The sequence below is a fragment of the Vitis riparia genome, chromosome 6 (assembly GCF_004353265.1).
Source record: "Vitis riparia cultivar Riparia Gloire de Montpellier isolate 1030 chromosome 6, EGFV_Vit.rip_1.0, whole genome shotgun sequence".
NCBI classification, from domain to species: Eukaryota; Viridiplantae; Streptophyta; class Magnoliopsida; order Vitales; family Vitaceae; genus Vitis; species Vitis riparia.
In genome coordinates, this window is record NC_048436.1 from 9969128 (window position 1) to 10041216 (window position 72089).

At 39.8% G+C, this 72089-nt stretch overlaps 2 protein-coding genes across 2 annotated transcripts; both read right to left on the minus strand.

Annotated features, from left to right (window-relative positions):
- Positions 1-3228: 3228 nt before the first annotated feature.
- LOC117916209 (abscisic-aldehyde oxidase-like) lies at positions 3229-24312 on the minus strand. Its single transcript, XM_034832126.1, has 10 exons — positions 24088-24312; positions 21264-22961; positions 20039-20292; positions 19661-19870; positions 19334-19552; positions 17552-18517; positions 15843-15938; positions 15565-15663; positions 14991-15180; positions 3229-3789 (listed from the first exon to the last, which is right to left on the minus strand). The coding sequence occupies exons 1-10, from the start codon at positions 24239-24241 to the stop codon at positions 3578-3580; spliced, it is 4098 nt and encodes a 1365-aa protein (XP_034688017.1). The 5' UTR covers positions 24242-24312; the 3' UTR covers positions 3229-3577.
- Positions 24313-69695: 45383 nt separating this feature from the next.
- Positions 69696-70064, minus strand: LOC117916970. Its single transcript, XM_034833210.1, has one exon. The coding sequence runs from the start codon at positions 70062-70064 to the stop codon at positions 69696-69698; it is 369 nt and encodes a 122-aa protein (XP_034689101.1).
- Positions 70065-72089: the final 2025 nt, after the last annotated feature.

The window sequence follows — 72089 nt, forward strand, 5'->3', positions numbered from 1 at the left end:
TTGATGTTAATATTCTTTAATTGAAATGGTAAACATTTTTTTAGAGTCATTGATTGCAAGAGAATGTTCTAGATGATCTCTAGGATGATATCAAGTGTCCACTTAAACTTGGCTTATAAATAGTAGTTTGAAACTCTCATTTTAGACTTTTTGTGAGCTTTGGATCTTTTAGTTTTCTTCTTTTTGTTTTTGTTTTTGTTTTTGTTTTTTTTTTGTCATTTTTAGATCTTATGTAAGAGAATTATTGTAATAAAATTTCTTTCACTTTATTGCATTTTCTTCATTTTTCCACTAACCAAACATGTTGTGTGGAGTCTCACAAACATGAGTAGCTAGCTTTCATTTTTCTCAAAGGAAGAAAGATCCAGAGTCAAGATCAATGGTGAACTATAAGATTGAAAGGTGCTTTTGATTAATTGATGATGAGAAAATATTTTCTTTTAACCTTAAATAAGAAATATAATGAAATCTTACTTAATTCACTAAATGCTTAACATTAGATACAGTTAGATCATATAGTTTCATTACAGGATCTATTAAAAAGTAACTAAAGATGAGTTGAGCTAAATTGTGAATAATTGATCAATAAAATTAGGATTCATAGTTTGAGAATTAATTGGATCTGGATTTAAAGCCTAATCAAATATCAGTTTAGGTATGATTTTAAGGTTTTTAATCTAACTTGAAGTTTTTAATCAAACTTGATGAATACTAGATCTTGAGGACCTTTTTATCATAGAATTTGATTTCTAGCTAATTCAAGAGCTTTTTCATAAGTTTATTTTGTTCTAATTTTGATTAGTTTAATTTTTCATTTAAAATCAATTTTTATCAATTTTCATATATGATTTTTTACTATTTCACTTTTTTCATCATCACCAATTAACATTGTTTTCCCTCTTGATTACTGAACACGCTCACCATCTCTGAAAATGATACCTAGAGTCACTATACTATCTTAGTTTTTTGTTAAAATTCTTTTGATTAGACAAAAGCTACTTTTAAATGGTAAGATTAGGTTGTAAATTTTGTTCTAATATGACAAATCCAACAATCCACTTCTCAACCTCATAGTTTGCCATCATTCCAAGTCTAATAACCTAAACTTAAAATCAATGTTATGAAAAACCATAACAAAGATCAATAGGGAGAAGAAAATAAGAGGAAAAAAATGCATAAAACACACAATGTTTTAGGCAAGGATAAAAATATCGGTAATCACGGATATACTGATAATTCGATTTTATGGATATATCGATTTTAATACAAAAAATCCAATAATCCACTTCTCAACCTCATAGTTTGCCATCATTCCAAGTCTAATAACCTAAACTTAATATCAATGTTATGAAAAACCACAACAAAGATCAATAGGGAGAAGAAAATAAGAGGAAAATAAAAAATAAAAAACACATCAAACACACAATGTTTTAGACAAAGATAAAAATATCGGTAATTATAGATATATTGGTAGTTCGATTTTACAGATATATCGGATATATTGGCGGATATTTTGATACAAAATATCGATTGACCAAAAATTGATCAAAACTTTAAAAAATGTAAAATAAAGCTCTTAGAAATAAAATTAAAAGTATAATAGACATTTTAAAATTGTTTTGTTGAAGAAATTAATATATATATATATATATATATCAGTGTACATTGATTATTAAATTACATCAAATATTATTCAATAATAATATTGTGATATTTGATTATAATATATTTAATTTAAAAATATATTTAATATTAGAATTATGATATATTTAATTTAATTGTACTAAATGATATAAAATAAATGATGATAAATGTATCATTTTTTGTTACTCAATTAAATTAATTTTTTTTAATTATAAAATAATTATAATTAATTTGTAGTTTAAAGTATTGTTTTAATATTTTGTATATATGAAAACTTTTAATATATATATATATATATGTATGAATGTATGTGTGCGTGTGTGTGTGTTTTTAACAAGGGGCAAACTTGACCCAATGGTAAAATGGATGTTCAACCATGTGTGGGTGTGGGTGTGGGTGTGGGTGTGGGTGGGGGGTTAAAATGGATGTGTTTGTGTGTGTGTTTAACAAGGGGCAAACTTGACCCAATGGTAAAATGGATGCTCAATCATGTGTGCGTGGTAAAATGGATGCTCGACCAACCTTTTGGTTGGGGGTTCAACTCCCTCGGGAACAGCTCATTTTTGAGCTTTGCCTTGGTCAACGCATAGCATTGACCGTCAATATTTCAGTGGGAAATGTCATTTCCAAATGCACCGACACCAAAATATTCTGATATCAGCAAGAAAAGTCGTTTCCAAATGTACCGACACACAAAAATATTTTGGTGATATATCGCTAAAATATCCAAATACTTTAATCAGATGTTTTAGGTGATTCGGCTTAATGCTTACATCTTCTAGGGAAGATGAAGAACTTCCACCATTATTCAAGAATATTACACCCAAAGCTCTCAAATCTCAAAAGTCCTAATTACATCCAAAAGAGATTCTCTCTTTCAACCAAAATCTCTAACATTATACATTCCTAATTGCATAGGAATATTCCATATAATAAGCTTATTGTATAATGATCAAAGATACTTATTCCTAAAAGAAAATCTCACTTTGAGATATTTACTTTATAATAATATGAAAATCTCTTACACTGTTAGGAAAATATCAATAACTTACAAATTAATTCATAATGGAATTTGAGACACTTAAAGTGCTGCATATGTTGTAAGTGGAAAACCTTAATGGCTGAGATTGAATCTTGAAAAAGGTTCAAGAAAGCCTTTGAGAAATGTGAATTAAAAACAATTCCAGATTGCTCTCTTCCTCTCTGTTTTGTGGAGATTTTAGTGGGTCTTCTCAGCTGAAACAACAGCCAACAAAAAGACTGGTAGTGAGTACAAGGATGAATTCAAAGCTGACTCCAACGTCGAGGTCGGTGACCATATTCAAGCCATTGATGGCACAAGGATTGGAGATGAAGCTGTGGTGGAAGGAGGCCAAAGTAGCTCACCATTAACACTAGTTTTTCCTTTCTCATCGAATATCTTTTCCATATATAGTCAACTTTCAAGAACCTGGAGGCATGCTACTATAAAATCTCAAAGAAAGTGACCGATCAGTTGTGGGTGAATTATTGAAGTGCATAACAAGCACTCCATGGATACCGTGTAGTTGAGTGTTGAGAGCAAGAGAAATGTACACAATACAGTTTTTAAAACCTCAAAGAAAGTGACTGAGGGCTGGTGAGTAAATTATTGAATGGCATTTGAGTCTCCTACTTTGTTCATCCTGCCAAAATGGAATAAAAAAAAACAGTCCCCATAAAGTTAGGTTCAATATCTTATCGTAAAGACAATAATGGAGAAAGAAAAAGAAAAGACGCCTTATTTTTTGGTGAAGTTCCATCACCAGCCACCCCCCACCTTTCCATTCCTCTTATGATCATCACTACATGTAAGCAGCATTACACCCGTGTACATATTCACAATCTCTACCATCCACTAAAATAAACTAGATCCACATGAATTACCACACAAAAGCCGGAAATGGTTTTAGCATTAAGAGAGCAAGCTTTGTAAGTAGCTCTCCACATTCTCCAGTCCGCACAAATTCTTCACAACAGGCATTGTTGCCGGGACCTCCAACTGGAATGTCGAATCAGACTTGCATAGCCCAGTCCAGGAAAGAAGCTGTTGTCGGGCTTCTCTAATAGCTGCCCTTGTAGCACAGTGAACTGAAACTGCTAGAAGTAATGGTGGCTCACCAGAAGCTGCACAAAACATATTCACCTTGCTGATTATGATTCATCAATCTACAGAAAGCACTGTATCAATTTAATTCACAATGAATTGCATAGTCACTTGTACTAGCCTTTAGCAAATAAAGCAAGTTTTTGCAGGTAGTTACTGTAGCAGTACTATCCACTTACTACTGCAGCTATTTCTCATTCTATTGTAAGGAGTTGCTAACAATTCATGTTAATGCTACTCTAGCAGAAAGAAATAAAAGCTTACTCTTCTATGTTCTCAATATTCAAAGAGAATTAAGCCTTTTCCCACATTTGAGCTTAACTAGCACATCATTTCATTGAGAACAACAAGAGTTACCTCTGATGAATACTGCAAATTACTCCATTTGTTTCAGAAATGCAAGAAAAAGAAAAGGCCAACTCTTCTAGATTCTCAAGATTCAAAGAGAATTGAGCATTTTCCAACAGGTAAGCTTCTTATATTGGATCTCTATTATTCTCTCCAACAGCCTCTCACTTATAACTCCTCACTCACAATCTTACTCCATTCCCATCTCTCCCTACTCATACCCTTTTTCATTCGAGATCTTCCTTTAATATTTCCTTATTTTACAAAGAAATCTATTTTTCATAAAGAAATATGGAAACAAGAATTTTCTTTCATGATATTATCTTCTATAAGGAATAATTATTGGAACCAATATTAGAAATTTAAGACATTTTCCAATTGAACTCCTCAAGCATAAGTTCTCTCCTTTTATTCTAAAATAATAAAAGTTTTTGACCTCTTCATGATTCATATGTTGGATCCACCCATAGGAGATGTACTACCTTTAAGAAAGCCTCTCAACAGTTCTCATCAAATCAATAGACCTCTACAATCCCAAAAGTATCAACTAAATCCTGTTTGATGTTCCCAGAGGAGCTCCCCTCCATGATGATCCGTCCTCCTCCAAACTCCAAACTTTTCTATTTTCTCTTACTTCAGACTATAATCTCTATCACATAGACACCAATTTGGTATCAGAGCTATGGATGGGCACTAGAGGTTCTGAGTGCAGAGGTGATTCCAGATAGTTGCTTATGTCAACACCTGATCTTCGTGCAAATTATAAATGTGGTGCATCACCTTGATCAATCATCTGTAAAGACTCAAGGACGGTTTGTTTGCCAAAATTTGAAGTCTTTACTTCAGCCGAGCAAAGAATCCAACCTCTAAAATTCAACAGTTTCAAATTGCACTAGAGACCTTGTAATCAACTCCAGTTAAATAGAGGAAAAGTGAGCAGATGTTTGTAGTGTGATGACCTATTTACTATTTACAGCTGGACAAGGGAAAGGAAACTCCCAACAATATTAGATGAAGAACAAAACAAATGCACTCATCTAAATCCACAAGGAAACAAATGAATTACCAATTTACACCTATATTAACAAGGTATTGTTCAATAAAACTAAGAACTTAATACTTAATGCCTTAACATGATTTAATCCAAACTTTACTGAATTTGATAACTTAAAAACTTATTAGTGCTGAATTTTGCTGATTTTTGTCAAATATGAAAAAACCAATCAAAAAGCTTTTTGAAACTAATAAATTCAATATATTTATCCTTATGAAGTGATGAGCTTATGAGAGAGAAACAAGGGAAGAAAGATTTGATGGTTCCTTATTCTTAGTGGCTGCACCTTGAACCTAAACCCTGCTCCATCGATGTCTCCTACTCTTCCTCACATCTCCATTTATCCTGTATGGTTTTGTAAAACTCATTTCAGTTTCACAATATTTTTTGCCTTCATCTCCATTTATATTTATAAAGATATTTCGACATCTTTCCTTAGTTCTATAAGGGAACTTATTTTTATAAGAAAATACCAATATAGAAAATATTTTATTGTTTACAAAAGGAATATGTACCAAGAAATAATTTTCAACATCTCTCCATTTCTTAAATCATTTCTGTGAGTTGGGTAATCCATCTTACATTTCTTAATCCTTTCGATGACCAAGTCAATATAGCAACCACCCTCCAACTTCTTCAGTAACAAATGGTTGCAAAGATGGTTCTTTTGAATGTTAAACCCCCAAGGATGGGTAATCCTAAGTTTTGATTATCACAAAACAAGGATTATGGTACTAATAGTTGAAGTTTGTCTAAGAGTATCAGGTAATGAAGATCATATTAATGGTAGTATTATTATTTGAAGAAATTCAAGACAAGGCCTTAAAGTTGAAGACTATGGAAAGCTTGAAGACCTAGCACAGGTTATGTTTTATCTTTTCTTGTAAATTAGTACTTGTATATTTATTGAGGGTGACAAATCTTAACCTAGCAAAGTAGGCCACATGACCCTTAATTCCATGAAAAACCCTTAAAGGATACTTAAAATTCTTTTTGCCTAAACCAAGCCTTAAACTAACAAAAATCTCCTTGCAATTCATGCATTACAGCTCAAAGACATGGTTAAAAGGTTGGAATCAATTTTGGACTTTTGCAGAAACTTTTTGGACTACCAAAGCACAAAATGGATTACAAGCCTAAAAGGTCAACCATAATCAGAAAAAGTAATGATGGATTTGAAAGATTTAGCAGCAAAAGAAAAGATAGATGTGCAAGTTTAGTTACCACCTGCAGAAGGCCAACCATTTAGTCAACCTAATGACCAAAAGCTGGACCATATGGTTGACTTAATGGGTAGGTATAGCTTCTAAAGGTCAGCTACATCTCATTAAATGCCTATTGGCTAGTCAAAGTTGACTAGTCTCCTATAAGATGTGCCTAATGGTCAGGTTGACTAAAACCTATATATAATCAACCTTAGGTGTCTTTATTGACATAATAATAACCTACAAACCCCATTTATTATCATTCTTGGCTTCTTCAATTCTCCAAAATTCATTGAATCCAAATTTGCTCCTCATTAAGTGCACTATTGTACTTGACCATTTTCATTTGTAAATCCACTTTCACAAAGAGTTGCTTGATTCATTTCATCTTGTACTTAAGAAAGCATTTATTTGAAGAGTTGAGAGATATCTTGTACTTATAAAGGTCTATTGGAATCTTGGAATCTAAGTGAATAGAAACACTAAGAGCTTTGGTTGAGGAAGCTTTTAACATAGTGGATATACCACTATGCTTGATGATGAATAATAAGATTTCCGATTACCTTCTGAAATGCCCAAGATCCAGATTGGTTGTTTCACTAGCCCAATTTGTCGCCTCAAGTCATGAATGAAACTACGAATATGAGAACCATTCATTTCTTACAACACAAGAGTCTTGACCTTCGTTTTCACGGAGAAAATAGAATAACTTTAAGAGAAAGGACTTTTTGTTTCTTCAGAAGAAAAATTATTCTTTCTTATGTTTTCCGGGGAAAGAAGAAAACGTATTTCTTCACCTTTGTTTTCAGGAAGAGAGAGGGAAAATGTATTCTTTCTCTCTCTAGTTTTCCACGGAGAGAGTTCTCACAAAGAGAGAGTTTTCTCTTAAGAGAGAGAAAAAAACTTTTTTTTTTTTTAAATAGTGGCAGTTTTTGGATAGTTTTAAAACTCCCAAAAACAACTCCCCTTATTTCTCCCATTAATTGGGTCAGGTCGGGTCGGGTCAACCCACTTGGGCACCCAAACCCAACTCCAACATCTCCCACTTGCACAAGATGGGCTGAACTAGCCCAATCATTCATCCAAGTCCGTTCTATTCCACTTTTGAAGGTCATTCATACAGGCAAATGGGCCGTGTGACTATGCGAGCACACTTGCAATTTGGGAGCTATAAACTTATGCACCTGTTAGGGATACATAGCAGCTCAACCCCAAAAAATTATGAGTGAACAATACTAATCATGTCTCGTTGTACCCCAAACTTATTTAGTTACATTTTAATGCATACACTTAATCCCTCAAAGTTGTATATCATCCAACATTATAAATGCATTCATAATTATACCTGCTACAAAAGCAATATAATCAGTTGACCATGAACACATCTTTATCAATCTTAAAAAAAAGTCTTCCTTATGAGCTCATGCCTTTTAGATCCAAATTAATTGTTTGCCCAATATGTGCCATAAGGATAGATTATTTCATTTCCATCGAAAACATATCAAAGTAGCAACATTAGTTTGTCACCTCAAAACATAGTCAAAAGTACAAAGAGTACAACATGGGCATTATAATTGTAAGAAGCCCTAAGGATCTCACACAGTGCGGATGCAAGGCTTAATCACTCACTTTCCTTATTAGTCACATTCACACACATGTAGTATGAAATACATGCTACGGTGGTTTCTCTTCACTTAGAGAGTGTATGTTAAACTACCACCATATGGACCTCAACTAAGAGCTTCACACTAGCAGCTTGTTTGAGTTTTGCAGCTATGGTTCTCCTTAAACCTTTTATGCTAAAACTCAAGTCCGGTTCAAACAGGCAAATGTAATTGTGAGCGATTACATTCGGTCAAGATGTCATTTACTATAGACCTCATCTTGACACTTAATCAAGGCGACACTCATCATCTCTTGTATACTTTTAACTCATTTATCAACATTAGTATATTGTGTCTCATCCCAACTCATAAACATATTGATTGGGGCAGTTGCTCGTATGAGAGAGTCAACCTCTGCCTGTTGACATACTTATATATGTAAGTACCAATTACATATTCAATTATATAAATAACAAATATTCATATCATTTTATCATGTATAAAGTATCTTATATCCAATCAATAATGATTCATGACATATGATTCATATAGATCATAACCTACGCAATCCCAATGACTTTACATGTACAAAAAAACATGTTTCTTAAAATGGATTTTGTGAATGGATCAACAACCATTTCACATATAGGTAAATATTCAGGATTATTTTCTCTTCGTGCAATAATATCTCTTTTAAAATTATTCTTGGTATCTAGATGTTTAATTCTTCCATGATATTTCGGATCATTTACATAAATGGTCTCAAATTGACTATCACTTTAGACTGTCATTAGCTCAAAAACATTATTGACTATTCCCAAGCTTTACAAAAATCTTTTCAACCATACAACTTCTTATATTACAGCTGAACGAACAATAAATTTAGCTTCCATGGTTGACAAAGCTATACAAGTTTGTTTCTTGCTTTTCCATAATTTGGCACCATTATTAAACAAGAATGTGTATCTAGATGTTGATTTGTGCTCATCTAGATCACCTGCCCAAACGATGTGTAACCCACAAGCACAATTCTTTGCCTTGATAACAAAAGGAATAGTCCACAATGCCTATTAGATAATGAAGAATTCTCTTTACTATTTTCCAATGCATCATTTTAGGATTTTCTTGGTAACGACTCACCATCCCAACAACATAGTAGATAAATATAGTCTTGTACACATCGTAGCATACATTAGACACCCAACAACACTGAAATAGGGAACATTAGTTATTTTTCTCTTTTCTTTTGGAGTCTTTAAACTCATTTCTTTACTTAGGTTTTCACCTCTTGCAAATGGAGTGTCAATGGGATTGCAATCTTGCATATTGAATCATTCAAGGATATTCTTAATATAGTGCTCTTGTAAAAGAGTCACTTGTTTGTGAGAACGATCACTATGGATCTTTACTCCAAGAATGTAAAATGCTTCTCCCATATCTTTCATATCAAAAGTAGATGACAAGCATCTTTAAATGGTTTATAAAAACTCCAAATCATTTCTAGCTATAAGTATATCATCCATGTATAAAGATAATAACATATATTTATCTTTATTTTGCTTAATATAAACATAATGGTCCTCATCAATCATTGTGAAAACATACAAAGTTATTGCACAATGAAATCTTAAGTTCCATGGTCTGGATGATTGTTTAAAGCCATAAATCAATCAATTTAACTTGCACACTTTGTGTTATTGGCCTTGGATAATGAAATCCACTGGTTGTTCCATATAGATTTCTTCATTCAACTCTCCATTAAGGAAAGTTGTTTTTACATCCATTTAGTGTAGCTCTAAATCTATATGAGCTACTATAGCTAGAATGAGGCGAATTGAGACAAACCTAACTACTTGATAGATGGTTTCCTCATTGTCTATACCCTCTTGTTGGGTATACCCTTTAGCCATTAATCGAGCTTTAAAATTTTCAATGGACCCATCTGTCTTTCGTTTTATTTTAAGAACCCATTTGTCCCCAAGAGATTTTCAATTTGAAGGCAGATCAACCAAGTCCTAGACTTGATTCTTTCGTATCGACTCCAATTTCTCTTCCATTGCTTTTCTCCATTCATCCTTAGTTAGACAAGTAAGAGTCTCTTGAACCCACTTAGGCTTAGCATCATCATATTGAGTGATAATATGAACTTCCCCTTCAATTTCAAATCGTCGTCGAGGAATAATTTATCGAGAACTTTTTCTTAACATCGACTCTTTTACTGTACTTACTACAAGTACTAGTTCACTCTCACTTGATTCAAGCATCAATTGCTATTCGGGTATGGATCTTATGTCAGGATTCATAATTTCATAAAGATGCAAATCCCTATCAATTTCACCCATACGTGGGAAATTGCCCTCTAAGAACGTGACATCTCGTGATTCTAATTCAGTTACTATTCCATCTTCATGCTCACCTATGAACACATACCCTTTGGAGTGTTCATTGTATCTTATAAAGATACATTTCCTTCCTCTATGACCTAATTTTTCATATTTATGAGAAGGATTGTGAACATAAGCCACTGACCTCCAAAGTCGCAAATTGCTAGGATTAGGCTTTCGGTTATTCCATAACTCATATGAAGTAGATGAAACAAACTTTGAGGGTACTTGATTAAGTACATGAGAAGTAGTCAACAATGCGTCTCCCCAATATGAAATAGGAGGATTGGATTGAACCACCATTTATCTAACCATGTGTAACAATATTCTATTCCTCCTTTTAGCAAAAACATTTTGTCATGGAGTCCTTGGAATAGTCTATTGTGCACCAATACCCTTTTCATCACATAAATCTTTAAATTGTTCTGATAGATATTCTCTACCCCAGTCTGTTCTTTATGTTTTAATCCTTTTGTCTAACTGATTCTCAATTAAATTAATGTAGCGTCTGAAAGAATCTAATGTTTTTTACTTATGAGAAATCAGTTAAACATGACCGTAACGAGTAAAGTCATCAATAAAAGTGATGAAGTACAAGGCCTCATACCTTGCTTTAACACACATAGGATCACAAATGCAAAAAACGGATCAATTGCAGTGATGTTTTAGTTCTAGTTCCTTTTCTGAATGGTTTTCTTATAGTTTTATTAGCTAGACAATATTCACAAGTTGGCATATCTCTTTTAGTGAATTGACCAAGAAGATTTTCTCTAGCTAGTCTATTCATTCTTCCTTGTCCAACATGTCCAAGTCTAGCATGTCATATGATCACATGATAACATGCATTTCTAGAAGTAGTCATCAACGGATAACAACTATCATTAGTATTAGACAACACAGTTATCAATGTCAAGAACTATAAAACCATTCAAAATAAATCCAGAAACAAAGTATGTTGTTCCCAAATACAACTCCATTACTGAATCATGAAAATTTAAATTGAAACTTAAACCAAAAAAGACTAAGACAGAGACCAAATTTCGCCGAATATTCGGAATATAAATAACATCATGTAGGAATAGGGTACATTCTCTACACAACTCCAATTTATACGTTCCAATACCCTTGACCTCAACTTTAAAGTTGTTTCCTACATAGATTCATTTTGTACCGAAACTAATTCGTCGAAACTTTACATTTGCTCCTTGGTCTCTAGCTATATGGTTAGTGGGGACTAAGTCTAGTTTGACTCGGTGCACTCATGAGTAAAGTGACCTTAGTTGCCACAATTATATCATTTGAACTTGCTCTTATCCTTCTTAGCATGCTTAAACTTCTTGCGTGTCTCAATTTTTTCTTTCTTTGAAGCATCATCAAATCTCTTATTCTTCCTAAAGAATTTTCTATTACACTTAAAGCCAGAAGTTTTTGCGAGAACTGGATTTAGCTACATGAGCTTGTTCATTGGGCTTAGCAACCATAAGTCACTTGACTTCCAATTCAAGATGGCAAACTATATCATCAAAGGTCTTGACACTCTTATCATGTGTCATATTCACCACCATGTGTTCACAGCTCTTTGGTAGAGATTTGATGACTGCCTCAACTTGTTGCTTATCAGTGAAGACATGTCCGGATGTCTTAAGCTCTCTTATAATTCTTATCATCTCCCTAAGATTTTGTTTCATTGTATGGCTCAGTCACATCTTGTAATTTTCAAATTTCAATACAAGTTCTCTCAACTTAGTAGCTGAAAGTTCACCATACTTTTCCTTTAGAGCTTGCCACATTTTATGAGTAGTTTAGTAAACCTCATACTCAATCATGAGATCATCTTACATACAATTTAACAATATAATGCAAGTTAAAGAACTCTTTTTCTTCTAGCCCATATAAGCCTTCTAATCTCTTCTATGTTAAGCAAAGTTTCCTTGTTTAGTTTCTTACATGACATGATTCAATGTATCAAGAGTCTCTCTCTCTTCAAGGAAATACTGAACTTTGCAATACCAAATCTTGTAATTATCGCCATTCAATTTCTCACCTTTGTTTAATTATACTATGATGTTCCTTGTTGTAGTCGATATATTCAACTACTTAGAGATATTGCACAATCTTATTAATCGGTACTTTTATGGATATTGATACTTTTACCTGCTCTAATCATCTTCTAACGTGTAATAACCTTAAATTGCAATAGAAACGAAAGTTCACTATGTTCCCAATCAGCTCCTATATACAATTTTAATTATTACAAATTAGAAATAATCTATGCAAATATTACTAATTTTAGGTAAGAAATTACTTAAATTTCTTTTTAGCCTAAAACCTCCCACTCTATAAAAAAAAATATATTATACAACTAGCATGTATTAATAACATATACAAAAGAATTGAAGACATGCACGTACATAAAAAACATACTCATTTATCAAACGATAAATATTCATGTCATATCTTGCATATAAGATACATTACATGTATAAAGCATAAAAAAGTAACATGTAGAAAAATAACTAATCTTCTCTCTTAAAGCTAAAAGGAACAACAATATTAGGATTATACACAATGTCTTCCATAACTCTAGATGTTGTTTTCAATAACCATAGTCTTTTATGAAAACAAAAAAAACATCTAGCCTAGTTGGTAGAGTACAGGACTCTTATACCTATGGTCAAGGGATCAAGCCTTTTTAAGGGCAATCCCTTCTCCCTTTTTATTTTTTCACTGATTAAGAATACTCATATTTAAAACCCTCCTTTTTTTTTTTTAGTCTAATTATATTGTTTTTATCTCTCAAAAAATTTGAAATAGGAATGAGGGCATCAAAGCTCGAACTTGGGTCTCAAGTGAGCATGAGAAAGGTTCTAACCAACAACACCAATTCAACTTTGATGTTAAGAAGTAGATTAAAACATATTTAACTTTTTGTATTATTATTACTTTTTCAAATAAAAAAAAAATCCCAGAAAAAATATTCCACTTTATTTGTCTTAGAGAATAATTAGGTCCCAATTTTTCTTGATAAGAACCCATACTTTCATTTTACTTGCATGATTTTTGTCATTTTAAGTCAACAATCTTGTCTCATTATAAATCAAAGTCTTTTCATTGAATGTGATCTTATCAACATTGGTAAAAGGCGATTGATAAGGAATCAGAAGTCTTAAGATCTTATCAACCTGCACCTGTGAAAACTGCAATTGGTTGTAAATCGGTGTATAAGGTGAAAACCTAATAAGATGAATCCATTGTAAGGTACAAGACAACATAAGTTGCCAAATATTTTATACAAGAATAGAGAATTGCTTATGATGAAACTTTTACTCCAAGTGCAAGCATGACATCAATTCATACTCTTATTATTATTGCTTTCATAAAATAATGTCATTTGTCTCAGATGGATGTTAAAAATGTTGTGCTTTGAGATGAAAGATCTGGCACTATTGCATTACTTTTTAGCACTGAAGTAGACAAATCATCAAGAGGGTATATTCTGTTGCAAATTAAATATGCATCAGGTCTTATTTCTAGTGCTGCATTGACAGACAACATGACTGTTTATACTCCTCATGAGTTAAACTCTAAGCTAAACACCATTGATGGGGATCTTGCAAATGTTACTCAATATCAACAACTTGTCAGGAATCTTATATATCTCATTATCACTAACCTAGACATCAACCATGTTGTTCATGTTTCCAATCAAATTACGGCTGCACCTCAGTCCATCCACTACAGTGCAGCTCTTTGAATCCTTAGATGTATAGATGGCACCTTGTAACAAGGATTATTTTTTCATCTACTGATTCTTGGTGTGATTTCATTTTGATCCTCAGACAAAGATATTGATTATTTTTCTCCCTAGCTTGTATATCTTGTTTCTATAATTGTTTATTATCCGCTTGTACGGTTTGGCTATTTCCTTATTTTCACTTCTCTAGAAGGTTCCATGTATCATTATAAAGATAGGATTTACATATGACTTTAATTAGGTGAGAGATTACCGTGTTTTTTTTCTTCAGAAAGTTTCAAAGCTGATAAGTTGGGTAATAAGGATACAAAACTATGTTGGATTTTAAAATAAAAAAGATTTGTTTTATGATACCACTTTAAGACAATTTTGATGTCAAATTATTTGCCAAACATAATTAATATGTTTTATAACTTATATTAAATTATTAAGTGATATTAAGTCATTAAGTCAGTTTACCTAACATCCCCTAATTCAAAATTCAAAAAGTAAATAAATAAATAAATGACTAAAATTACTCATCTTGCCACAAAGTTCTCTATTTAGACAAAATTTTCCTCATTACGATGCTAGGAATTCAACCATGAAAATTACTAGTTTGCTCAAGATCTTGACTTTTAGTAATATGGTGAAATTTGGAGAGCCAAGCTAGATTATGCAATGTCTTTCATAATGTTTTATAATTTACACAAGGAATGGTATATTTGTTTCAGTTAAACGAAATCAGAAAATTATTTATCCAATTTTTATCTCCAAGTAGTACGCTGATTAATAGATTTAGAAGAAAGTCATTTGATACAAGAGAAATATACTGTGTTTGAGGAAAATTGAAAACCCGCATGCATTTCCAAGGAAGCTTTGGAGGAAAATACCTTTAGAAGAAAGAACACGTTTTCTATGATGTCCGCTGTTCAGTATCTCAACATTGAACTGCTTGGGTATGGTGTCAATTGTTGGGATCTTGTATGTCCATGTTCCTTCAGTGACTACCAGTCCCTCTGAATTAGTTGTGTATTCCTCGAGCATAAAAAACCCAATCCCTTGGACAAAAGCTCCTTCTATCTGTAAAGCAACTCAGAAAGAATATTAGAGCCATATGAATCACATAAGACAATAACCAATTAAATGAACACGAGTTTTAAGAATAGGAAAACATTGAACAGTTATTAACATCCTACAATCTTCTCAAACAAAAATGTTTCCAGGTAAGAACCATAGAGAGTACTGGGCCTTGAACACCTACTGAGATAAATTCTATTTTCATTGCATTTAGATGTGGATATGGAGACCAAAATCAGAGAAGATATAAGTGCCAAAGCTAAGGGATAAAAAAGCAGAGAAGATAATGAAATATTAAAAATTGAATTTGAGTTGTAATTAACCAAAACTTAGGAATATAAAAGCAGAGAAGGAAATATAATACTTTAACATTGTAATTGGGCTAACCTGTCCTAAATCCACAGCAGGGTTGAGGCTCTGCCCACAGTCATATATAATATCAGATTGCAAAATTGTGGTTTCTCCAGTGAGAAGATTTACCTCCACCTGTGACACTCAAAGTTTCATTATTAGCACACACATAACCATATATCGGCCTTGATAGTAAAATTTGATGCATGGTTAAGCCTGCAAGCTTAGTCTTCTCCAAGTTAACATGAAGAGCACTAATTTAACTCCAACAAAAGCAATAATTAAAGTGGTTTAGGCAATCTCGAAAAACTTGCCTCACTTACAGCAGCACCATAGTTTAGGTATTTCATGGAAGAAAAGTCAGGGACATAGTAAGAACTTGCTGATAAGTTCACAGCTTGACTTTGTGCCTGCATTTTGATGAAGTGAAACAGTCAAATGGAAAAGATCTTCAACATCTAATTTTTAGAAAGTTTGAAGAAATTACAATGAAAAGAAAATATATATATCTCATAGATGGAAAAGACGGTGAAGATGCCAAAGATCTTTAACAATTAATTTAGATTTCAACATATGAAGTTCTGTTACACATTGTTTTCCCATAAATCTGTTTAAGAACTATTTTAGTGAGAAAAATATCAAAAAGAATACTGTGCCATCAGCCCTATGCCTCAGATTACCTCTCAGAAATTATATAATCATGTTGTCAACAACCCTAATTTAGTTTAATCAAACAGTGAATGCAAAATGATCAATGTTCTAGGTACAATCATTGTAACTAAATGCTTTTTTTCCTCGTTTGACTTTGATTGTTTCTGAATCCCAATATATTGCTCCTTCAATACCCAAGAAAGGCAAACCAACATGAAGCATATACAATAAGAATTAATTCTTGCAAAATAAATATGACATAAATCAGAGGTATACATCCACAAAAAAGCTTATCTACACTGCAAGATTCCCCTGATATTATGCTTTCAGTCAAAGCAAAGACACTTTTAATTCCAGTTGTAGGATTGCAAACAATCTAATATCCAACACATAATCAAAGGCGTTAAGAAAAAAATATAGCATTCTTATCAAAAGTTCAATCCAAGTAATAATGTAAGTAGTAGAGACAAACTTACGTTTTCTTTTCTCTGTCTTTAGACCAAGCACTAATGTCTATCGCCACAGTAAGTGTTTTTTTATTTCTTCTTTTTAAGTTGAGTTATAAAGCAAGCGGCTTTAAGATTTGAGATAAAAGTAAAATAATTGTAGTTTTTTCCATTAAGACAAAATAGTCTTAGAAAAAGAGATAAGTTAAAAAAACAAACAATTTAGAAAATGACTTAAGTCTTAAAGCAAGTTGCTTCAAGACTTCACTACAAAAAAAGAAAAAAAGGAAAACAACAACTTAATACCTAACACTACTTAGTACTAATTAAACTTACGTTAAATTATAGTTTATTTAGATAAACAAAAGCCACAGAACATCTAATTTCAATTCTCTGGGATCATTGCTTATCTCTTACCCATTTCAGATAGTCTAAGATGTGAAATAGTTTATGATGAACTAAATCCAAGGCCATTCATTACGTTGCAATACTTTTCACCCAACTTTCTATCTTTCCCCACAGGCATACAGCAGCTATCTACATATGCACTTACAACATGTACATATACATTTATATAATCCATAAATCACATGCATACTCATCCATGACTAGATTTTGTGAGCTGTTATGCCATCTCTTGGCTATCTTGCCAAAAATCTAAGTACTTATATATGCCCATAGATGGACCACATTCTAAAGAAGACGATTTTTTCAATCATTTTCAAAGTTTACACTCTCCACAATTGAAAAGCATGATGAAAAGAACCTTTTTTCACTCTATTTAAAAGAATCCACCAACTCAACAAAGACCAGAAGATAATCTCTCCATTGATACGAAGCACCATGCTTCTGCACCATAACATAATAAAGGGAGGATGACCTTATCAAGTTATCCAGCCCTGAAAAGCAGAAGTGTACATAACTACCTGAAGAATCAGTGCGCCCCATTCAACAGAACCCATTTGCTCCTGCAATCTTTCCTTGATAGGAGTTAGTCTTTCAACCAAAATATTGCAGCAGAGTCTAATAGCTTCACAGCTGGACTCTGATGTAGTGCTTCCAGCAGTAAAACCCCCCTGTATTAAGCTTAATGTATCTGATTGTATGACCCTTACTTTCTCCAAGAAGTCTCCCATTCCATCACACTGAATTGAGCTGAGAGCAAATGCAGCCATCTGTTTCACTTTGGTCCACAGCCCCTGGCCTAGCTCAATCCCTCCAACTTCAACAGCAACAGATCCATCACTAAGAATGCTTACTTTCCCTGGAGTTGGCCTCAATGAAACTTCATGCACAATCGGTACTTGAGAAATACCTCTTTTCTGCCATTTATTACACATATTAAACTGCTTTATCATTTCAGTTCTTTGTTTAAGTCTTGAAGAACTAGCCAACTTATCCCAGATTGAAGGTAAAGTGTAATCAACAGGTTCACCTGCACTGCCCTCATAGAAAAATTTGAGGCTGTTGAAAGTATGGAGGTTTTTGCTTCTCACAGAGTCCACATCCATGGAAAGAGTAGATGCTACATGTTCAATTACAGCTTCACAAATAAATGTAGCTTGTACCTCCCCAGGAGCACGCATTGCTGATTTAGTCGAATGGTTTGTTTTGCAAACTTTTATATCAAAAGATAAAGCACCCCAATCATACTTTTTAAGGGCACCCAGAAGGTTGTGAGGCATAATTGGGCTTATATCTGCAGCTATTCCCGCATTGATTAATATATCAAGGTGTAAGGCAGTTATCTTGCCATCAGATTTGAATCCTACACTGTAGGTTATTTTCATTGGATGTCTTCCTCCTGCTATTATCATATCAGTTTTGCGATTCATATATATCCGGACAGGGCGGCGTAATTTGTATGCTGCAAGTGCACATGCTGTAGCAACCTAAGACATCATAGAGTGAGTGTTTTCACTTAGAAGCCATTGTTGAGGGAAAGAAACAGGACAAAAAGCACACCATTAAAGGAAACAGAATCAGATCAAGGAAGAACAATGTGTGTGTGTATGAGAGAGAAAGAGAGTACAAATTTTGAGAACAATATGTTTTTGGGGATGATATAAACAACACGGGATCAAGATACTATAACAAATTAGTACTTCATGACAAATAAGGTGTTGTTTGGATAAACTTCTTGTTTTATGTTCTTAAAAACAGAAAATAATGGTAAATCCTATAAAAGATGCAAGAACTCTTTGAGACTTACCTTAAAATGATAATAGCTTTTAAAACCTGATTAAAAAAAAAAGGGTTTTAAAAAAATTATGCTATATCAAATTTTAAAGATTTGTTGAAAGTAAATTTTAAGAACATAAGGTAAGTTCATACTTTTTTTATTTCTAATTTTAAAAACAAAAAAGAGGAAGTGTATCCAAAGCACTGAGTGAGTGAATAGTTTTTTTCATTTCATTGACAGCTAACATTCTAGGGTTTGCTTGATTATGAAGGATTCTATAAAGAGTATTCCCCATGTTTAAAAACTAAATGTTTTCTAAGACACTGAAAAATGTAAACTAATAAAAGACAGAATTTCACAAGACATGTGCAGAGGATAAGGCTTTCTTTGTGTCAGGTACAAGGGACAATCTGTAATAACTTCAAGTACAGCTCAACCTTCATCGCGCTTCTTTCTCTCTTTTTCTAATAACTATTTCATTCATATGGATGGAAACACACAAGGTAACGGATATTTATATACTCACAGGCATTGCTCTTATGGACTTTCCACCAAAACCGCCTCCAACCCTTCTTGTGATCACACGAACATTATGTTCAGGAATACCAAGACATCTCGAAATAGTACTATGTGCATATTCAGGGCATTGTATTGAACTGTAAACCACAATGCAGTTGTCTTCATCTGGAATTGCAAGGGCAGTTTGTGTCTCCATATAGAAATAGTACTGCGACCCAAGTTTGATCTGGACATGAGGACAATTCAGCAATTATTCATCACAAAACCAAAAAATAAAAGAAAAACACTAATAGAAATAGGAACAAAATTTGTATAACAAGTAAATGACAAATACCTCAGCAGAGAGAATCTTGTGATCAGCTTCAGCCATTCCTCTCGAGAAATCACCAACCTTTTTTGGGTTAAAGATAGAAGGAACCTCAAAAAAGCTAGATCTCCTAACAGCCTCTTCTACAGATAAAATGGGCGGTTCCAAATTTCCCACATCATAATCAACCACTGCAAGGTTTGCAGCCATATCTGCATGTTTCTGTGTGTCTGCAACCTATACACATATGCGGCATATATCAGTGGCTGAACTGGACATCTCAGTTTATTAAGTAATCAAATGTGTTTGTATGCTATGCCCATTAAAATTACATTTATAATCAACCAAACAGAAAGAAGATATATATATGTTTAGTGGACAAGACAGATAGAATCATGTAATTACCACAAAAGCAATATACTGTCCGGCACATCGAGTAAAATCATCAGCAAATAAAGGTTCAGTACCAAATATAGTTTTAGAGCCTATGTTCCCCCCTGGGATATCTTTGAAAGAAATAAGTGAACTGACTCCATCTGGCAGTGGTTTAGGCTTAAATTTGATACCCTTTATTCGAGCGTAAGGCTTCGTACTATAAATGAAAGCCCCATGAAGGCAATTCATTGGAGAAGGAATGTCATCCACATAAACAGCCTCACCTGCATGATTGGTTAACTCATGTAAGTTGTCTAGAAAAAATAAAATAAAATAAAGTAAAACCTAGTAGTTTTATCATCAGGAGACTGCAGCAATGGATAAATATACCTATCCAAAAGGAAATGTGGGGAAGAAAAATAAATGCTTTGTTCGGATCTTGAAAAATTCGGGAAAAAGAATGAAGGAAAGAAAATAGAAGGTGAAATGAAAGGGAAAGAAAAAATTAAGGAAAATAAAGAATGGATTTAATTAAATAAAGTTTTTGCATATGTTTATCCGACCTTTTTTGTTTCCTCCAATATATGGGATGAAGAATTTGAAAATATATAAATTCTTGATATTTTTCATTATAGTTGATTTTTGTTCATGCTTTCCATGGTAAACCAAACAAGAAAATCTAGATACTTCCTATTGCTTTCCCTAGAACAATAATCCAAATGGTGCCAAAAGCTATTTGTGACCAATAGTAATCATTTTTATGGATTATACAATAAAACAAGGCCTTATCCAGCCACCAATGTCCTGCCAGAATGGTAATTGGGGAACAATACAGGGTATAAGTGACATGAGTTGAATCCAGCATGGCTGTATCAGGACAAAAGACACAAACAGAAAGCCAAAGAAAGGTCATTCACGAGGCAGGGAAGAAGTATCAATTTCATGAATATGAAGTTCTGATTACAATAAATTCCCTTGAAAGAAGAAACATCAGACACCATACTGTAACCAATACAAACTTGATCATAAAAAGAAAAACAAATTCAAGATGTAGCCAAACATTTACAACTTGAAAATTAAATTGCTATTTACTTCTTCTAGGCCTTCAATAAAATCAATTATCTTTAACTGGCTTCATGTCTCCTACCATATCCATGGAATCAACGGCACAAAGCTAGTTGTAAAAATAAAATAAAAATTAAATAGAAAATTAACTCAGGAAATGTCATAATATAAAACCAAGTATATGACAAACCAGAAGCTTGGAGTGCAGCTCCAGATTTTGCAATTGGCTCACCAACTGGATGATACTGTCTATTCAATTCCACTACCTGCTTTGCAGGAGATAGCAAGGTTGGGATTTTACCATGATCTAACTGGTTGCTAATTCTTTTTGGTTCAGAAGCTTTGACCAGTAAAGTACTATATCCATCCACAGAACCATCATGAGATTCAGGATTAGCCTCAACCAAATGGCTAAAGAACTCAAAAAGAAAACTGACAGCCAAGCTTGCCCTGTAAGCTGGACTTGAAGTGCCATCATCAGGTACCACAATGCCTCTAACTAATTTAATAGCTTCATATAGAACACCAACACTTAGCATTTTTCCAGTTAAAAATTCTTCAACTTTTGCAGCTCTTATTGGATGTTTAGTCCCATAAGCACCAAAAGCAAACTGGCAGCTACTTATAATAATCCCATTAGAAGTTTTACAATGAAAAACTTCAGCCATTAAAGCAGCATTTAAATAGGGCAACGCATTTCCTAGGGGTCGTGGTGCAGCTCGATACGTTTCAAACAGTAACTTCATCTTGGCCCCGGAAGAAATGCCTGTAATCTGATCCCAAGACGGGATTTTGACACTTAAGAGTATACTTTTGGAATCTAACTCTGGCCTTCTGAAGAACTCCTCCAATGTAAGCTCTTCACTTTTGAGACCATTCATTATATTTACTGTTGAACCTACTGCAAGAAGTACTGTAGCAATGTCAGATGGAAAATGGTTCCTTTGTGCCATCACCAGATTTCCACCTAAACTAGCTGAGTTCCGGATGAACCCTGAAGCAATTTTTTCCATATGGTCAGCAATTTTTTTATAGACCATGTCTCCTTCTGAGTAAAGTCCACCTTTGCTGTATTCCCTTAGAGCTTCAATAGCTTTAGAAATTGTTACAGTCGCTCCAATTTTTATCCCATTATTATCCCTTCTAATCATTGAGAGTTCAGGGATATATCTTAGATCAATATATTTGTCATAGCTTTCTACTTCCTTATAATAACCCATACCGGTGTTACCAACAACTACTTTAACCCGAGTCCCATTTCCATCCTCAACAGAACCCAATAAGCTTTGAAGTTCCTCAAGGCTAACAGGATTATTCCAGGAGTATCTTCTAGAGTCTAAAAGCAAAGAAGACCTAGTTTCATTTTTCAAGAACTCGGGAAATGTACAAATCTTATCATTATGGTTATACAAGGGTAAGCTGCTTATTTTCACTTCATTACTATCTCCCTTTCTCCAAAAAGAATTAAACCCCAAATCCTCCATATCAACATCTGCTGCAAAACTTTTGCAGGCATCAGCAATGGGTCGATACCCAGTACAGCGACAGAGATTTCCTGCAATAGCCCTTTCAGCTTCAGAAACTTTAAGCTTGGAGAATCCCAGAGGGGGCTCTGGCCGCTGGGTTTTCTGAGCATTGACAAGAGCCGAGAAGAATGACATGCACATTCCAGGAGTACAAAAGCCACACTGAGAAGCATGGAATCCAGAGAACCTTTCATGAATTGGGTGGAACCCATTTTTTATGTTCCCAAGGCCTTCAGTTGTAGTAATTGAACATCCATTTATACTGCAAAGCAGTGTAAGACATGAACTCACTGCAAAATCATCCACCTGGTCAAGCAAGGGGTCATACTTGGACAGAAGAACAACACAAGCACCACAGCCACCTGAAATTAGCAAAAATATCAAGGAATCAGCTACCTGATTCTTTGAGGGTTTGATAGGCTATACAAAATTTTCAATGGGTAAAAAATTTTTTGGAAACAATTGAATAATGAGACAATTCAAATATGTAATACTTGAACCGCATAATCATCAGAATAACCAGTAGTGAGCAAAAGAAAATGGAAGTTTGAATCTTATGTTTTATGTTGTATATCCTCCCAAAAAACAAAGTGAAAGCTCACACAACTTAATCAAAGGGTTAAATTATGCTCAATTTAGTGGACATTATTTTTTTCTGGTGTCCTAAATAGGGAAAAGACAGCTTAATAAATTTTTATGTTTTTCACCATTCCAACATTTTCTCAGCAACCAAGAAATATATATATATATTAAATCAAAAAAACGCACAGCACTACTAGAGCAAATGAACCCCATTATCCCCAGCATCCTAAATATATCAGGGAATCAAAAAAATCAAATACAAGAAGAGAATACGCAAAATAAATCATATCCATTACTAATCAAAAATAAATAAATAAATAAACCACATCCATTACAATTAAAATCAAGCCACAAAGAGAAGAGGATCAAGAAAATTAGACATGCAGAAGAAGAAGATCCATCTATCATAGTAACCTAGATTGGGAATCCAAGAACTAAAGGGAAAGAGAGAGTGATGTAACTGTAGCACATATTAAAAACGAGTAATAAAGAAAAAAGAAACCCATATTGGGCATCCAAGTAGTATAGAGAAACACAGAGATACATATTATTGTGACGCATATATGTACAGCAGGGACGGCGTAATTGAAATCAAGCAATGAACAGAGATGGGGAAATTTAACATGCAGAAGAAGAGACCTATCTGACACAAAATGAAACCCAGATTGGGAACCCAACAGGTAGAAAAAAAGAAACATAAGTCATAGGATTGCAGGCGTATGTGTACAAATATATACAAAACCAGGACAACAAAATTAAAAGCAAGCAATAAATACAAGAAGATAAAGGAAATTCAACACACGGAGAAGAAAACCCGTACATCCGTCAAAGAAAAAGAAAACCCAGAATGGGAATCCAACAAGCAGAGAGAACAGATAAGCATATGACCATAGCAAGAATTCAAACCTTCACCACAGCTGAGCTTGGCACCTTTGAAAGGAGTGTGAGAACGCAAGAATTCAAGCAAAGTAGTGGAAGGGTGGATGGTGGAGACCTCAAACCTCTCCCCATTAACAGAAAAAACCAGACTGCCGTTGACAGTTGGTTCAGACTGCTCCATTTCTCCACTGCAACTCAACCCAGTGCTTCGTTCATATCACCATTCAATTGACACCCAGATAGGATATAAATATTATTCTATTGGTGTATTTGGTGAAAGCTCCATTATTTCTCACTTCTACTCCACTCAGGATATAAATATTATTCTATTTGTTTATTCCGTGAAAGCTCCATCATTTCCCACTTTACAGTGCCTTTTGTTGTATTTGGTTTTTATGTTTGCATTTTTAATAGAAAAAGCCAAAAGTCAAATATTCACTTCAAAAAAAAATATTGATTACCAATTATTTCAATTTAGTCATATTGGTTGATTGATAAATTACTTTTAACTGAATAAAAAAGTCAAATATTTTTATTTTTTCTATTCAACTAAAACCAAACATTATCATGAAAGTTTTTTTATGAATTGTTTCTCAAAAAATAAAAAAGTTTTTATTATAGAAAGTATTAGTGATTTTTCAACATTGTAAATAATTTTTAAAAATTTTAAGTGATTTTTAAATTTTTTTAAAAAGTATTTTCTAAATTTTATCTAATAATTAACTTTTTTTTTTTCAAAAACACTTATTTTTTGCTAAAAGTGTTTCTTTATCAACATGACCAGACAAACTCTTACTCAAAATAAAAATTTTGATTTTTAAGGAATATATTATAATTTTATGGATATAATTGGATATATCGGTCTACAATATCCATGTTCATCTTTCACCTACTAGAAATAATCTAGGAACATTTAGATCTCAGTTAAAATGCTCTAAACCTCTAAGTCTAAATTTTTATGTGCATATTGTCATAAGATGCTTCAGATGACCCTCCCCATAGGAGTTATATAGAGGGCAAGAAGCTTATGGAGACTCCTAGAGCCATCTACACTAAGCCATTAGTGGAAAGAGTGTGGAAGGTTCTAGAGACGCCTAGAGATGTCCACACATCTCTACACTATGGTGGAAGGCATGAGAAGAGTTCAAGGCTTTCTAGAGAATTCTAGGGATCTCTTGTATATTCTTGTACCTAGGTTTGTACATAGAATTGTGTAGGATGTTCTAGATTATTCTTGAGTTGTAAGGAACCCTCCAAGGTTCTAGAAACTTCCTAAGGTGCCTAGAAATAGGTGAGGCCCTCATTTGGCGAAGACACCACCCAAAAACCACCTAAGAACCTAACCAACCAAGCAAGTGAGTTCCCAAAGTACTTGTAAAGCTTCCTTTGAGCAATAAAAGTTTCCATTCTTTAAGAGTTGCCTACTACACCTTCTAAAGCTTCCAAGTCATGAGCATCTTAGCCTAATAAGCTAAGCATTGGGAGTAAGGTTGACTTAGCAAGATCAAGTGTCTTGACTTGTCTAAGTGCCGCACAAGCTTAGGAAAAGATTAAATCCGTGACAATATGCTTTGTATGATAGATCTAGAAAGTCAAAGGAAAAGTCTTGCATACACACTATTTGTCAAAGATTGAGAATAGAGATATTCAAGTATCCTATCAGAGTGAACATCAACATTTTCAACTTCATTAATTTCTTCATAATTAGGCTCATGGGTTTTTATTTCTATAAAATTATCAAGTATCATCATGTATATAATTCGTTCCATTTCAACAAAGCTTTCCCCACTCAACATGTTTAGAACTTGGCAAGATTTTTCAATCAACTTATTGTAAAAATAAGATATAATTTGCCAAGACTCAAATCCATGTTGTGAGAAAAAGTGTAATAACTCTAAATGTCTTTCCCAACATTGTACTATCTATTTATTCTCAAATTGTTTAAAAAATACAAGTGTTTTCAATAAAAAGGGAGGCTTATGCGGATAATTATACATAGAGTTAGGAGAAAAATTTTGTCCTCTAGATTGAGCAACAAAGTCAAAATAAGATGCACATAAATTAGGACATGGACGTGCAAGTTGACATAGAGGGTAAAGATGAAGACTAAAAGTTACAATAATAACCATCATATTGAATAGATCACAATATCTAATGCACATATATTCATCATTGGGGCCATGGGATGCATAATGTATCTTGTAAAAAAGAGTAAGCACGCCTTAGAAAAGTTCTAACACGCAAAAAACTTAACCTAAGACTCTAATACCAATTGATGGGAACTCCAAATTACTTTGTTCCTAAGCCCTGGATCTTGTTAAGTACATGAAACTATTATTAGGTCTACCAGATCCTAAGCACAACATAAACAAAACATTTAAAAACTTTTTCAGGATCACAATTACGAGTTTGGAATGCTCAACATAGACAATATAATATAGATATTAGTGAATTTCATTCATTGTTACATCATTTCATGCTTTTAAAAGCTTTATTCCGACAATTATTATTTTCAATGTTTTTTGAATACTTAAAAACAATATTTCGATATGTTTAACCTTGGTCTAAGTTAAATGCCTAATTAAGGCGAATATTTAACCAATGTGAAATGCTTAATCAAGACTAAATGCCCAACAAAGGTGAAATGTCCAACTAAGGGGAAATGCCCAACAAAGGCAAAATGCCACCTAAGGCCCCAAAAATTCAAGGAAGCTCACGTACCTTGGTTGAAAAGCTCATCCAAAGCCATAGAGTTCACTTAAATTTGAAAAGTGCAAAGAAAAATCAAATGATTGATTTTTGAAAAAACCATTCTTAAATGGAGATTGTTCATCCTTAAAGTTGTATAAACCATCCTCAAAAAGAACTATTCGTCATAGATTTTGAAAAACCTAATAAATAAACTAAAAATAAAATATAAGAATTGATTTGTCCCAAAGATGAGGATTCAAGTTCTTAACAAATGAAGAAAGGTAAAAGACTCGTATTACCAACAACATGAGCTAAAAGGTCATTTACCTAAGAACATGAAAACACGATGTGGGGATTTTATAATGATTCAAGTTAATCATTTCTGTTGGTTTAGAGCCAACTGGAGTCAAACTCGTCTAAGTTAATAGAGGTTAAACAACCTTCCTTCCTATGTTGTACCTCTCAGAGCTTCTGCCCAGCAGTGTTAAGACTGAGTGAGCTTCCTACCTGCACAAAAGGATGTTCAGATAGGTGGTCCGGGCACGCCCCTCTGAAGCTTAATTCAGGCAGAGATAGTTTGAACTCCTCAAGGGAAAGAGTGAATATGCCAGTCTATGCGCGTGTACCTTATTTGTGCTTTTGGAGGGTTTTTATAGTGCTGAAGAGAATGCAATTGTACTATTGACTAATCACTTTGACTTTCTCTGTAATAATGATTGTCTTACAGGTGGCAGGGCAATCATCACAGTTTTGGGTGGCTGGCAGGTGCTGTCAGCTGATGTGCCATGATGTTTGACTATTCAGCTACCTATCCCTACAACCTGTTGATGGTTTGGGGTTATGTGTAGTAATTAATTGACTTGGACTTGAGGGCTAGAAGAGATCCCATCAGCAATTCTCACGTCAGACATGAATGATTATGCATGCCAGTGGGTTTGGGAGTCTTGATCGAACGGTCCTAACCGTTTGGGGAGTCTGGTCTCCTTATGTTGCCTAGCCCTATAGGAAAAGGGCTTCATTATGCCGGATGTCAAATGGAACTAGTAGTAGTTCGGATGGAATGATATGGATAGATTATGTGCCGATGACAATTAGTCGAGGTGTTTAAATTGAAAAAGGGACATGTGGAGGGTGTCCTCCACAATAGGACACATGGAGGGAGGGTCCCCACAATGCCCCCTTAACCCGTCTACTTATGTTTGGGCAGAAGTGGACAGGTTGTGTGTCTTTTCAAGTCACCATGGGGATTTTGGAACACGTATCACTTAGGGAATTAAAGATGGGTCACACTCACCGAGGCTACCTGTTAGGCGGCACGTCGCTTTGGGGTGCGCTTCTAGGCGACCTATCTTTTGGGATCGTTAGGGTTTTGGTCTCTTATAAATAGGGGACTTCCACACTTTCTGGGTTACTTTTTGAATATTCCAGTTTTGGAGCACTCTTTTCCCAGCCTTTGCATCATTGCTGTTGTAACGTCGATCGTCGTTCTTCCGTCGTTTTACTATTACTCCTAAGTTTGCTTCAAGTGGGTTCTTCTCTGCTAGTGGACGTTTTTCTTTGTCGTTGGTAAGCTTGTTTTTCTTCGCATTTATGATTTTCTATTTGCTTGTTTGTTGTTGGAGTCATAATGGGGCTTGTTGAGCTTTGGGTATGAAATGGACACCAAAGAGTCCATTCTCTGGGTTTTTTTTTTTTTTTTTTTTTTTTTGTATTTTGGGAGAAGGTGATTGTTTTTAAGGGAGGTGACTGGTAGTGTCTTGTCGGTCTTAGGGCTTTTCATACTTCCATTTATGTTTCTTTTCTGTTGGTGCCCTAAATGGTCCATTCAGGCATTTTGGCCTGTAGCCGTTGTGATGGCACGATGAGGAGGACCTTTCATACGGCTAGTGCCTGTTCTGTAAGTTTGGTTTAGGCAACCTACCTAAGCTTAGGTTTTAGATCCATTTAGGTTGCTTGTTGTACAGTTGAGGCACTATCTAACAGTAGAGGGACCCGAGTGACTATTTCTAACAATCGGTGTTATGTCGCACAGGTCCCACACGACCTAAAGCTTCTTAGTATGTCAACAAGAGGGGACATCGCTTCCATCAGTGCAGGCAGTAGAGGCCAAAAAGGTGGCTGAAATGGTGCAGGAGCCAAACGCCCTTGGTTGGAACGCCCCGTCGATCTTCTGTTGGAACAGGAGTTTCAGGATCGTTTTTGCATCCCGAACGTTGTGTCCATCATCTTTGTAGACGACGAGCCTATGCCCACTGCGAAGCTGTCTCACAATGCTACTTATTTTAGCAAGGAGCAATTCAATGTAGGATTCCGCTTCCCTCTGCCTTTTCTCCTCAAACAATTCCTTCACTTCACCAAAATCCCCTTGATCTTCCTTCACCCAAATGTTGTTCGAGTGCTGATGGGGTGCAACATCTTGGACATGCTCTATCACCTGAACCTCTCTTTGTTGGAGGTCATCTTTGTCTATACAATCAAAATGAGTTGGAAAGAGAGGTTCAGCCTGTCCGCTCATATCTCTTCCCTCCAATTGGTAACGGGTCTTCCAGATTCAAATAAAGGCGGGGCAAAGAGACATGTCCTTGTTTTCTAGCCCTTAGGGTGATCTATATGAGGGTCTAGATAGAGAATTTCATCTGTGCCGCTCGCTGCAAATTTCGAGTAGGATATGCTCTTGTGCTCTTTGCTTGTCTTTTGTAGCTTGTTGGTTGTGAACTTATTATTTTTGTTTCTACTTGTGTGGTGCAGGCAAGAACCAGAGGGGTTGACTCATAGAGTGGGTGGAGAAGACTTATTTTGACTAGCTCAATAAGCTCTTTGAGATACCTGCAAACGAGCAGAACCGCTAGGTTCTTTTGAGGGATAAGAACCTATTGGCGATGGTTAGGGAGTCTAAGTCGTTCATCCTCCCCATTCTCCCTTGTTTAGCTCCTAAGGTCTTGGTTCCCAACGAGCACCACGTGTTGAATGACCTCCCTTTATATGAGGTTGTATGTGCGGCAGACGCAAAAGCACGCCAGGATTGGCTAGAACAAAGGAAGAAGAAGCATCATGATAGGACGCTAAGGCAAGCTCCAAGCGCAAGCCGCCCGACCTCCAATTCTACGCCTAAGAAGAAAAAACCCTCAACTCAACCCGCTCAAAAGGCATTGACTCCGCTATCCGCATCTCCTTCTCCTTTATCCACATCTCCTTCTCATTCTCTTTCATTTTCTTCTGCATCTTTATCTTCCTTCGCCGCTAGTACTGAGTCAGACTCAGCAATTGATTTATCGTTCACCCGTACCGAGCCGGAGATGGAGGTTGAGCCGGTGGTGCCCCCTATCATCTACGAGGAGGAAGGAAATGAGAACATGGCCGCAAACTTGAGAGCCGGGTTCAAAGAGAGGCAGCGCAAGCGCCTTTCCGAATCTATCACAATCATTTCTCCTCCTGCTAAGAAGCCCTACATGAAGATTCTCTACCCGAACCATTGTTTTAGCCATTGCATCGGTGCCAAATCCTTCGACCACTACTGTAGGTGTCAACCTTCCGTTGGACGGGAGGCTTTCCTCTGTTGGAAGAGCCATTCACCCAGAGCTAGGGAGGCCTTCCACTGGTCCGACGTAACTCAACGATAACTCCATTGAGTGCGTTGCTTCCGTCCCCCCTCGCTTCCAGGTGTCTCATGCTCCTAGTCGAGAGGAGATAACCAAATTGATGAAGAAGATTCCTTGCTTTACAGGGAGGAAGACTCTTGTGAACAACACGGGAAAACTCTTTTCGGTCACCCGACAGGTCTCGGTGGACCTGGACGACGATCCTAACATTTCCTTTGTGGCCTAACTTCCATTCAGTACCCCAGAATTCGTCGCCTCCCGTATCTTGTCTATGTAAGATTATACAGCCATCAAGACGGTGAAACCTCTTTTGTTCATGGTGCCTTAACTTTTGATTTCTTACTATCTTTCTTATTACCGTCTCAGGTGGTGGCCGACGTCCACAACATGATGTGTTGGCGTGCTCTGCTCTTCAAACAGTTGGAGGCTGCGAGACTATGAGAGTGTATATTGCCCACAACATGGACGACAGTGAAGAACTCCACTCCAAGCTGAAATCGGTAGAGGGTGAGCTTGTTGTTGCTTGAAAAGTTGCTAATGAAGGAGTCGGTTGCTAATGAAGACAAAATAAGGGAAAGAGGCAACTGAAGTTGAGGCTCACCGGCTGAAGGAGGAAAGAAAGGCGATGGAGGCTAAGCATAAGAAGGCCGAGGAGGAAAACGAGCGACTGAAGCAGGAGATGGAAGAGCTTTGAGTGGGGTTTTCTGCTCAAAAGGTGGAGTTAGAGGGCGAGTACCAAAAACAAGTAGATGACATGTTGTTTTTCGACTACCGGTGTTTCATGAAGAAACATGACATCACCCAGGACTTCCCCAACTATCATTCTAATGATGAAAACGAAGCAACAGGTGGTCTTGCCCAAGAAGGTGGAGATGTTGCTAAAGTCAGCCCCTCTGGTGGGCAGACGTGACCTTTATCCTTCCTTTATATTTTTCTTTTCTTTTTTCTGGTCGAAGACGACCCAACCAGAATTTGTAATGAACATTCATATTTTCAATACAAATATACTCGTTTTTTTTATCTTCCTTTCATGTATATTTTACTTTTCATAAGCCAACCTCATTGATAATACTATTTTAGGTTGGATACATTCCAAAGGTGGAGCAGGGGTACACCGCCCAATGTTTAGAGATGGTATGCCCCTGAGTCTCCAGCCTTAGTCACAACATAGGGACCTTCCTAACTAACCTGAAGCTTTCTGACTCCTACTTCAGCCATGTTCTTAAAGACTTTTCTAAGAACTAAGGATCTTGTGTGAAAAGTACGTGGTCAGGCCTTTTTATTGTAATAGGCAACAACTCTTTGTTGATAGGAGGCCATCTAGATGGCCGTGTTCCCCCTCACCTCATCTGTCCAATCCAATTGCCTCTCAAGTTCTTGATTGTCATCTCTTTGACCTTGTACGACTGTTTTGGCGGTGGACATGCCTATCTCAGTTGGAATAACAACTTCCATTTCATAGGCAAAGGCAAAAGGAGTGGTCCCTGTAGACCATTTGGATGTTGTTCAATACGCCCACAAAACTTTGGGCAATTCATCTACCCATTTTCCTTTGGCTCCTTCCAGTTTTTTCTTTAATGCAGTCAACATGGTTTTGTTCGTTGCTTTCGTTTATCATTGCTCTGAGGATACTGGGTTGTGGAATATAGATTATTAATTTTTAGCTTCAAGTAGAAGGTTTTGAAGGCGATGCTATCAAATTACAGCCCGTTGTCCGCTATAATTGCTTGTGGGATCCTAAACCGGCAAATGATGTTTTTCTAGATGAACTTGGAGACATCCTTGTCTTTGATGCTAACAAAGGCTTATGCTTCTACCCACTTATTGAAGTAGTCAGTGGCTACGAGTTGGAACTTCTTTTGTGTTGCTGCCATGGGTAAGGGGCCAACTATGTCCATTCTTCTAGTGTGAATGACCAAGGGCTCGTGACTGGATTAAGAACTTCAAAAGGCATGTGGAGGATGGGAGCATACCTCTAACATCGGTCACACTTTCTAACATAATTTTCAGCATCTTGCTTCATGGCAGGTCAATAGTATTCTTGCGTGCGAGCGCAATGTGGCAAGGTACGCCCGCCTAGATGATTGCCACACACACCTTCATGGAGTTCAACTAGGACATACTGTGCTTCCAGATTGCTCAAACATTTTAGGTATGGCCCTCCAAAAGATCATTTATAAAGATCGTCTTTGATTAGGGTGAAATTGGCGGCCTATACGAGGATCTTGTGGGCATGTCTCTCGTCTCTTGGTAGTTCCCCAGTCTGGAGATATTTCACAATTTTGTGCATCCATCCCGGGTCCACCTCAGCAGTACTACATACTGGTATTGCCGCAACTGTGGATATGGCCTAGAGGTAGATGGAGAACATTACGACCACTCTTATAGGGAGAATAACAGTTATTCAGGCCAATGCGTCATCCTTTGAATTTTCTGTCCGGGGTACACGTCTAATTGTCCACTCAACTAACTTTCCCAAGCATTTTTCTACCAGGGTAAGATAATGAGTTGTGCGTTTATCTTTTGCTTCATACTTTTTCTGAATTTGCCCAACGATTAGCTGAGAATCGCTGCATATTTCCAACCTAATTACTGCTAAAGTTAGGGCAAGGTCCAGCCCGGCCAAGACCGTCTCATATTCAGCTTCATTATTAGAAGCAGGGAAGCCGAGTAGGATAACTTGCTCTAGCAGCTTCCCAGTTGGTGATTGTAAGATCAAGCCCGTCCCAGAACCAAATGCCTTGGATGCTTCGTCTACGTGAAGTATCCACCATTCTTCCCCAAGGGACTCATCCGGGTGAGATGGTTTTTAGGGGAGTTCAGCTATAAAGTTGGCCATGACTTGTCCTTTCAATGCTAATCTCGGCCTCAATTTGTCTGTAAAACGGGTTATAAAACACCTTAGTGCAACTAGATGGCCTGTGAGGTGCTGCAACTCTTTTTTTTCTACTCGGGGCAAGTGTTTCAAGGACTATTTTTATTTGATCTGGATCAACTTCGATTCCCCTTTGGATTACCATAAATCCTAGGAATTTACCCACACTGACACTAAAAGCGCATTTAGTTGGGTTAAGCCTCATGTTGTAACTCCACATTAGGCGAAATGTTTCTTCCAAGTGTAGGGTATGTTCGCTCCGAGTTCTACTTTTCACCACAATGTCGTTGATGTAAACCTCCATAGTCTGGCCAATTAAGGGTTTGAAGATATTTTTCATCAACCTCTGATAAGTAGCACTAGCATTCTTAAGTCCAAACGGCATAACTCTGTAGTAGTACAGCACGTGTGGTGTCATAAAGGTTGTTTTTTCCTCATCTGGTTGGAACATGGGGATCTGGTGGTACCCGGAGAAAAAGTCTATGAAGGAGAGCATTTCGTGCCCAGTAGTGGCGTCTACTATTTAGTCTATTTGGGGCAAAGGAAAACTATCCTTTGTGCAAACATCATTCAAGTTGGTGTAATCGACATAGACTCGCAATTTCCCACTCTTCTTTGGAATGACCACCACATTCGCCAACCAGTCCGGATATTCAACTTCCCTGATGAATATGGTCGTCAGCAATTTGTCAATCTCAACCTGGATGATCTTCTGCCTGTTTGGGTGGAAGCACCGAAGCTTTTGACGGATGGGTTGTGAAAAAGATATGATGTTGAGTCGGTGTGAGGCTACAGATGGATGGATTCCTGGCATGTCAGAGTGAATCCAGGCAAAGACGTCTTTGTTCTATTGAAGCACACTTTCAAGTAGATTCAATTCATCTGGCGCAAGGAGAGAGCTGGCATAGGTAACTTGGTCAATGTTGCATGAGAGACACAGTGGTTGGAGTGGGTCGACTGTAGGTGGATCCCTCTTCACCGGGTTCAATAATTGCTATTGCTCATATGCATTTGATGGTTCTAGGCATGACTCATTATTGGTCGGATGTCCAGATCCAAGTGCTACTTGATAGTCCAGATCCAAGTGCTACTTGATAGTACTAACACACAACCAACTTACTGCCAAAAAGGTCGATTTGTCCATCCTCGATGAGATAGCTCACCATCTAATGATATGTAGAAGGAATAACCTTCATGTTGTCAAGCCATGGGCATCCCATGATGGCGTTGAAATGGGATAAATCCTCTACCATGGAGAATTGCACATTTAGGGTGACCGGGCTAGCCTGGACGGTAATACAATGTCTCATTGAGAAGTTGTTATGGCTCCATTGAATCCAGATAGTACCTGCCCTAGGTTTTCTAGGGCAGATGGTGGGAGTCCCATTTGCCTGTAAGATGACATTTGTAAAAGGTCAGCCGAACTACCCAGATCAATCAAGACTCTTCTTACATCAAACCCGCTTATTCCCAAGGTCAGGACCAGGGCATCTTCGTGTGAATGTAATACCTTGTTAGCATTTATTGGGGAGGAAAGGTAATTGTGCCGTCAACGAGGCGCGTACTCCCTTTTGGCAAGTTATGTTGAATGAAGCTGATCCGTTCCTGTACGGAGACCATGCGGAGAAACCTTTGCCTTTTCTACTTGGAGCTGTATTTTTCGTCACCAAGGCCTTCGTAAATGTAGTTGAAAACAACTTTGGGAGTTGTTGAAGTTGTGGGGGCTTGGACAACCAAATCTCTAGTCGATTCCCTTTGTTCACCAGCCACACAAACGTATTGTTTCAGGTGCCCAACCCTGATTAGTATTTCCACTAGGTAGTGGAAACTTTTGCACTACTCAGTGGTATGGTCATGATCTTTGTGATAGGCACATGTACGGCTCCGATCTCGTTTAGTCAGATCTGTCTTGATCAGCTCTAGCCACCTTAAATCAAACAGATCGTGGATCATTGGGAAGAGTTTTTCGCATGAGATACTAAGGGGGGTCAGGCTAACTTGACTCGACTGTTGTTGGTCGTCCTGCCCCTTATTAGTCTACCTCAATTGGCTTAAGGGCTTCGAACTTCCTGCATGGTCATTTCTGGTAGAACAATTGGTGACCAGGACCTACTGAGTAGCCGCGTGGACGTTGTTTTCAAGCATAGAGTACTAGTTTGCTCATTTGAACAAGTTGCCTATTGTTGTTGGCGACTTTTTGGTAAGAGATTCGAAGAACGGTGTACCCAGACTGATGTTTCTCTTGAAGATCTGCAATATGACGTCCATGCTACAGGACTCCACTTGGAGCACAACTTGTCTGAACCATTTCATGAAGTCTCTAAGGTATTCATTCTCCTGCATATTGACTTTCTACAAGGTGCTTATGTTCTGCTTATAGCGAGCTGAACTTAGATAGTGTCCCATAAAGGCTTTCGATAGATCCCGAAAATTGTTCACGGAGTTCTTTAGAAGACGGTCTGGAAATACTTTGCATAATAGTGCATCATTCCTTATGTTTAGGTTCATGAGTTGCCTGTAGTGCATGATATGATCAAACAGATCACTTGTTCCGTTGTATGTCATAAATTTCGGTACTGTGAACCCTTTTGAGGGCTCATAGTTAATGATATGAGGGCCAAACAACGTGGAGAGAATGTCGTCCAATAGTCGGCTAACGAAGCCAGGTGGAGCCTGATCTGCTGGGGTCTCCACTTGCCACTATTTGGGTAGATAGGAGGGTCATTCTGACATTGCTGCGGCTGAGGGGCCCAAATGGGCCTCCAGAGTTTCCGCTATGTAAGGTTTTCCTCCTATGCCAAGTGACTGAGGCCCCAACTGGGCTTGCATTGCGTCTGACACATGTGACCTCCTATCGCACCTCCTTTTGTTGACACTCGAGTAAAGTCGAAGCTTTCGTCCAACTACACCTGGCGGGTTGGTGAAAGTTCATCTTCTGGTTGTATCTCATGACTGCCAAAGGGGGACCCTACGCTCCTGGAATACGCCTCATCATTCTGTTTTGAGGTTGTCGTTGGCCTTTTTATTGTCGGCTGTGAGATGGGCCTGATGACGATACTTGGGCATGCAACTCATCATTCTCTTCTTTAAGTCTCATTGTCTCACGAAGCAGAGGCTGTACCTATCGCTCACTTTCTCGCTGGCGTCTCTCCATGCTTTCACGCCAGTCAAAGTAGCCTTCGCTACCCATAACTGATGATCGACTTCTAGAGGGTGTTGACATCCTCAATCGTTCCCACAGACGGAGCCAATGTTGGTTTAGAGCCAATTGGAGTTAGATCCGTCTAAGTTAATAGAGGTTAGGCAACCTTCCTTCCTATGTTGTGCCTCTCAAAGCTTTTGCCCAGCAGTGTTAAGACTAGGTGAGCTTCCTACCTACACAAAAGGATGTATGGACATGTGGTTCGGGCACACCCCTCGAAGTTTAAGTCAGACAAAGATAGTTTAAAATCCTCAAGGAAGAGAGTGAATATGTCAGTCTATGCGCGTGTACCTTGTTTGTGCTTTTGGAAGGTTTTTATAGTGCTGAAGAGAATGCAACTATAGTACTAACTAAGCACTTTAACCTTTTCTATAATGATGATTGTCTTTCTTGTAGGTGGTAGGGCAATCATCACAGTTTTGGGCGGTTGGCATGTGTCGTCAGCTGATATGCCATGATGTTTGACCGTTCAACTGCCTGTCCCTTCAACCTGTTAATGGTTTGGGGTTATGTGTAGCAATTAATTGACATGAACTTGAGGGCTAAAAGAGATCCCATCATCCATTCTCATGTCAAATGTGAATGATTACGCATGCTAGTGGGTCTGGGAGCCTTGATCGAACAGTCCTGACTATTTGTGGAGTTTGGTCTCCTTATACTGCCTAGCCTTGTAGGAAAAAGGCTTCATTATGACGGATGTCAGATGGAACTGGTAGCAGTCTGAATGGAATGATACGGATGGATTGTGTGCCAGTGACAGCCGATCGAGGTGTCCAGATTGAAAAAGGAACACGTGGAGGGCTTCCCACATAACAGGACACGTGGAAGGGGGTCCCCACAATTTCCCATTGAAATTTGAAGAGTCACATGTCATAGTTTTTATACCACATGGCATAACAATGTAAAAAAACCCACTTCGAGGCAAGTAGCTTCACTAATAGCACAAAATGGCAAGTTAAATCATTTTCTACATATAAATTTTTTAAAGACAAACATATAGGTGAGAAAAAGAGGGTATGTAAAGGGACCAACTTTAAAACTTGTGTTCCCATGAACATGATAAGGAAACTTGTCTTCTTTTGTTCAAGGACTCAAGAATGCAAACCTTAGATTGATCCTTAAGTGTCATATGTCATGGAGAAGTATATAAAAAGGTGAGTCACACTTGAAGAAGGCAGTTCGTGTTAGCGTGAACATAAGCATTATGTTGGGTTGTTTTGAAATAAACATGAGTAAATCTCAAGTTCTTCAAGAAGACAAACCCCATGATTGAATGTTGACACAACATGTGGTAAGAAGTAACACTATATAATGATAAATCTATGATAAAATGGTGACTTTTTTCTAATCACAACATTTAAAAACCTTATTAATAAACTAAAAATTGATTCATAATTATAAATAAATAAATAATTAAAAGCTAAAACCTAAAATGAAGCCCTAAGTTCTTAGCAATGTAAGAAGGATGTAAAAAATAATTAGTTGCATTCTCCTAACTAGATGGTGTTATGTGGCAACACACCCACTAGGGGGAAAAATGGCCTTACCAAAATAAAACACATAAAAATAAAATATGTTTCTCATATGAAAACTCCTTGGTGAAGCTTACAAGCCCAAAAAAAAAAAAAAAAAAGACAAGTGAAGGGATTATTGGAAATTTATATTCTAGGTAATATGATCTCAACTTAATTCATTCTCAATACACAAAGCCCATATTCTAAAGAATATGAACCTTAACAATTTGTTGTCTAATGAACACAAATAATTTATGTGACTTCTCTTAAGAATGAATAACATCATTTATTCAACATATGACATGTGGCACTGAAAGATCATGTAAATATTTGGTTACAATAGAAGAATTGTCTCCTTTTTGGAGACACAATTGTTAAGGCCTCGCGTCCCTAATGATCCACGTAGTTTCCAAATGGATGGATGCACGATCTCAACCAATATAGATTCCTGGTTCAGCTGTTCCTGCAAAAGGCGTCCGAACAGGGTGTCCGGACACACCCTCCGATGGTTTTGTCAGCCATGGTTAGAGAGAATAATCAATTGGCAAAGTTGGCCTTTTTCTAGGTATAGCAAGCTTACCTTCCTCTTTGTGCGAAGGTTTATATATATAGCATCAGAAGTTCTCTCTCCTCCATAAATGATGGAAGGCTTTTTGGTTTACCATGATGCCACTAGGTGGTGGCAGGGACATCCTCACCCTACGGGCGGCTATTAGAGATCGTGGGAGGCACCGTGACTGTCAGAGATCGTGGGAAGTGACTTGCCGTCACTTCTGTCTTTTCACTCTGCAGGTGTCGAAATGTGAATTGTGACAGGATGTTAGAATGACGTAGTGAGACATGCTTAGTTTGGTCGATGATCCGGACAAACATATCCGAATAGAATATGAAAGGTCGCCGGATGAGAAATGGCGGCGGTCCGGATGTGATGCTTTGCGAGTCCCGTGTGCTTCTATTTCAGGGAGTTCGGATAGGAGAAGCGCGCCACGTGTCCTCTTGGGGGAATCCGGATGTAACTGATCCGGATAGAACTGTGTGTTATGTGTCGTCAGGGGGAGAGGTCCCTACAATGCTGTAGACCCTCAATTTTGTCCCTTTAACACATGTCTTTAAGTTCATTTTCAGTGCTCCACAGTAGTTCCTTGGTGGCCTAGTACTACTCACCACTTACCTTTTTCTGAGTCACCTTGGAGACTTTGGTTAAGGGATTATTTGATCCCTTATTGTGACCCTTGGCAGCCCTAACTTAGACTTAGGCTTTTCTTGTTTTTTTTTTTAGGGTAGCTTTTAGATACACTTGGCCCATTAGGCACCACCTTAGGCTCACTTAGACACCTTAGGCTTATTTAGGCACACCCTGACCCACCTGGGCTTACCCGAGCTTACCTAAGTCACATTTTAGATAATTTTTTTTGCATGACTTGTATGGCTTGCATGTGCTTGATTTTGTTTTTGTTTTTATTTTTATTTTTATTTTTTTGTCTTTTCCCCTATTTATTAGTTTTATTTATTTATTTTAGAAAATTGCATGAGTTTAATAATCATATTCATTTAGTTTTTATTTATCCATTTATTAATTTATTTTGATAGAGAATTGCTTGAGTTGATAATTCATTTTAGTCATGCAGGTGATCTATATTTTTAATTTCATTTAAAATTACATATTTTGGATTTTTAATTCTTAGTTACATGTTTTTATTTTATTTTATTATTTTAACCCTTAGTTTCCTTTTATTTGTATTTTTATTTTTTCTTTTATTTATTTATTTATTTATTTTATTATTTGTTTTGCATGGGATTATTCTTGCTCTATATCGAGGGAGGAGGATATTCATACCATTTTTGGGCTCAAAAGATTAATCAGGGCTGATATTGAAAGAGAGAGGAATTCAGAAAAGGAAATAAAAGTCAACTCACATGAAAAAAAGGAAGGGAGAAGCATGATGAAGGAAGGGGAGGAGATTTTTTTCTGATCACCGGATTGAGGAAGGGAGTGGGCTGTTGTTCCTTCCATTATCGTGGCCGGAGAGAGGAGTTGAATGGGGAATTGGTGAAACCCCTACATAAGAAAATCTTTTCAAAAATTATTTTTGTTGCCACTTTTGTCACTTGTTGAAATTATGTCTATTTTTTTAGGAATTGTATAAAAGATGAGTGTGATAATTAGTGTTTTCATATACTTTGATAATTTCTACTATGCTAATTAGATAATGAGCATGCTGGGATCTCTATATTTTATTATTTATTATCTAACCCTTCATGTCTCATGGAAGCGCATTGTAAGTTATCTATGTTATCCAGGTACGTCCCCTATCACCTACTTTCTAAATCTTGTAAACAATCATGTCACTGTGAAATATGCATATGTTTGATAATCCTTAGGTGCTTAGATGTATGCTAGATTCGCTATGATTAAATACATGTTGTGTGCTATACTTCTATACTAACTTTGATGTCTTGTGATAACACTTAAGAAGTAGTCCAGGTACGTACCCTAAATCTTCTTCATGATTATGATTGGTTTTACTGCTAAGCATGCTATTTTTCGAAATCACCTAGCCTACTTAGGTATCCATAATTAACCGATTAATTGCCACATTCCCCTTAACTTAGTTAGTAGAGACCTTTATAGGGCTTAGAGGGGTGCTACCTTTTAAAGGTACCTTCCCAATAGGTAACCTGATCCCGGACCTAGACTCGGGTTTTCCAAAGACACGTTTTTCCAAAAATTATGGAGTCACATTTTAGGGTTTTTCTTTCTTGTTTTATTTTCCCTTTAAAATAAAAATAAAATAAGTGGCGACTCCGACTTTTCCAAAAATTATTTTTCATAAATAAAAAGGGAGTCTCGTCGATCGAGTGGGGGCGCACGTGAAAAATGCGGGTCCACAAATTGGCGACTCCATTGGGGATCTTGAGGATCAAGCTTGAACACTATTTAAGGAAAATATGGCGTTTAATTGGTCGATTAGTGGGTACCTCTTTTTAGGCAAGGTGATTTGACTTGCTTGCTTGTTTGGTTTGCTATCTTAACATGTTTGATTGCCTTGGATGATCACTTGATTGTTTTGCTCACTTAGCATGATTCACTCTCACATATATTAGATAGGACTTTGTTTGTTTGATATTTATTTGATTCGCATGACTGTTTGATGCAATCACTGAACTGTTTGTTCACTTTAGCATGATTCACTCTCACATATGCTAGATAGGACTTTGATTGTTTGATATTTATTTGCTTCGCATGACTGCTTGTTGCATGACAAACCTTTCTCTTGCATGTTCGTATGATTGCTTGTCTTTGTTTACTATCTCACTTTAGGTCTTAGGTTTTTCGGATGCACCCACATCCTTCATTGTGCACTGTAGATTATCCTTGAGTGTTGAGAGATGGGAGAGCCTTCACCATTAAGAAACCCCCTGGGAACGCGAGGAAGTGCATGTGTGGAGGTGATGACCACCTTGCATGGAAGCACCCCGTCTCCTTGGAGGCGTGCAGAGGGTTGCGTACCGCCGGAGGGTATGATCGCTTCTGCTAGGGATCCTTTAACCCACCCATTTTATCTTATAGAGCCGCCTTAACCTTGTAGGTTAGCCTAGACCCAATTAAGATTTCATTCCTACACGTGGGTGCATCTGTGGACCTTCAGAGCTGCCTTGGTCACGATTGGATTTGGTTATCCCTTCCTTAGTCTCATTTTGGTGTAATCAGGGGAGGGTATCAGTTTGAGTATATTTGGGCTTTGTTTCTACGCACTTGATTCATACAGAATCACTTTTGTACCGCACCTTATCCAGTATTTCCATATTTGTAGGAGAGTTTATCGTGACCAGTCTGGGTTCGCCTTCGTGGATTAGAGTTGGAGGCAGATTGACCAGAGCATCAGACCAGTTAGACCAGAGATCAGATCAGGGGGATATGGATTCTCAGATAGTTACCGTTGACCAGTTTGCTGCGGCCATGGCTTCGATCCAGGAGGCTATAGCTAGCCTTGGCCAGAGGATAGATGGGCAGCAAGCCCAACAGGTCCCAGTTCAGGAGGATATCCAGTTTGATACCACAGTACCACCACCACCTTCGCACAGTCAGCCAGCACCATAGACTATACCTTTTACTCTGCATAGTCAGACTGAGGTTGCACCACCTCCTGCCATAGTGCCTACTCCGATTTCAGAGGACCCACATGCTCGTATGGATAGACTCGAGCAGAGGATGAGACAGATGAGGGTTTCAGATGGAGCTGTCAGTTGGGATGATTTTGATGGAGCACCGGTAGCCAGTTTACCAACCCAGTTCAGGATGCCAGAGATTGAGAGGTATACGGGTATAGGTTGCCCTAAGATTCATTTGAGGTTATACAGTAGTATGATGAGGGCCCACGGGTTGGATGAGGCCCACTTGATTATGCTTTTTCCCATGTCCTTGAGTGGTGCAGCACAGCGTTGGTTTACTTCTTTAGACGCTTCACGTCGCAGGACTTGGGATGACTTGGCCCAAGAGTTTTTGAGACAGTTTGCTTTCAATGTTGTCATTGATGTTTTGAGGAAAGAGTTTGAGGCTTTGAGACAGAGGTCGGAGGAGTCAGTCACTTCATTTATCTCCCGATGGAGGGAGAAGATTGCCCAGATTGTTGATCGTCCTTTGGAGAAGGACCAGATTAGTATGATTCTGAGGAGCTTACAGCCTAGATTTGCCAGACATTTGATGGGATTTCCTCACACGGATTTTGGATCCTTGGTACAGGCCCTGTACGGTATAGAGGAGGGCATTGCTAGAGGATTGTGGCCCGAGTCTTCCCCTTCTGATCCAAAGGGGAAGAAGCTCATAGGAGGACAGAGACCAGGAGATGTGGGTACTATCAGTTCAGCAGGATCGAGATCTCCCAAGCGCTATCAGACATTTGGGCGGACTTCAGGAGCCTATTACCCACAGCGTTATGTTCAGTATAGACCGCCCAGACCCATGGCTCCTACATACCTACACCAGACCCCAAAGCCTGTTTTTACTGCACAGGTCTCTGAGAGGCCTCCTACTTTATACCCTCGGCCCCGAGCCCCACAGACTACTATTCCTCTTGTACAGAGGCCGATGAGACAGTTCTCCCATTTAGGTATGCCTTTGAGTCGAGCTTTCCAAAAGCTCGTGGATGGTGGTTTGTTGACTCAGTTGGCACCTAGGCCTGTACCTCAACCCGTGCCACCGCGCTTCAGGATGGATCTGCATTGTTCCTACCATTAGGGTCCAGGGCATGACACGGACCATTGCACTGCTTTGAGACATGCTATACAAGACTTGATAGATCAGGGTCTGGTTAACTTGGGGCAGCCAAGTGTAACCACGAACCCTTTACCGGCTCACTCTACGCATGCAGTACCACCACCCCCGGGCGGCATACATCACATAGATTTTGTAGAGGATGACAGCATACACATGATGAGTTGGGATGATGGATTACCAGAGCCGATTGTTTTGGATGATAGTTATGAGGTTGCCACAGTGGGTTCTCAGACTTCTACTCCGTTCAGTTTGATTTCAGATTGGATACCATTCGAGTTGACTCCTACTGCACCGTTGGCTATAACACGTCAGGGCCTGCCAGTCCCATTTATCCTACGACCATATGATGATGATTTTGAGGGGAGAGATGTACAGATTGTGACCCGTAGTGGGAGAGTAGCTCAACCCCCACCTCTAGTAGCTAGGCCATTTGATAGCACAACTTCTCATGAGGAGGTCAGGAGAGAGGATGACGAGATACTGAGGCAGTTACAGAGTACACAGGCCCGCATATCTATTTGGAGTTTGCTAGCATCTTCTAGTATTCATAGAGATGCATTGATTCGGGCTTTGAGCCAGATCCGCGTGGAGTCCACCACTACCCCGAAGGGGTTGATTCATATGATGACGGCCGACAGGGCCACATGTATTGTGTTTTCAGATGATGACTTGCCACCAGAGGGTTCAAACCATACACGTCCTCTATGTATTACGGTTGGTTGTTCAGGCCACAAAGTTCCATATGTCCTATTGGACAATGGCTCGGCCTTGAACGTTTGCCCATTGGCTACTGCTATTGCCCTTGGTTATGCACCTTCAGACTTCGGTCCCTCTACACAGACAGTCAGAGCATATGATAGTACTAAGAGGGAGGTCATGGGTACTTTGATGATAGAGTTGTTGATTGGTCCGGCTACATTTCCCATCCTATTCCAGGTTTTGAGGATTCCCACGTCCTTTAACCTGCTTCTAGGTCGACCATGGATTCACAGGGCCGGGGCTATTCCATCTTCCCTTCATCAGAAGGTGAAGTTTATACATGACGGGCAGGTCATCACGGTACAGTCTCCTAGAGATATGTTTGCCTCATCCGAGCCAGTGCTTCAGATCAGTCACAGTGAGGACGACCTACTTCTGACTGGGTTTACTTTTGATGAGATACAGACTCTCGAGATTGAGGATTTTTGTAGAGACTTTGTGGCTATGTCATTTGATCAACACAATAACACAGTGGTCCTTGATATGATGAGGGGCATGACCTTTCTACCTGGCATGGGATTAGGACGACGTCAGCAGGGACCGAGCGAGTTCATAGCTGCCATTGACCATGATACGACATTTGGACTTGGATTCATCCCTACTGAGGCCGATTACCGTCACATGGCGCGGCTGCGCAAGGAGAGGGTGAGAGCCCGTTTATCCCACACACCATTTGATTATCCTATCCGACCCTATAGGATGAGTCTGGTTGACTACTTTGTCAGAGGATCAGAGACTCGACCTCGTCTAGAGGAGATTGATAGTGTGGTTCATACAGATAGAGAGACCGATCTTCAGCATCTATTTCACCAGCTACAGTTGAGCGATGGGGCTCCCGACTTTCCTTTCCCTTTGACGATTACTCCCACGTCTCCAGATCGAGCTAGCATGTTGTCTCTATGCTTTCCAGAGGAGATCACTGGTGATGGGGTGATGGTTGATTCTACTGAGATGATTGATGGAGTTATTTCCCATGATGAGTACCGAGATGAGATGGACATGATGACCATGAGCCAGATTACCAGCATTGTTCAACTTCAGCCTGTTTCAGCATTTGATATGTTTGGGGTGTCTACCATTGAGGTTTTTGAGGGGACTCAGACTCTTCCTATTCCAGAGCTTCCAGAGGATGATAGTAGCTTGTTTGAGGGCATTTTTAGCCCAGTTGAGGGAGCGTCCGACCTTGTGGACCCACATCTTTCTTTTGATGTTTTATCGGGATTTGTCTCCCGCTCTGACGATGTTTCTGTTGCTTCATTTATGGATTTGAGTATTTTTTAGTATTCGCCTGCCTCTTGTGATAGTACCTCTATATTTGCACCCCACTCACCCACTTCACAGATATTTGATATAGATGATGAGATTGCACAGCCCGATCCCGATAGGGACTCTTTTGATCATGACTCCAATCCCTTAGATGAGAGAGTTTCACCTGCTACAGAGGACGTTGAGACTGTTGATTTTGGCACAGAGGATCAGCCTAGAGAGCTGAAGATTGGTTCATCCCTATCTACAGATGAGAGAGATAGACTTATTCATTTACTCAGTTCATACTTGGATGTTTTTGCATGGTCTTATGAGGACATGCTTGGTCTTGATCCCTCTATAGTTCAACACCACTTGCCTATCCTACCACATGCCAGACCAGTTAAGCAGAAATTGAGACGATTACATCCACGTTGGAGTCTGCAGGTGAAAGAGGAGATTCAGAAACAACTTAGTGTTGGATTCATATCAGTGGTTGAGTATCCAGAGTGGTTGGCTAATGTCGTCCCAGTACCCAAAAAGGATGGCAAAGTTAGAGTTTGTGTGGACTTCAGAGATCTTAATAAAGCCAGCCCTAAAGACGACTTCCCTCTCCCACATACTGATTTGTTAGTTGATAGCACTACAGGCCATTCGATGTTGTCTTTCATGGATGGGTTTTCAGGGTATAATCAGATTTTGATGGCTCCAGAGGATATGGAGAAGACAACCTTTATTACTGAGTGGGGTACCTACTATTACAAGGTTATGCCATTCGGGTTGAAGAACGCAGGAGCCACTTATCAGAGGGCCGCTACTACTTTGTTTCATGACATGATGCATAGGGACGTTGAAGTTTATGTGGATGATATGATTGTGAAATCCCAAGGCAGAGCAGATCACGTAGTGGCTTTAGAGAGATTCTTTGAGAGGATCCGGAAGTTTAGATTGAGGTTGAATCCCAAGAAGTGCACCTTTGGAGTGACTTCTGGGAAGTTATTAGGACATATGGTCAGTGAGCGGGGCATAGAGGTCGACCCAGATAAAATCAAAGCCATACTTGACATGCCTGCACCAAAGACTGAGAAAGAGGTTAGAGGTTTTCTGGGCAGATTACAGTACATTAGTCGGTTCATAGCCAGATTGACAGACGTATGTGAGCCCATATTTCGTCTTTTAAGGAAGAACCAGCCAACAGTTTGGAATGATGATTGTCAACTTGCATTTGAGAAGATCAAGGGGTATTTGCTTTCTCCTCCTGTATTAGTGCCTCCTACGTCAGGACGTCCACTTCTTCTATATTTGTCAGTTTCAGACATGGCCTTGGGATGTATGTTAGCTCAGATTGATGACTCAGGGAAGGAACGGGCTATTTACTACTTGAGTAAGAGGATGCTGGAGTATGAGATGAGATATGTTATGATTGAGCGCCTTTGCTTAGCACTAGTTTGGGCTACCAGGAGATTGAGGCATTACATGACAGAGTATTCAGTGCATTTGATATCCCGCCTAGACTCGTTGAGATACTTGTTTGATAGACCTGCATTGACTGGTAGATTGATGAGATGGCTCGTACTTTTGACAGAGTTCGATATTCAGTATGTTTCTCAGAAGTCTATTAAGGGAAGTATTGTCGCCGATCACTGAGCCTCACTACCGACATCTGAGGATAGACCAGTTGATGATGATTTTCCAGATGAGGAGTTTGTTGCTATGACCAGCTTATCAGGATGGTGCATGTACTTCGATGGTGCAGCCAATCAGTCAGGGTATGGGATAGGTGTTCTATTGGTATCCCCTCAGGGTGATCATATTCCGAGGTCCGTTCGTTTGGCATTCTCTGATCGACATCCTGCCACGAATAACATAGTTGAGTATGAGGCTTGTATCCTTGGTTTAGAGACTGCATTGGAGCTTGACATTAGACAGATGGAGGTATTTGGTGACTCCAATCTGGTACTTAGACAGATTCAGGGGGATTGGAAGACTAGGGATGTGAAGCTTAGGCCATATCACGCCTATTTGGAGTTGCTGGTTGCGAGATTTGATGACTTGAGATATGTTCATCTACCTAGAGCGTAGAATCGGTTTGCCGACGCCTTAGCTACCCTAACTTCTTCTGTGGACATTCCGATTGATGTAGTTATTCGTCCGTTGATGATTGAGTTGAGGTCTGCACCTGCCTACTGTTGTTTGATTGGAGAAACAGAGGTCCAGGATGAACTACCTTGGTATCATGACATTTATCAGTTTCTTAGATCTGGCACATACCCTGAGGTAGCCACTGCCAAGGATAGGAGAGCACTAAGGAATTTGGCCACTAGATTTGTCATTTGTGGAGATACCTTGTACAGACGATCAGCTGATGGTATGCTTCTGTTGTGTTTAGATCGAGCCTCTGCAGATCGAGTGATGAGAGAGGTTCATTCAGGAGTTTGTGGTCCGCATATGGGAGGACACATGCTAGCCCGTAAGATTATGAGGACGGGCTATTTCTGGTTGACTATGGAGACAGATTGTTGTCAGTTTGTCCAGAAATGCCCAGAGTGTCAGATTCATGGTGATCTCATTCATGCACCGCCATCAGAGTTACACGCTTTGACCTCGCCATGGCCATTTTCAGTATGGGGTATTGATATTATTGGGAAGGTTTCGCCAAAATCTTCCAGTGGTCATGAGTTCATCCTAGTTGCCATAGATTATTTCACCAAGTGGGTGGAAGCCGCATCATATGCGAGATTGACATCTGCTAGGGTTGCCAGTTTTATCAGATCACACATCATTTGTCGCTATGGGGTTTCTCATGAGTTGATTTCCGACAGAGGGGTGCACTTCCGAGCTGAGGTAGATACTTTGTTGCAGAAGTATGCCATCCGACACCATAGATCTTCAGCATATAGGCCACAGACCAACGGGGCAGTAGAGGTTGCAAACAAGAATATTAAGAGGATTTTGAGGAAAATGGTTGAGACTTCTCGAGATTGGTCAGAGAAGCTTCCTTTTGCGTTGTGGGCATATCATAGATCTTTTCGTACTTCTACAGGAGCTACACCTTACTCTCTAGTATATGGTATGGAGGCTGTTTTGCCAGTCGAGACAGAGATGGGCTCATTGAGAGTAGCCCTTGAGCAGCAGATTTCTGAGACAGAGTGAGCTCAAGCTCGATTTGATCAGCTTAACCTTTTAGATGAGAGGAGATTGAGAGCGGCAGATCATGTTCAGGCCTATCAGAGAAAGATGGCTCGTGCCTTCAAGAAACGAGTTAAGCCTAGACCATTGCAAAAAGGGGACTTAGTTTTGAGGATTCTCAGAGGTTTGATTGGAGACCCTAGAGGAAAGTTTAGACCTAGTTGGAGTGGGCCTTATGTTATTCGAGAGTTGACTCCAGAAGGGGCTGCATGGTTGACAGACTTAGATGGAAACCAATTTTCAGAGCCTACCAACGTGGATCAGTTAAAGAAGTATTATGTTTGAGACCGTGGTCGCAAGATGGGTGGCCATCATTTCGGTTAGCCTTTCACCTTATCTCCTTTATCAATATATTAAACCGTTGCTAGCCCATTGAGCCTCACACGGTATGTTATAGCCTTATTTCTTTCTTATAGCCTTAATTACCATTTCTACACCCGGGTTGGGACCCTTTGATGTATATGCATGCTTTGCTAGGAAAGTCTCATGAGCTTTAGACTTATAGGTCTATCTTCTCATTCTTGTTATCATCCCCTTATCGCCTCATTTGTTCTATTTTATTATCATCACATTTTCATTGGCTCTCTTGCGTTTATTATTATTTGCTTCATCTTATCTATTCTCTTCCTTGGGTTGATGATTCTTCACATCTTAGTGCAAAGAGGGCAGTCATATCACTCTATTCATTCCATCATTTGACATTGATTCGGAGATCTTAGTTTGAGAGGTTGTCTCATGGGATGGGGTTCATGTATTCACTAGTGATTTGAGAGAGTTTGTTCATTCCTTATATTTTTCCCATTGGAGTTTGATTTATTGATGATTAGAGCATGCGCAAAAAAAAAAAAAAAAAAAAAGCGCAATAATATGCTCATGTATGGTATCTCGTTCCATTGGCCATTTATGCCACCTTTTGAGGTTCATTTATTGGGTATATTTTTCATTGTGGGTTTTTGTGAGTTTTTATGAGTTTTTCACTCCTTGAGCCGCTCTTGTTACGCATTTGGAGTGTCGAGGGTTCATGTGAGAGTTCTATGGTATCCTATGCTTCTTGGACCATGGTTGATATGTATTAGGTATGAGAGATGAGCGACCTTTTACTAGGGTCTCCGGATCATTGTCTTACCCACCATTCCATCATTGGTGATATGACTTTCCTTTATTGTACTAACATGGGTTGATCATCACTCGTTCCACTTTCTCATTGCTTCCTTTTGTATCCCATTACCTCTTTCTAGATCTTTGTTCCATCTTTTATCCATTCCCTACATGTTGATACCCATTACTGATTTGATACCTTTTTCACATCATTCACATATTTCATTGATGGTTTGACTACTCATCTTTCTCTCATTTCGCCATCGACATTTCCTTTGGTTACCTCTAGGTCCATGGCTCATGAGATTTTTTCTATGCATTACATCTTATACACAAGGGTATAGGTTTGATCATTGGGTATTTGAGCCTAGTTTCCTTTCATTTCTTTCACCCTATCACCTTGGCCTACGTTACGTCCCGTGTCTTAAGACCACCCTGAGGCCATGAGATCAGACGTTATCTTTGACAGTCTTCACTTGGACAGGTTTTTGGTAGATTGGTTGAAGCATGGTCGTTACCATGTTCTCTTTTATGGAAGATACTTTTGGAAGCATTTGGTCTCTCTCTTGCTTGGCATATTGATGTTTGATGGATTTTTTTGGGTTTGGAGACAGTTCATTGAGGATATTGGATTCATCCCTTGGTTGTGCATTAGATATCCATACCGGGGCATATTCCCCTTTCTTTTGGTTGAGATGAGCCCCTAGTGGAGCACTTTCTTTGAGTCTGGGTATTTTCACCGATCAGGGATCCCTAGTGAGGGATGTTGAGACTATATCAGTTCTAGTGGAGCATCGTTGAGCCCCTAGTGGTTCCATTCGTGGAGTACTTCTGAGATAGACTAGTGGATTATTACTGAGTTGGAGGCAGTTTTCAGTGCAGTGTACAGATCAGGCATACTGGGGCATATTTCCCCCATTTTGAGGTTACCAGATTCCTATCAGATTCAATCATGGATTCATCAGAGACGTGTTTCTACTTTTGAGATTACCACGTTCCTCATCATTTTGGCTATTCATTTGAGATTAGATTTAGAGTGTCTCCCTTGAGGCATTGGTCGATACATCATTCTAACTTCTTAGCGAATTATTGTTGAGCTGAGGACAGTTGATTGATGATGTTGGATTCATCCTTTTGATTGTGCGTTAGATATTCACACTGGGGCATATTCCCCCCTTCCTCTGAGATTCTTATCTGTTATCGTATACGGTACAAGGATGGATGATCATTGTTTGTTGTTCGCCTTACGACTTTGACATCAGATCTTATACTGGGGCATATTTCCCCCATGTTCTTTGAGTATCCTTGAGATTGAGACAGTGGCCAGTTTGGTTTTAGATTGAGTACTAGCCCAGGGCTTCCGACGATCGACTATATCAGGGCCTCCCTACATGGATTTGTTGAGATAGAGATGGATCGCATCAGGTTTCACCCGAGGAGCGCGGGTGGATCCTTTAGCCAGATGTTCATGAGATAGATTTGTTTCCGCCATTGTTACCTTGCATATTGAGTTATCCGGATGAGCACCATTTTGTGCACTTTGAGATTTGCTTTTAGATGAGCCACGATATACATGCTTTGAGATTTACCTTTTGAGATTCATCGACAAAGCAGCTTTTCAGACATAGAGGGTTTCTTCAGTTTAGACTTTACAGAGGTTTGTCACGATGCGTCAGTTTCTGACCCATTGATTCTAGCAGATGATTGGTTTACTGGTTGTTTCAGCAGTGTGAGCACCCTGGATACTGGGGCATATTTCCCTTCTTGGTTTCAGTAGTCCGACCCTTGACATTTCGAGTATATGGCTCTGAGCCAATTTATTTCATGTCCACTTTCGAGTTGGTCTTCTCTATTATTCCCTTCTAGGCCCTGAGCCTCATAGCCATGAGCTATCCATTCCTTCTAGACCCTGAGTCTTATAGCCCTGAGCTGTCCTTTTTCCCTTAGGCCCTGAGCCCACTAGCCTTGAGCTATCATTTCCTATAGACCCGGAGTCTTTCCAGCTCTTAGCTGAGCTTTCATCATTTGGTCGCCCATGAGTGGTTTGACCTGGAGTTTGCGTATCGCATTCTCCTTCTAGCCGATCAGTCATAGAGCCCGGAGCTCATAGCCCTGAGCTATTCACCGACCCAGAGTCATTTTTCATCTTGATCTAGAGTCATTCATAGCACCCTGAGCCCTGAGCTCACAACCCGGAGTCATTTACATCATTCACATCCCTGAGATGTTTCGTTTTCATCATTTTAGCCACTTGTGAGTGGCCTTGACCCGGCACCATGAGCCGGAAAGTATCCTGATCGGCTATCCATTTAGAGCCCAGAGCTCTCGACCTAGAGTCATTTTCCATTTATGACCCAGAGTCATTTCTTTTCCATTTAGAGCCCAGAGCTCTCGACCCAGAGTCGATTTTTGATTACTACTCAAAAAGTGCTATTTGATAGCTTGTAATTAATCCTTTTAAATACTTTTGAGTAGTAGTTAGTGCCTTTTAACCCAATTAGCATGTTAAGGCCCCTTTCAATCAATTCTAATCAAATTGTGTAAGTTTTGGTGTTTTTGTTAGTAAATTGATCACCAAAGCATTATGAGATTGAGGAGAGTTTTATGGAATCCTTGGCAAGCAATGGGAAGCTCAAATTCATGAAGAACCAAGATTTGGAGCTCCATAGCCCTTTGCTAAAGTCGTTCAAAGTATGCAAGGAGAGAAGCAAAGAGGAAAAAACAGAGTGAAGAAAACAGAGGAAGCATTCTTGATGACAGTCATTGCAGCCACTTTTGGAGCACTTCCTGGAGTCCAAATTATGCATACAATATGTCATTTGAAAGCTTAGGAAGTCAACAATCCAATGCTTCAAACCGTGTGCAATTTGGAGTTGAAATGAGGAAGTTACAGCCTTTTAAAGACAACTGCTCCAAGCTGAAGGAAGGCTTCAGAAAAGTGCTGCGAAATCACCATTTTGTTGCGGAATGGTTTCGCAGCCTTTTTGCACAGTGCTATGGAGTTTCCCCTGAAGCTTCACGCCGCGATGGAAGCCAAACACCTCAAGTTGGAAGTCCACTTTGCAAAGGTGTTGAAGCAGCTGGTTGCTATGAAGAAATTTCGCAGCTCTTCTTGTGCATCTGCAAAATCTCGCAGACCTCATTTTCACCTGCGAAACGGTCCTGAAGCTTCCCGATAGCTGTGCACCGACTCTTTTAGATCTTTTCTTCTGATATTTTTGTGTCTAAATTTCCATTTTCTCCTTGTATTCAGCCACTCATGTAATTCCTTAGGTAGGAAGTATGCAAGGAAGGGTAAATTACCTTCCTATATAAACTCTCAGGAGGACTCTCGGGAGGATGCTGGGGTGTTGGATCCTTTGTACAGTTTTGGGAAGAAAGAAAAATACAGAGCACTTGCTCTGTTTTTCCTATATATTCTTGTCTTCTCTTTCATATTCTTTTTCTTGCTAGCCAAACATTCTCTGAGATGTTTTCTCAGAGGATGAGAGGCTAGACTCTTTGTCTCTTGGAGCTAAGGTAACCGGGTAAGTTTCCACATGCATAAATTGGAAGTTTTGTTGTTTTAGTGTTTAATGAAGAGAAAGTGTGCCTGTTGATGGTTTTTATCTTTTTAGTTAACTTAAAACTCCTTTAAATCACCTGGGCCAACACTTGGTAAGGCAAGTGATCTCCATCCATGGAGATTCACTAGTTTACCCCTTGCGAGCCTTTGGGAGGTGACTTGAAGGTAGGATTTTCTAGAATTGCCAACACTTGGTAAGCTTTTGGACTCCAAGGAGACATCCATTAGTTATCTCTTGCGAGCTTTTGACGGGTAATCCAAGGTTAAAGATCACCTTGAATGGCAAGTGCTAGGTGAGAGGTATGAGCCATTGCAAGGTGCATCAGTGAGAGGGATTTAGTGTTTGAACCCATTAATGGGAAGCATTTGTGCAGCACCTGTTAGAGAATTGACTTTATGTTAATTCTCTAATATGAGGAAAAGAAACAAGTGACCGGAACTCTCCTTTTTGTATGATGAATCTGAGCCTAGTGATCTGAAACTCCAAGAAACACTTTTCTTTGTAAGTAAAATCAGCTATTGTTTTTGGTTAGCTTAAAACCTTTCCTTTTTCATTCAAGCATCTTTATGTTTTCTTTCAAAGCTAACCTTGAAATGAAAAGGCACCAATTCATCTTTGAAATAATATCATTTGTGAAGTGAAAACCCATCCCAGTGAACGATCCTAGAGCCACTATGCTATAGTAGCTTTGTCTTTGCTACCCTAGTATATGGTGTAATAGGTTATAAATTTTGTTGATTAATCCCTCAATCAAGGAGCACCAGTTGGACACTAATCAGCTGAGACACCAATTAGGCATGAATCAAATGGCGCCGTTGCCGGGGATGGTGCCACTTTGCAGTGATATGATCTTTTGAGAACACTTGTGATCTTCATCACAAGTTTGGTGACTTTTCTTTTCTTTTTACTAACTCTTTTTAATTGTTCTTTTTCTTTATTTATGTTTTAGTTAACCTTTCAGCTAGTTTTAGTTAGTCTTAAGTTTTTGAATTGTTTTTCTTTTGTGTTCTCTATTCTTAATTCACAAATTGCTAGTTGTGCATGCCATATTGAATACGAGATAACAGAGGAAGCCATGAACTTCATCAGTTATGTGGCTGAATTTTCAAGAGAATGGGGTGAACCAAATGCTAGAGATATGGGAAGAATGATGTCTCAACCTAAAGCTAAGGGTGAGATGTATATTTTGAATGATGGCATGGACATGAAGGCAGAGATTGCAGCTATGGAAAGGAGATTGGATGAGCTAGAAATGAAGAACATGCAAGAAGTGCAAGCCATCTCTCAGACACCATTGCTACCTATGCCTTGTTCCATTTGTCGATCATATGAGCACTTGGTGGAAGAGTGTCCTATCATTCCAACAGAGAGGGAAATGTTTGGTGATTGCAACACCTACAATTCCAATTGGAGGGACCATCCAACATTCTCTTGGAAACCACAGCCACCTCAGTACCAGCAACCTGCTCAAGCACCACAGCAAGCCTCAAACCTTGACCAAGCTATGATGAATCTTAACAAGGTCATGGAAGACTTTGTTGAAGCTAACAAATCCATCAATGCTCAGCTCAGTCAAAGAAATGACTGTGTAGAGAAAAAGATGGATGAAGTGCAAAATTATCTATCTCAGAAGATAGATAATCTCCAAGATTCAATCTCAAGGTTTGTCAACCTCAACACAGTGCAAGAGAAAGAAAACTCTCCTTCTCAACCTTATCAAAATTCCATGAGTATCCATGAAATGGAGGCTAAGGAGGGAGAATCTTCACAAAAGAGGGAAGTCAAAGAAGTGATCACTTTGAGTGGTAAAGAGGTTGATCTGCCCACATGCAAGCTAGAGCATGAGGTAGAAAGTGAAACAGAGAAAGAAAAGAGGGAGGAAATCAAAGGAAAGAGAAAGGGGAAAAGGATAGAGAAAGATGGCTATGATGTTAATGTACAAGGAGAACCACAGAGGATAGTCATCAAGGAAAAAATGAAGAAACACATGCATCCGTTTTTTCTCCAAGCCTTGTATGGCAAAAAGGGAATTGTTTCCATTGCCATCATACATAGCAAGTCTCAAGTGAAGGATGCTAACTTCATATGGGATCCGGGCAAGCTAAATCAGGATCAAATTTTTTGATGGACTTAGTCTTTCTAAAGACTAACTAGTCCATAGCTTTTTGTTTTATTTATTACTTGTTTTAATTTTGATTTTAATGTTTTAATTTTGATTTCAATGCTTTAATTTTGATTTTAATGCTTTAATTCTACTTTGTTTTGATGTAATATAGGTTTTTGGATGATCAAAATCAAGAGGAATTGCAAAGGAAGAAATCGGGAAGAAATCGGAGCGAAAACAGAGCAAAAACAGGGGAAAAACAGGGTTCTGCGAAATTTCGCAGCCTCTGCGAAATCGGCCTTTTGCTGCGAAATCACTTCGCAACACTTTTTAGCCCTCTGCGAACGGTTTCGCAGCTGCGAAACCAGTGTTTGGCACACGAGTGCCACTCGCAGCACAGGAGCCCCCATTTCGCAGCTGCGAAGTGGGCTGCGAAGCTCCAAAGCATGAAATCCTCCATTTCGCAGGGAAAGCTCCATTTGGAAGGGTGTTTCGCAGCTGCGAAACCACCTTTTGGCACACGAGTGCCATTCCGCGGTACAGTGACCCCAATTTCGCAGCTGCGAAGTGGTCTGCGAACCACTAAAGCGTAAAAAGCCCCAATTCCGCAGCGACTTCTCAGCAATTTCTCCATTCCGCGGGGTGTTTCGCAGCTGCGAAACCACCTTTTGGCACACGAGTGCCATTCCGCGGTACAGTGACTCCCATTTCGCAGCTGCGAAACGGCTGCGAACCACCAAAGCATGAAAGATCCCATTTCCGCGGAGAAAGCTCCATTTCGCAGAGGATTTTGAAGCTGCGAAGCCAACTTTTGGCACACGAGTACCATTTGGAAGCCCCGTACACTCATTTCGCAGCTACGAAATGGCTGTGAAAACCTCCACACCTTAAAATCCTTCAGCGCACACACCATGAACAAACATGTCACAGCCGTACCCCCATTTCGGCAACTATTGGACACATTTGGATCACTTTCCGAAGTTCATTTCATGTATACCATATATCGTTTGAAAGCTTGGGAAGTCAGAAGTCCATAGCTTCAAACGGTGCTCGATTTGGATTTGAAACGGAAAAGTTATGGTTGTTTGAAGATGACTGTGCAAACCATGAGCGGAAATGTCGCACCTCCATTTCGCTACTGTTGGAGACATTTTTGAAGCACTTTCTGGAGCTCAAATTATGCATACCATATCTCGTTTCAAAGCTTGGGAAGTCAGGAGTCCAGCGCTTTAAACGGTATGCAATTTGGAGGTAAAATGAAGAAGTTATGGCCGTTTGAAGACGAACGCGCAAAGCTGAGCGGGAATTTCACAGTCGAGACGCCATTTGGAAGGGTGTTTCGCAGCTGCGAAACCACTTTTTGGCACACGAGTGCCATTTTGCAGCACAGTGACCCTCATTTCGCAGCTGCGAAATGGGCTGCGAAAATTTTTTTCCTTCTTTTCATCACTTTTGAGCTGCAAAATCATCTCCAAGCTTCAAAATGGCTGCAAAATCACCTCAAAAGTCGAAATGGCCTTCAAATTGTGAAATTGACTTGAAAAATGGAGGGAAGTTTGCAAAAACACATTGCAAAGCTAAGGGAAGGTGCTACAATGCCAACAGAGCCCCACGCACCAGCTGAGTACCCTCTGGAACTCATGAACAACCACTTTTCTCCATTTCAGCCATGGCCAAGACCAGAGGACAGGCCCGGCACCCTGAGATCACACATATAAAGCCTCTCATTCCATTTCTTACCTCCTTAAACCATCAAAGCTCATAGCTCCAGCTGAGGAGACTATGCCACCTAAGGAGACTACCAAAGCAGAGGTTGAAGTTCTGATCCAACCCACTCAAGAGGTCACCACAGATGCATCAGCTCCACAGGACTCTACCATTACTTGATCATCTCTTTTTATTTTTTGTATTTACTTATTATATTAGTATAGATAATTCCATGTTTTGATATCTTATATTCTGATATTGGATGTATTACTGATGATACATCATACATAGACATCATTTTTTGTTTAAACTTAGCATTTTTCTATTTTCTCTACTCATTAACTCTTATGTTTTTTTTGAAACATGTGGTTTCTCCTATACGACTAAGACTTCATGTCACTAAGAAGGTACCACTTCCTCCCTATTTTTTAATCGCTTTTGTCACATTGAGGACAATGTTCAGCTTGGTTGGGGGGAGAGTTGAGGAGTAAGTATTGCTATTAATGCTAAGTTATTTTGGTAATTTAGTTGTTTTTTGCTTAATTTTTAAAATTTTTAAGTTTTTTATTCTACTCTCCATGGTTATTAAGGAAAAATTTTCAAAATGAAAAGGGAAAATTGAATTTTTGTCTTTTTACTTGACTTAGAGTTTGTATTATGCTTACTAAAGTTGATGAATTGTTGAAACTCCTATTGATTTCAACCTTATTTCTTCCACTTTAAGCTTATCACACACTGTGCACACTAGGTTCCGATTATAAGATGAAAAACTATTTCCCTCTTGACTTAGGAAAATTTTAGACTTGGTACCTTTGACCTCATTTAATAGTGTTGGGACACCTTATAAAAGGCCAATGAGCCTTTGAAAAAGAAAGAAAGAAAGAAAGAAAAATGTTTACTTGCCTTGAAACCCGAGCAAGGTCTGAGGGGTATATGGTGAAAATCTTTAAAACCTGGTGCCCTAAACCTTCATTGGTTGGGAGTCACCGACCTCAATGCTCGTTACAAGGGTGGATAGGTGGAGTTTAACATACTGTAGGTGCTTGGGTATTAAAATTCATTCTCAAAAGTCCGGGGTAAATCCGAGGAGCTAGTGGTTGAAAGATCCTTAAAGCTTGATGCCCTAAGCCTTGATTGGTTGGGAGTCATCGATGGACCCCCGTTACATGGACAATTTAGAAAAAGAATACCTTTAAGCTTTGTACTCCTACAATGAAAAAAATTGTGAAAAAAGAGGTGCGTTCTTAGCCTATTGGAGGTTGATTAGTTTGCTAAGCTTTGAAAAACTAGGTGGGGGAGAGATTAGTTCAACATACTATATTCGGAAACTAATAAATAACACTTAGATTTTTGTGGAAGAGTAAGGTTTGGACCTTTGGGAGTGGAAATTATTTTGAAGCTTAAATTTGCATAATGCCTACTCTTTATGAATTGTGATTAGACAAATTATTTGATAGCTCCTATTGAAGTTTGAGTTTTATTTCTTTAATGTTCCATGTGAGAGTTTGATCAGTCATGCCACTTAAACATTTTTTGAAGTGATCAGCATGATGTTGTAAATTAAGGTATTTTTGTTTTGTTTTTCTCTCCTTTATTGCTAAGGGACTAGCAATATGTCGGTTGGGGGGAGTGATTACTACTCAAAAAGTGCTATTTGATAGCTTGTAATTAATCCTTTTAAATACTTTTGAGTAGTAGTTAGTGCCTTTTAACCCAATTAGCATGTTAAGGCCCCTTTCAATCAATTCTAATCAAATTGTGTAAGTTTTGGTGTTTTTGTTAGTAAATTGATCACCAAAGCATTATGAGATTGAGGAGAGTTTTATGGAATCCTTGGCAAGCAATGGGAAGCTCAAATTCATGAAGAACCAAGATTTGGAGCTCCATAGCCCTTTGCTAAAGTCGTTCAAAGTATGCAAGGAGAGAAGCAAAGAGGAAAAAACAGAGTGAAGAAAACAGAGGAAGCATTCTTGATGACAGTCATTGCAGCCACTTTTGGAGCACTTCCTGGAGTCCAAATTATGCATACAATATGTCATTTGAAAGCTTAGGAAGTCAACAATCCAATGCTTCAAACCGTGTGCAATTTGGAGTTGAAATGAGGAAGTTACAGCCTTTTAAAGACAACTGCTCCAAGCTGAAGGAAGGCTTCAGAAAAGTGCTGCGAAATCACCATTTTGTTGCGGAATGGTTTCGCAGCCTTTTTGCACAGTGCTATGGAGTTTCCCCTGAAGCTTCACGCCGCGATGGAAGCCAAACACCTCAAGTTGGAAGTCCACTTTGCAAAGGTGTTGAAGCAGCTGGTTGCTATGAAGAAATTTCGCAGCTCTTCTTGTGCATCTGCAAAATCTCGCAGACCTCATTTTCACCTGCGAAACGGTCCTGAAGCTTCCCGATAGCTGTGCACCGACTCTTTTAGATCTTTTCTTCTGATATTTTTGTGTCTAAATTTCCATTTTCTCCTTGTATTCAGCCACTCATGTAATTCCTTAGGTAGGAAGTATGCAAGGAAGGGTAAATTACCTTCCTATATAAACTCTCAGGAGGACTCTCGGAGGATGCTGGGGTGTTGGATCCTTTGTACAGTTTTGGGAAGAAAGAAAAATACAGAGCACTTGCTCTGTTTTTCCTATATATTCTTGTCTTCTCTTTCATATTCTTTTTCTTGCTAGCCAAACATTCTCTGAGATGTTTTCTCAGAGGATGAGAGGCTAGACTCTTTGTCTCTTGGAGCTAAGGTAACCGGGTAAGTTTCCACATGCATAAATTGGAAGTTTTGTTGTTTTAGTGTTTAATGAAGAGAAAGTGTGCCTGTTGATGGTTTTTATCTTTTTAGTTAACTTAAAACTCCTTAAATCACCTGGGCCAACACTTGGTAAGGCAAGTGATCTCCATCCATGGAGATTCACTAGTTTACCCCTTGCGAGCCTTTGGGAGGTGACTTGAAGGTAGGATTTTCTAGAATTGCCAACACTTGGTAAGCTTTTGGACTCCAAGGAGACATCCATTAGTTATCTCTTGCGAGCTTTTGACGGGTAATCCAAGGTTAAAGATCACCTTGAATGGCAAGTGCTAGGTGAGAGGTATGAGCCATTGCAAGGTGCATCAGTGAGAGGGATTTAGTGTTTGAACCCATTAATGGGAAGCATTTGTGCAGCACCTGTTAGAGAATTGACTTTATGTTAATTCTCTAATATGAGGAAAAGAAACAAGTGACCGGAACTCTCCTTTTTGTATGATGAATCTGAGCCTAGTGATCTGAAACTCCAAGAAACACTTTTCTTTGTAAGTAAAATCAGCTATTGTTTTTGGTTAGCTTAAAACCTTTCCTTTTTCATTCAAGCATCTTTATGTTTTCTTTCAAAGCTAACCTTGAAATGAAAAGGCACCAATTCATCTTTGAAATAATATCATTTGTGAAGTGAAAACCCATCCCAGTGAACGATCCTAGAGCCACTATGCTATAGTAGCTTTGTCTTTGCTACCCTAGTATATGGTGTAATAGGTTATAAATTTTGTTGATTAATCCCTCAATCAAGGAGCACCAGCTGGACACTAATCAGCTGAGACACCAATTAGGCATGAATCAATTTTCCATTTATGACCCAGAGTCATTTCTTTTCCATTTAGAGCCTAGAGCTCTCGACCCAGAGTCGATTTTTTTTTTTTTTTTTTTTCATTTATGACCCAGAGTCATTTCTTTTCCATTTAGAGCCTAGAGCTCTCGACCTAGAGTCGATTTTCCATTTATGACCTAGAGTCATTTCTTTTCCATTTAGAGCCCTGAGCTCTCGACCCAGAGTCGTTTTTCATTTGTGACCCAGAGTCATTTCTTATCCATTTAGAGCCCAGAGCTCTCGACCCAGAGTCATTTTCCATTTAAGACCCAGAGTCGTTTCTTTTCCATTTAGAACCCAGAGCTCTCGACCCAGAGTCGATTTTCCATTTATGACCCAGAGTCATTTCTTTTCCATTTAAAGCCCAGAGCTCTGGACCTAGAGTCGATTTTTCATTTATGACCCAGAGTCATTTCTTTTCCATTTAGAGCCCAGAGCTCTCGACCCAGAGTCGATTTTCCATTTATGACCTAGAGTCATTTCTTTTCCATTTAGAGCCTTGAGCTCTCGACCCAGAGTCGTTTTTCATTTATGACCCAGAGTCATTTCTTTTCCATTTAGAGCCCAGAGCTCTCGACCCAGAGTCGATTTTCCATTTATGACCCAGAGTATTCTTTCTGTGTAGAGCCTTGAGCTCACGACCTAAAGTTATTCCATCTTTGTGATTGCATCCCCCTGTTTCGAGCTTACTCTTTTCATGTGCTAGGACAAAATCTTCGGTCCTTCTTTAGTTCTTCGGTATAGTTCACTTCATTCCGCTCATTACTCGCGTTTCTACTCGCGTTCTCTACACTCGTGATCTATGCCGAAGAGGGGCATATTTGTAGACCCTCAATTTTGTCCCTTTAACACATGTCTTTAAGTTCGTTTTCAGTGCTCCACAGTAGTTCCTTGGTGGCCTAGTACTACTCACCACTTACCTTTTTCTGAGTCACCTTGGAGACTTTGGTTAAGGGATTATTTGATCCCTTATTGTGACCCTTGGCAGCCCTAACTTAGACTTAGGCTTTTCTTGTTTTTTTTTTTTTTAGGGTAGCTTTTAGATACACTTGGCCCATTAGGCACCACCTTAGGCTCACTTAGACACCTTAGGCTTATTTAGGCACACCCTGACCCACCTAGGCTTACCCGAGCTTACCTAAGTCACATTTTAGATAATTTTTTTTGCATGACTTGTATGGCTTGCATGTGCTTGATTTTGTTTTTGTTTTTATTTTTATTTTTATTTTTTTGTCTTTTCCCCTATTTATTAGTTTTATTTATTTATTTATTTATTTTAGAAAATTTCATGAGTTTAATAATCATATTCATTTAGTTTTTATTTATCGATTTATTAATTTATTTTGATAGAGAATTGCTTGAGTTGATAATTCATTTTAGTCATGCAGGTGATCTATATTTTTAATTTCATTTAAAATTACATATTTTGGATTTTTAATTCTTAGTTACATGTTTTTATTTTATTTTATTATTTTAACCCTTAGTTTCCTTTTATTTGTATTTTTATTTTTTCTTTTATTTATTTTTTTTTTTTTATTATTTGTTTTGCATGGGATTATTCTTGCTCTATATCGAGGGAGGAGGATATTCATACCATTTTTGGGCTCAAAAGATTAAATCAGGGCTGATATTGAAAAAGAGAGGAATTCAGAAAAGGAAATAAAAGTCAACTCACATGAAAAAAAAAAAGAAGGGAGAAGCATGATGAAGGAAGGGGAGGAGATTTTTTTCTGATCACCGGATTGAGGAAGGGAGTGGGCTGCTGTTCCTTCCATTATCGTGGCTGGAGAGAGGAGTTGAATGGGGAATTGGTGAAACCCCTACATAAGAAAATCTTTTCAAAAATTATTTTTGTTGCCACTTTTGTCACTTGTTGAAATTATGTCTATTTTTTTAGGAATTGTATAAAAGATGAGTATGATAATTAGTGTTTTCATATACTTTGATAATTTCTACTATGCTAATTAGATAATGAGCATGCTGGGATCTCTATATTTTATTATTTATTATCTAACCCTTCATGTCTCATGGAAGCGCATTGTAAGTTATCTATGTTATCCAGGTACGTCCCCTATCACCTACTTTCTAAATCTTGTAAACAATCATGTCACTGTGAAATATGCATATGTTTGATAATCCTTAGGTGCTTAGATGTATGCTAGATTCGCTATGATTAAATACATGTTGTGCTATACTTCTATACTAACTTTGATGTCTTGTGATAACACTTAAGAAGTAGTCCAGGTACGTACCCCAAATCTTCTTCATGATTGTGATTGGTTTTATTGCTAAGCATGCTATTTTTCGAAATCACCTAGCCTACTTAGGTATCCATAATTAACCGATTAATTGCCACATTCCCCTTAACTTAGTTAGTAGAGACCTTTATAGGGCTTAGAGGGGTGTTACCTTTTAAAGGTACCTTCCCAATAGGTAACCTGATCCCCGGACCTAGACTCGGGTTTTCCAAAGACACGCTTTTCCAAAAATTATGGAGTCACATTTTAGGGTTTTTCTTTCTTGTTTTATTTTCCCTTTAAAATAAAAATAAAATAAGTGGCGACTCCGACTTTTCCAAAAATTATTTTTCATAAATAAAAAGGGAGTCTCGCCGATCGAGTGGGGGCGCACGTGAAAAATGCGGGTCCACAAATGCCCCCCTTTTAACTTGCCTATTTTGCCCGGGCAGAATGGGCGGGTTAAAAATGATTGCTTTTTTGAAAACTGATGCGACTGTTTACGCTTATTGGGCCACGTGGCGAGCGGGGGCGAAGAGTCAAAAGAGCATTTATGATGAGTCGTCGTTTCTGGGTATTCCTAGGCAGCATGTCGTTTCAGTGATAGCGTAGCTGTGCGTTTGGGATACCAAAGGACTGTCTCCCTATAAATAGTAGACTGTGCCTTCCTCTTGCATTTTTCCTACTGCGTTTTCTTTGTTATTGCTTCTTCTATCTTCTGCGTATCTTCGTTTTTCGAGTGAAGCTCTAGGGTTTTCTGCCAGCGATATTCGTGTTTTACGACGGTGACTGCTTTTGCGGTTGTCAACCCTTTTTCCCTGCTTTACACTCGGTTCGTGCGCTATTTTTGCTGTTGCTTTGTTTGTGTTTGCTTTGTGGTTTGTTGTTTGGCTGGCTTTGGGCAAGTTGCGGGCGACTGAGTGTTGATGTAGGTTTCTTCGTCTTTTTCTGGGGGGGTTTTGTCTGTACTTTGGGTGTGTCTGAGGATTTCTGTTGCCCCCCTGTACTTTTTGTGGGTTGCCAATCTTTTTGTGTGGTAGCGTTAAGCTTATGGGGTCGGTCTGTTGTGTTTTGACTGTTGGTATTTCTTCCATGCAGATTATGTTTTTAGCCCTAGGCTTTTTTTTAAAAAAAATGTCTACAACCAAGGAAGTTACTTCACCTGTTTCGCCCGGCAATGCTCATGCCGAGAAAGCTGTGGATAAATTGAGTGTGCAGGAGTTTCGCGAAAGGTTCTTCATCCCAAATAGCGTGCTCGTGGAGTTTTTGGATGGAGAAGCCATATCGATTGATAAAGCGGAAGACCATGCTATCGTGTTTACCAAGGAGCAGTTTAATGCTGGGCTCCGGTTCCCCCTGCTGTCTCTGTACAAGGAATTCCTTCATTTCACTCAGATTCCACTAGCCTACATCCACCCCAATATAGTCCGGGTGCTGATGGAATGCAACATTCTGCGCATGCTTTTCAACTTAGAGCTCTCGCTGCTGGAGGTTCTTTTTGTCTATTCCCTTAAGAAGGGTAAAAATGATATTTTTAGCATGGTTGCCCATTTGTCTTCCCTTCAACTGGTGACTGAGTTGCTGGATTCGACGAAGGAAGGGGCGAAGGGACATGTGCTGGTTCGGGGTGCCTGGGCGGGGCTACTGGAGCACCCGGAGAGGCCATTTTCCCCTAACCATTCGTTGGTGCTTCCGGGTAAGACAGCTTGCGGGGTTTGCCCGACATTCGTTCTGTTGTTTTTCTTGCTGGGGTTTACCAGATGGCTTAATGCCTTTGTTTGTTGATAATGTAGGTCCGAACAGGAGGGGTCGCGTAGTCGAGTGGGTAGAAAAAGCGTCATTCGCTCATCTGAACAAGTTATTTGAGATTACTGTCACTGAGAGGCATCATGAGACGCTGCTTACTACGCGGAACCTGCTGTCTGTTGTCCGGGAGCCCCAACCATACATTGTCAATATTCTCCCCAGGAAGCAGCCAAAAAAGTTAGTGCCTGGGGAGCACTATATTTTAAAAGACCTTCCATTCTATGCGGAGATGCGGAAGGCCCGGAAACGCAAAGCCCGTCTCAATAAGCGGGAGCAGAAAAGACGATAAGGGCTCCTACGAAAGGCTCCGGGTGGCAAACGGTCCGCGTTTTCTCCACCAACTGATGCTCCAGCGAAAAAGAAGAGGAAGTTGGTTCTGAATAAGGGAAAGGAGATAAAGGTCCCAACTCCCCCGAAGGAGTTTGTACCACCCCCTATAGGTTATGAAAAGGAAGTAACAATAAGAGAGCCAGAAAACCCCCTCCCGCCTTCTATCTCAAGCGGCTCCGGACATCTTGCGGGTCTAAACCTTTCGGGGCCATCAGTAGCCGGACGCCTGGCCCTTCTGATTGAGGAAGCGACCTCAATAAATCAACCCGACTCTCCTCATCCGGATGCGGATGCAGCCGGGGCCTCTTGTGTTGAAACCTTGCCCCCTTCGGCACCCCCAATAGAAGAAATTGGGGCAGATAGCTAGGAGTTGCCTTTTTATGGGCCGAGCCCTCGTGCCTTTGTACCGGTGAAGGGGTCAGCTAGAAGAAGGTCGCGTCCGGCACGCGACTTGAAGTCTGGCCTCATTGGGCGGCTTCAGGATCGGTTCTTGGAAAGCATCGAAGTCAACTGCTCGTCCATCCAGGAGGGTCACCCGGAGGGCAGTGAGGCGGAGATAGTAGAAGAGAACCCAACCACCCCAGTGCTGGTCCCGGATGGGGTTTCACCTGGAGAGACCCAGCCGGCCGAGAATGATGGGGTCGCGGTCCCGGAGGAGGAATCACTCTCTACTGCCTCGTTGGGGGGGGGGGGGGGGGGGGGGGAGTCCTGTTGATGATGCAGCTTGCATCTCCGCTAGCCCTTTCAGCTACGCGGAGTTGGAAGAGAAGCTGAAACAGATTCCATCCGGCTCAGACGTTGCTGTGCCCTCAGCAAAGATGTTCGAGACAGTGGAGATGGTATAATTCGCCTCTTGATTTCTTTGTCATACTGATGTGTTTGTCACATGGTTTGTAACTTTGCTTTTCTTTGTTTGAGTATTTTTCTGCAGCTGGTGAGTGGCCTTCACGACATGGCTCATCAACGTGATCTTCTTTCTGACCTGCTGGAGACTGCTGATTATACAAAGTCCTTTGTCTCTCAGCGCAAAAATGATGAAGAGAAGTTACGTTTGAGACTGGAGCAGGCCGAAGCCAGTTTATCCACTGCTTGAGAGGACAACGAGGCTCTTCGGGAAGAGCTTGCTGAGGCAAAGAGCCGGGAGGAATCTATGGAAGTCTGCCTGTTTGAGGCGGAGGATGAGATGGCTCTTTTGAGGAGGAAGGTGAGGCACCTCCGGACAGAGGTGTCCATTGAGAAGAGGTAGAAAGAAGAATTGCAGTTGCGCTTATCAGCGCAAAAAGAAGAGCTAGAGGGTGAGTTTGCTGTGGAAAGGGAGGAACTTGAAGCGGATTACCAGAAGCAAGTTGATGAAATGTACTTCTTCGGCTATCGCTGCTGTATGAAGAAACATGGCGTCAAGCGGGACGTTCCTTCAATCCCTCCGGGTGAAGAGGAGAAGCTGCGCGGCAAGCCTGCTTAATGAGAGCTTTTCTTTTTGTAATAATTTTTTTTACTGCTATCTTCTCTCTGTATTTTTGTGGTCCGGAGACTTTTTTATATGTAATTTTTCACAAGTATCAATAAAAATATAGTTGTTCAAATTGTGTTTCTATCTTTTGTCTCATCTTTCATTGGTAATACTGCTTTATATTAGATACATTCCATGGTCGTTGCAATGGGGTTCCATCTAGCCTTTGTAGATGATAGGCTCCACTTTCACTTGCTTTAGACACTATGTAGGGGCCTTTCCAGTTGGCTTGGAACTTTCCTGCTCCTATGTCAGCAGTATTTTCAAAAACTTTTCTAAGGACCAGCATACCATTTTTGAAGCTTCTGGGCCTTACTTTGCGATTGTAGTGAGCTGATGCCCTTTGTTGATAGTCTGCCATCCGGATGGCTACAGTTTCTCTTATTTCGTCCGCCCAGTCCAAGTTTCTTCCTAACTTTGTATTTGCATCATTCTCGCTTCCTGCCTCGGTCCGGATAGTGGGTAGGCCTATTCCAGTAGGGATGATTGCGTCCATACCGTATGCGAGGGCGAAGGGAGTGTTTCCTGTTGGACGTCCGGGTGTGGTTCGATAAGCCCATAGGACGCCGGGTAGCTCCTCCACCCATTTTCCTTTGGCTTGCTCGAGCCTTTTCTTCAAGGCAGTGATTAGTGTCTTGTTTGTGGCCTCTGCTTGCCCATTACTTTGAGGATAACGTGGTGTGGAGTATGAATTCCGGATGTTTAGTTCCGAACAGAAATTCCAGAATGCGATGCTATCAAACTGTGGACCATTGTCGGCTATGATGGTTTGGGGGATTCCAAAGTGGCAGATGATGTTTTTCCATACGAATCTGGTGACATCTTTATCTTTGATGCTAGCATATGCTTCGGATTCTACCCATTTACTGAAGTAATCCGTGGCGACGAGCAGGAATTTTTTCTGGGCGGGTGCGGCTGGTAGAGGTCCTACTATGCCCATGCCCCACTATGCGAAGGGCCAAGGTCCTAAGATTGGTTTCAATTCTCCTGATGGCATATGTGGAATGGGGGCATGCCTTTGACATTTGTCACATTTTTTTACATATGCCGCCGCATCCTTTTTCATCGTAGGCCAGTAATAACCTTGCGAATGGGCCCTGTGCGCCAGAGACCGACCTCCGAAATGATTTCCACATACTCCCTCGTGCAATTCAGCTAATACATACAACACCTCTGAATGATTTAGACATCTGAGGTAGGGACCTGTAAAGGATCGCTTGTACAGGTGCCCCCCAATCAAGGTGAAGCGGGCGGCTTGCACCCGAATCTTGTGTGCTTACTTGGGTTCTTCGGGCAGGGTGCCTGTCCGGAGGTATTCGATGATGGCTTTCATCCAGCCTTTGTCGTCTGTTTCGTTTGCCTTAATGGCCTTGCAAATGGAGGCTTCCGTGACAGAAGGTTTGACTTGCACATATATAGGCAATAGTATAGCTTATTTGATGGGAAGAGAAGCAACTATGCCCGCCAGGGCGTCGGCACGTGAATTTTCAGTCCGCCTGATTTTTTCAATCGTCCATTCGATGAATCGCTGCAAGGTGTCTCTTACTTTGTTTAAATATAGCGTCATGCGCTCATCCTTGGCCTCGTATTCGTTCTAGACTTGTCTTACCACGAGTTGGGAATCACTATAAATCCGGAGCTTGGAGACGGATAGAGCCAGAGCGAGGTCCAATCCGGATAAGATGGCCTCATATTCTGCTTCATTGTTAGAGGCAGGGAATCCCAGCCGGATGGCTTGCTCCAGATGCTCTCCGGTTGGGGATTGCAACAGGAGCCCTACTCCGGATCCGGACGATCGGGAGGCCCCATCAACCCGTAAAGTCCACCATTGTTTTTCACTTGGTTCCTTGTGTTGGATGGGCCTTCGGGAGTATTCCAGCATGAAGTCAGCCATCACTTGGCCTTTTATGGACAATCTGGGTTGGAACTCGATTCCAAATTCACTCAATTCTATGGCCCATTGAAGCATTCTCCCGGTTAGGTCTGGCTTGTGTAGGATATTGCGAAGGGGTTGGTCAGTTAACACGACCACCGGGTGGGCTTGGAAGTAGGGGCAGAGTTTCTGGGCGGCACTTCGAAGGGCTAAGGCTGTTAGCTCCATCTTTAAATATCTGGTTTCTACGTCTGCTAACGCTCTGCTAACGCCCACTCTGACACGGCCAGGTACATATACAATTTTTTCTCTAGGGAGGGGGTTGCTTAGGATGGGTGGTTGCATGAGGCAACACTTAATTTTTTCAAAAGCGTTTTGACAGCTGTCCGTCCATCCGCTTGCTCCTGCTTTGCGGATTGCCAAGAAGAAGGGTTGTAGTTCATCGGTGAAGTGGGCTATAAAACGCCCTAGGGCGACAAGCTTGCCTGTGAGGCGCTGTAATTCCTTCTTGTTCCTGGGGGGCGGTGTTTCCATGACTGCCTTGACTTGATCTGGGCTAACCTCTATCCCCCTTTAACTGACCATAAATCCCAGGAATTTTCCAGCACTTACGCCAAAGGCGCACTTAGAATGATTCAACTTCATGTCAAACTTCCTCAAGAGGTGAAAAACTTCTTGCAAGTGGAGAACATGCTCCTCTCGGGTTTTGCTCTTAACCACGATATCATCAATATATACCTCTACTGTGCGGCCGATTAGGGGTTTGAATATCTTTGTCATCAGTCTCTGATAAGTAGCGCCAGCATTTTTTAGGCCAAATGGCATGACTTTGTAACAATAAAGTCCGTGTGGCGTTATGAAGGCTGTCTTCTCTTGATCATCCGGGGCCATGTGGATTTGGTGATATCCGGAGAAAGCGTCCAGGAAGGAGAGCATCCCTTGCCCAACAGTGGAATCCACAATTTGATCTATTCGTGGCAAAGGGAAACTGTCTTTTGGACATGCTTTATTGAGGTTGGTGTAGTCGACGCAGACCCGCCATTTGCCTTCTTTTTTGGGTACCACTACTACATTTGCCAACCAGTCCGGATATTCCACTTCTTTGATGAATCCGGCTTCCAGCAACTTGTCAATCTCATTCCGGATGATTTTTTGTCTGTTCGGGTGAAAACGTCTAACCCTCTGCCAGATGGGTTTCGCTGTTGGTAAAACGTTTAAGTTTATGAGAGACTATTGAGGGGTGAATTCCCTTCATATCAGAGTGCGCCCATGCGAAAACGTCATGGTTTTGTCGGAGGGCGTCTTGGATGTTCTGGGTTTCTTTAGGCGTTAAGAGGGAACTGATATGAGTAAGGTGAGCATCCTCTTTCGAAATTTGGATTGTTTGCAAGGGATCTGCTACCGGGGGATCTCTGTCTGCCGGACACAGTGACTGCTATTGGTCAAGTGCGTGAGTGGACTCAGGGAGGGGTTCATTCTCCTGACTGGTCCCTACTTCTCTTGCTATCTGGTAGCATTGGCGAGCGGCTAGCTGGCTGCCGTACAGGTTGATTTGCCCATCCTCAGTGAGAAAGCTTACCATCTGATGATATGTGGAGGGGATGGCTTTCATGCAGTGCAGCCATGTGCGCCCCAAGATAATATTGAAGGGTGATAAATCTTGTACCACCGAAAATTGAACGTTGAGAGTAACTGGGCCAGCTTGGACTGGCAGCACAATGTCTCCCAAGGAAATAGTTGATGCCCCGTTGAATCCGGACAAGATTCTTCCAGGGTTTTCGAGACCAACTAAATTGTGTCCCATGTGGCTTATGACCGATGCTTGTACCAGATCGGTTGAGCTGCCTGGGTCAATTAAGATGCGTCTTCATTGAATTTGTCCATCCCCAAGGATAGAATGAGGGCATCACGGTGCGGACGTGATATCCGTGTGGGGTTTACTGGTGGAAAAGTGATTGTCCCGTCTATGGGGCGAGGGCCCCCTTCGGTTATCCTAGGCCGGATGGAGTTGACACGCTCACGCACCATTGCTTCCCGTAACAATTTCTGCCTTTTTCGTTTGGAATTGAGCTCCTCATCCGATGGGCCTCCATTGATGTAGTTTATGACAGCTTTGGGAGCGGCTGGAACCGTGGAGGTTCCAGAGTTGTGATTCTAGGAAGCCCTCTACCTCCGGCGTTTGAGCGGAGGTATTGCCTCAAGTGTCCCGCCTTTATAAGCCTTTCTACGAAATACTAGAGGCTTCTGCATGTCTCCGTTGTGTGGCCATGCTCCTTGTGGTAGGCACATTTTTTGTTATGATCCCTTCTGGACGGGTCCGATTCGAGGGGTCTAGGCCACCTGAAATCGGACATGCCTTGGATCATAGGGAGAAGCTTTTCATAAGTTATGGAAAGAGGTGTAAGGGGTGGCATCTCCGGACGACTTAGCCCTTCCTGCCTTCGGTCTGATGCCTTTGGCCTGTCCGGAATTTTGGCACTTCTTTCTGTACTACCCTTGGACGGCTGTCCGGCAACCAAGACTTGCTAGGTGGCTGCCCGTACGTCATCTTCGAGCATTGAATATTTGTTCGCACGTCGAAACAAGTCATCCATCGTCGGAGGAGGCTTTTTAGCGAGTGACTAAAAAAATGGGGTGCCTGGACAGATGCTTCGCTTGAAGATCTACAGGACAACGTCCATGCTGCAAGCCTCCACTTGTAGGACAGCTTGGCCAAATCGCTTCACGAATTCCCTCAAGGATTCATTATCCTTCATTTTTATGTTTTGCAGGGTGCTGATGTTCTGTTTATGCCGAGCGGAGCATAGGTATTGTCCCACGAAAGCTTCTGAAAGGTCTCTGAGTTATCGACAGAGTTGGGAGGTAGGCGATGGAACCATGAGAGGGCCTGCCCTTGTAGGCTGGCGGGGAATACTTTGCACAACAGTGGGTCGTTGCCTATATCGAGAGTTATGAGTTGTCGATAATGCATGATATGGTCGAAGGGGTCGCTGGACCCGTCGTATGTGGAGAATTTTGGTACGATGAATCCCCTTGGGGGCTCGTAATGAATGATATGAGAGCAGAAATGAGTGGAGAGCATGTCGTCCAGCCTTTTGCTGATAGAGCCAATGGGTGGCTCGTTTGGGGGATTTCTCCCAGTTTGTCGTACCTCTTGGTACGGGGGAACGTTCTGCACCATAGGGGTGACCAAGGGGTTACGGTGCGGGGGAACGTTTTATAGGGGTGACCGTAGGATCATGGTGCACACCCCATGTGGTGGGTATTGGCGGCCTTGGCCTGCCAGGTTGCTGGGGGCCCAGTCTCGCACGCATAGCGCCTGACAACTGGGATCTTTTGTCACGCTGTCTCTTTGATGAGAAATGAGTGGAGTCTGAGCTTTCCTCACGGGGAGCTCGAGGCATGGGTGTGCATGGCTCGTGTGGCCCATCGTTGCGTGTTTCAGGGATTGGTTCCACTGTTCCGGGGTATATCGACTCTAGGTGAGGTCTTGAGTTGGCTACTTGGCCTCTTGAATGCTGACGACGGGGAGGCCCCGTCGATGATGCATGGATACGTAATATTGCGTTTTCCTCTCTTAACCTTGTCGTCTCCTGAAGGAGAGCTTGCAGTTGTCACTCGCTTGCTAACTGCCTTCTTTCGATGGCTTGGCGCCATTCAGAATTATCTTCCTCTCCTCTACCAGATGAACGGCTTTGGAAAGGTGTGGCCATCTTTGCTGGTGACTAAATCAGCGAAAAAGTTCCCACAGACGGCGCCAATGTTGAGGCCTCGCGTCCCTGATGATCTACGTAGTTGCCAAATGGATGGATGCACGATCTCAACCAAT

Bases quoted from the DNA above. Each gene is read 5' to 3' on its own strand.
- LOC117916209 (XM_034832126.1), bottom strand. From the start codon at position 24,241: ATGGAGCAGTCTGAACCAACTGTCAACGGCAGTCTGGTTTTTTCTGTT. The intron at 15,664-15,842 runs GCAAGTTTTTCG...TGAGTGTCACAG, and splicing joins ATGGTGCTGCTGTAAGTGAG to GTGGAGGTAAATCTTCTCAC. The intron at 15,181-15,564 runs GTTAGCCCAATT...GTTGCTTTACAG, and splicing joins CTGCTGTGGATTTAGGACAG to ATAGAAGGAGCTTTTGTCCA.
- LOC117916970 (XM_034833210.1), bottom strand. From the start codon at position 70,064: ATGGGACACAATTTAGTTGGTCTCGAAAACCCTGGAAGAATCTTGTCC.